Raw genomic sequence first — 72,089 nt, 5'->3', positions numbered from 1 at the left:
AACCTGTCAGAACCTGCTGGATTTCACCCCTGGATAAAAGGCTTCAAGACTATCACCTAGTTTCTTCAGTTCCCTGAGATATAATTTATTTGTTACTTTGAGGGTTATTCATTCAAAGGAAAGAGATTTTTGGCTATATTTCTCTTAATTTGAAGCTTCAATTCTATCCCTTCAATCTGATCTTTGCAATTTCCTAAATTTTTTGTTGGGGAAGTCAGATTACCTCTACCATTTCTTTGTTAGCTGTTAGCATTTGTCCTCACTGAAGACAAATTGGTATGCTGATTGTCTCTATTTCCTTTTATTTTGAATCTAACTGGAGAAGCTTTAAAAAAAATTCTTAGCATCCTTCATTAACCTCAAGTCATTAAGTGGTTTCACTTTCCAATGCCAGCTCTACAGCTCTGGGTGAATGGGTTTACTTTTTCTTTATAACCTGTGACCTCATCTTCTTTCCATTTCCTGTCTTTTATGGTTTTCAGGTTTTAAGAATGGCAACTTATCTTTAGCTCTTTTTCTCATTAGCTTCTCCTGACATAGAGTCCTTCTTATCACTGATCTTAGTCAAATCGACTTTTTGATGTCCACAATATACGTTTGACATCACTCAATTTCTTTTAAAATTAAGCATTACATGGTCACTTTCACCCATTGTGCATGCTTCTTCTACTACTTATTTCCAGTGTTGGGGCATTCACAATTTCTGGAGGCAAGTTGTTCCACTTATTAATTGTTCTAACTGTCAGGAAATTTCTCCTTAGTTCTAAATTGCTTCTCTCCTTGATTAGTTTCCACCCATTGCTTCTTGTTCTACCCTCAGGTCCTTTGAAGAATAGTTTGACTCCCTCTTCTTTGTGGCAGCCCCTGAGATATTGGAACACTGCTATCATGTCTCCCCTAGTCCTTCTCTTCATTAAACTAGACATACCCAGTTCCTGCAACCGTTATTCATATGTTTTAGCCTCCAGTCCCCTAATCATCTTTGTTGCTCTTCTCTGCACTCTTTCTAGTCTCAACATATTTTTTACATCGTGGCGACCAAAACTGAATGCAATATTCCAAGTGTGGCCTTACCAAGGCATTATAAAGTGGTATTAACACTTCACGTGATCTTGATTCTATCCCTCTGTTTATGCAGCCCGGAACTGTGTTGGCTTTTTTGGCAGCTGCTGCACATTGCTGGCTCATATCTAAATGATATGATACTTAGTTGATTTATAGATATTGTATCAGAAGGTGTCTGGGAGTGCTGCTTTTTAATAAAATGTGTTATTCTGAAAAGGTACAGTATTTCCAGACGCCTCCTGATTTTTGGATGCCATAAACTAACACAATCTTCCTCCTACAACTATCTCCTCCAGATAAGGTTACTTTGATTTGTAAGACAAAGCTCATGTAATGGTTGCAGCCTTGTAAATGAAATAACAATAAATTAGAAATGAATAAGCCAAAAGGGATGGAGTGAAACAAACAGCTATAGAAAGCATTTGAGAAAGAATCAGAACCCATAACGTAAGAATATCCTACCACTAGTATGACAAAAGTTCATTGAAAAGGCAAAAGGGGAGAGAGGGCTGGGGGAGAGGGAGAGAGAGAAATGAGAGGCAAGCAAAACTTGTTTGATAAAATTTGTTATGGCAATAAGAGAATTCTTTCAATAAAATTTACCATGCGTTTTCCCCTTTCTTGCCTTCTGTCCTAATAGAGGAGTCATTTTGAAATATTTGTGGTATGTGAAGCATTGGAAAAATAAGCCTGAACAGAAAAAGATACACAGATGTTTTCTATGTTTGGAGGTGAGGGTTCCTCCCCAACCTAAAAATTCCTTAGCTTTCATAGCTGCCACTTTCTGCAGCTCTACACAGTGGTGGGATTTCTGAACTGAACTTATCCAGTCATTTTAGGGTGTAGTATTTATGGCTTGGCTATTAATCAGTGTCTAAACCAGAGCCTTGCTGTTTAATCAGTGAGATATTATTAACCTTAAACAGATACTGCACTATTGCAGAGAATTTATGGCTGTGTAGCTTAACATAGAAGGCTTTAAAGTGTCAGCTTTGTATCTCAGACTTTTAGTCTTTACCGCAACAGCAATAAACCCAAGTACTTGTCACTGAATTTTGTCACCCTAATCTCTTGTTTCTTTGCCTGTAATTTCCTTTCTCTTAGCTTTTTTTTCCGCATTATCAAAGTTGAGATTGAAAGCTGATGTTCCTTCAGGATTCTGTTATTTTGGAAAAGTTACATAGTGCCATTAGTGCCACTGAGATTAACAAGATATAAACATTAGCATTATATACAGCACAGTAACAGATCGCTGCAAGGTGGTTGAGCTTTGCTTCATCCCACTGTAGGTCAGAATGAATGTGCCAATGCAGTGCTTGGGTGCACATATGCTTAGAGACAATAATACACCTCCCAAAGTATTGCAACCAAGCCACAGTGAGACACAGTACTGATATTAAGGTGCCCTGTGGAACTATTGCTCACTATACATATGAAAGCAAGCACCTCGAAATATACGGATGTGATCTGCACTTGATGGATGTACGTATTTTATTTTAGTAAATTTATAAATCGATTTGCAAATTTTGCAAATGTTTAAAAATATGACTCTGGGCAGCTTACAAACATAGTAACAATTAAAACCATATAAAAATTCAGGAAACACCAAGCACTATGATTCCAGGTGCAAATTAAAAGTTTTGGTTATTACCTTTAAACCTGTAAATGCCACAAGGACAGGTTAGTTGAGGGACTATCTCTTTTCAATAATTTCTGACTATTGCAACAGTTAACACTGCATTTTCCAGGCCCCCTCTATTTAACAATGGCATCTTACAGAACTCCAAACACAAACCTTTTGTGTCACAATGCCTCCCCCCATCAGATTTGGAGGGTCCTGATCACTCTGGCCTTCCAGAATGTTATTAAAACCTAGCTTTTTTCTGGAACTTCTGGGTTAGTAATGGTGAGTTAACATGTCAACAAAAAGTTTTGGTCGCCACGATGTAAAGTTTTGGTTGCCATGATGTAAAAAAGATGTTTTTACATCGTGCAACAAAGATATAAAAGAAGAGCAACAAAGAAGAGCAACAAAGATGACTAGGGAACTGGAGGCTAAAACATATGTAGGACTAGGGAAGACATGATAGCAGTGTTTCAATATCTCAGGGGTTGCCACAAAGAAGAGGGAGTCAAGGTATTCTCCAAAGCACCTGAGGGCAGGACAAGAAGCAATGGGTGGAAACTAATCAAGGAGAGAAGCAACCTAGAACTAAGAAATTTCCTGACAGTTAGAACAATTAATCAGTGGAACTTGCCTCCAGAAGTTGTGAATGCTCCAACGCTGGAAGTTTTTAAGAAGATGTTGGATAACCATTTGTCTGAAGTAGGGTTTCCTGTAGGGCTTCTTGCCTAAGCAGGGGGTTGGACTAGAAGACCTCCAAGGTCCCTTCCAACTCTGTTATTCGAAGTCTAAGTACAGATGATGTCACAGTCAAGACCAAAGGACCAAAGGAGATTGTTCACTTGTGCTCCAGATGGCTTCTCCTTATGAGGAGATTGCAGGACAGTGTTTCTTGTGGAATGCAGTTCTGGCAAATGAAGAAAACCCATCAAGCCCTCGACCATGGTAGATCCCTTTTAGGGACACTAGGTTCATTAACTTCAGTTTTCTAAACACTTTTGGAAATTAACTATTTAACTATCTTAAGGGTTAATAGAAACTTTCCAAACAACAAGTTTGCGAAGCCACCTGGTATCTTTACCATCATTCCAGAATAAAAAAAAAATTAACTTAAGAATTTAAAGAATTTGAAATAAACAGCAATAGACTAAATAAAACTTTAATTCAAGAAATTCAAGAAAATTGTGGATGAATTAATGGCCCAGACAAATTCTAATTTTTCGTATAAGATTTTAAAAATAATTATATAAAAATAGCACTTTCATGAAAATTAAATTGTTTAGCTATCTTAAGTCATAACAGAAATTCACGACTATATTTTCAGAAATTGGACACTAGAGGGAACTAAAAATACCAGGCAGAAACAGAAAATTAGAGAGGGGGTAAGTGAGACAAAAAGCCTTGCCTTTTGTTTTTGGTCAGCATTGGGACAAAATGACAGAAAATGGTATGACTTGAAATATTTCAGGAGATCTTTGAAGAACGGGGGCAGAAAATAGCAGCTACAATGTCAGCAATGAGGTCTGCTTCTAGATTATTTTCAAAAGATGTTAAACAAGAAATGACAGGTGTGGAAGAGAATACCTTGAGCGATCTAGAGGATAAATTGCAGAAACAAACCTCACCTGATGCAGGAATAGTAGAATATAAAGAAATTGTTGCAATGATGGAAAATAAAAACCAAATTTTGTTTTATAAGACAGAGATGATAGTTAAAGTAGAAAATTTGCATATGAAAAAGGGATGGGTTATGGAAAGAAGAGATACTTTTAAGATGGGCAAAGTACTACTAACTTTATACTTAAAAGAAGTGATTTCTGATCTTCAAGTCCATGCTGGTAGATGTCCATGAATTTGCTCCAATTTCACTGTCTTATTTGAAGTGTAGTGCCCAAACTGAACACTGTACTCCCTCCAGGAGGGGTCTCAACGAATCAGGACAGAGTTGAACAAATATTTCTTGAGATCTGGACTTTATGTTCTTGTCATTAATAGCATTTACTATTTTAGCAGCCACATTGCTCTGCTGGTACAACTTTTGAGCAATAGAAACACCCAGATCTCTTCTACATATGCTGCTCCACCTTCCTATTATGTATGCCTTGTATTTTTTCTACCCAGATGCACAGCTTACATTTCTCTCTGTTAAGTTTTATCCTGTTCACTTCAGACCACTGCTCAAGAGGGCAGAAAAAAGCAGAGAGCTGCTCTTCTCTCTCTTCTCAACCATCAGCCTTAGTTGTCCTTTCTAGCTCTGTGTCATCTGCAAAGTTTATGAATGTCTTCTCAACTCTTCCATCCAAGGTGTTGATAAGGGCAAGGGCCTGGTGGCTCAGCAGACTGATAGCATTGTGATTAACACCAGCAGTCTGCAATTACTGTAAGTTCGGATCTCACCAAGCTCAAGGTTGACTCAGCCTTCCATCCTTTCTAAGGTAGGTAAATTGAGGACCCAGTTTGTGGAGGCAATAAGCTGACTTTGTATAAATATACAAAAGTATGAAGGCTATTGCTTAACGCATTGTAAGCCACCCTGAGTCTCCGGAGAAGGGCGGCATATAAATCAAATTTTTTTAAAAAATTGCTGAACAGCAATGGAACTGGTGAAACATTTCACTTGGAAATGACTGAACATTTAGAACACTTTATTTTTTTCAATAAACCCAGTACTAGCTTCTAAAGAAGTCCAATATTTATTATCCTGACATATCAGAAGCAGAGAGACTTGTGGCCACCTAATCAGTTCAGGACTGATATTTAATTTGAACCATTGACGTTTCAACTTCTGCTCATATTTTAGCAACTACCCTATTGTACTTCTTCCCAGTGCATGTCAGTTTCACTTGTCTTGATTTATTCATTTTCTACCCTTCTACAATAGAAAAGTTACATATATTCATACTCCATACTTACCTTTCATCAATAACATTTATTTTATGCATTCTTTCTCCTCATCACAGTATTTAGTGTAGCTTCGCTAGATGATGTTTGGAAGTATAGTTCTGTGGTTTATATTACCATGCAATTTATGAAAAAATGGGTGGTCTAAAAGGAAACTCATCTTGTCCACCTATTAATATAAGAAGTATAAGCTAGGTTGTCCTGAATTTAAAAAATTAAAACTAAATAACTTTGCTCCTATCCCTACTCACTTTATGTAAACTTTTATTTCTAGTAGTTTAATATAAAATCTGAAACAAATTACTTGAAGTTGATAATTCAGCATTTATGGCACCCCAGATGGGAAAGGTGATATATTAGGTAGTCTGGTCCCATGTTGTTAGGGTTTTATGCATCAGTAATAAAACATATAGCAGAAATAGAACACACAGGGTTTTTTTTTTCCAGATGAAAATCAGCAGAGTCCCTGCTGACTCGATGCTAAAAGAATACAAGGGAGATCAGATGCTGGAGACAAAGATAAGGAATGATAAACATAAGCAAATGTAATTATGTACAAACTTTAAAAAGAATAGAGACTGCAATCACATTAAATTATAATATTTCAGAAGCTGTAAGCAGGAAGGCTTCTGATGGGGAATTATTATATTCCAATGACTCAGACAACGATCAAAAGTCAGAAGCAGAGGAGCTGAACTCTCCAAAAATTCAGAGTCATGTTCTTCAATTGGCTTCTGACTCTTACAACCTGTTTGCCACATTTCCTTTAAAGTAAATCCAATAGTATAAACAGAATGTACTCTATTCTCAGTGAGTTGGGGAGAAATGGCATCCTTCTCCTCCTCTTCTTCGTCTTCGTCTTCCTCCTTTCTCTCCTTTCTCACTCTCTCCTTTCTGCTTTCACAAGTAGTTATTTCATGACAATGGCTTTGTCTTATCTGATGGATAATAACAGGTGCTTCCAAATGCATTTATAGTTTTCCAAAAATTATTATGAGTGGATGGCCATTTGGGAACAATTCTTGTAACCAAAATGTTGTTGTTTGATGGTGTTAAAGGTATTGTCACATGTCTTATTTATTTATTTATTTATTTATTTATTTATTTATTTATTTATTTTGTCAAGAATGTATTAGATAATATATACAAGTATAATCATGAATTGAATACATAAAATAGATACAAATAGAGGAAAGATTAGGACAGGGATGGTAGGCACATTGGTGCTCTTATGCACGCCCCTTATTAGACCTCTTAAGAATGGGGTGAGGTCAACAGTAGCCAGTCTTAGGTTAAAATTTGGGGGGGTTGGGGATGAAACCACGGAGTCAGGTAGTGCATTCCAAGCATTGACCACTCTGTTGCTGAAGTCATATTTTCTGCAATCGAGTTTGGAATGGTTCACTTTAAGTTTGTATCTGTTGTGTGTTCGTGTATTGTTGTGGTTGAAACTGAAGTACTCATTGACAGGTAGGACATTGTAGTAGATAATTTTATGAACTACGCTTAGATCATACCAAAGTTCTAAGTTTTCTAAGCCCAGAATTTCAAGTCTGGTGGCATAAGGTATCTTGTTGCGAGCATATAACCAAAGCAGAGTTCTTTCTCTGTAGAATGGACCTCAGTGTTGCCATGTGGTCAATGCAACTTGGCTTGTAAGTATTGTCTGGTCAAATCTTAGGCTTGCAGTTCTGAACAAGATGCTTGGCTAATCAACTATTCTCTCTCTCCCAAATTAGAAACATTTGAATCAACAATCCTTTTATTTTAGCTAAGCACAAATTGGAAGAAAAATAGGGGAACTGACAAGAGGTTGCATAACCAAGTACAAACATAAAGACGGAGACTGTCATCACTGCGAACTGCAAAGGATTTGCCATACGGATCACTTTCAGCCTGTCAATTTACACTATCCACACACTATAAAATGCCTATATCCAATTATGTTCATCCAAAATTGGATCACCCTGTCTAGAGAAAACCACGGATGCCTGAAATGCACCAGGAATCTGATCATGAGCCAACTCTGAAATGTTGCCAAGTCTCTGCAGGTCAAGACAAGCATTCCAAGTTAGCCATTTATCTTTCCCCATGATCAGCCTTTTGCTTTACAGGGGCAAATTGCTAGCTTGTTTGGTGATTGCAAGACAGCCTTCTTTGTCTGTAATACCTCTGTATGAGATTTTTGATCAGTGTGATATTGCTTATTTATATTCCTAACATGATGCAAAACAATTCCACCCACCCACATACACACCTTTGCATCAGGCCATTTCATTATTTATACATGGCATGAGAAACTGCTTTGTCAATTTAAACCACAGTTTAGCTTGGCAAGTGTTCTGTTTCCAACACTGGACAGCCAGAGGCCACTGGGAACCTGGCAAACAAAGACTTTCCCTGTTGTTTATCCCAAATCCTTCTCATTTGTTTTAGCTTTCACTTGCAATCTGTAAAACATACTGTAATCACTGTGCTGTTTATTAACAACGGGAATCTGTAGTGAAACCTATTTTTCCCACTTGAGATCCAATATGATGAAAGCTAAGAGAGAGTAATTCAAAGTTTCTTGGTGCATATGGAGGAAAACCAAAATATGACATGATTCTAGGACTCTTGGTGAACTAGTGAATGGCTCATAACCTCTTGCTTACTGTAGCCTAATATCCAAGTTTATTCATTAGTACCAACATTTTTAATAACAAAAAATATTAACACAAAGGACATTGACAAGAAAATGAAATTTCCCATAAAAGAGCACACAAATGACCCTTTAACATAGTATTGCTTGATGCATTTAACATTAATTGATGCTCCTAACATTAGAACCATCATTAAAAAGGCACAACAAAGAATGTTCTTCTTGCATCAATTCAGAAAGTTCAGACTGCCCTAGGAACTGTTGATACAGTTCTACAGAGGAATTATTGAGTCTTTCATTTGTACTTCTATAATTGTCTGGTTTGGTACAACAACCAAACAGGACAGGTACAGACTTCAGCGGGTAGTTAGGACTGCAGAAAAAACCATTGCAACCAGACTGCCTTCCATTGAGGGCTGTATATTGCATGAGCCTGAAAGAGGGCTGAGAAAATATCTACAGACCCTTCACATCCTGGACATAAACTGTTTCAACTCCTCATCTCAGGACACCACTATAGGGCATTGCAAGCCAAAACAACTAGACACAAAGACAGTATGGCCTTATGTCTAAGGATGTTTACCCGTGCAGCATGACTGTATTATTATTATCCTTCTCATCTTTTCCACTACCTTGGAGAGGAAAGAGTGGGTCTGATTCAAAGTCCCTTAGAGAGTTTTTGGGACTGAACTTGGTTCTCCTCAGTCCTAGATCAATAACTTAAGTACTCCACAACACTGGTTTTCTTCTGGACAATTAAAAAAAACGCCACAATCACAACAACTCATTTTGTCAACCGATAGCTAGAAAAACAGAGGTGGACGTTTACGCTTCTGCGAAGGCGTCATTTGGGCGGAGGGTGTTGCAGTGGCTTCATCGGGAAGCCGAGGGTTCTGACCAATCGGTTTCCCACCCATTGTGAGGGAGGCTTTGGTACGTCCCATTCCTGACCACTCCTGGGAGCTTTCAGGAGAATGGGCGTTGGTCCTACCTGACACACCCTTTCTCTGAGTAGTCCCAGGAGTGGCCAGGCCCCGCCTACAAACCGCTTGATCGGTGGTTCAGGAACTAATGCTTGCATTTGAGCTTGTTTTCACAACTACGTCCTCACTGAAACTGGGACACGGAGGAGGAGGACGGAGGCGTGACTCAAAAGAGATTGACAGCTCGGTCTCAACAGGAAACAGATAAATCAACCCATTCCTGGCCACTCCTGGGACTACTCAGAGAAAGGGCGTGTCAGGTAGGACCAACGCCCAATCACAACAACTCATTTTGTCAACAGATAGCTAGAAAAACAGAGGAACCAAACTTTGCTGAATTGGTATATTATTAAATCACCTTACTATCCATTACAATCAGAGTGATGATCTCACTAGTTTACCCCATGCAAGATTTCCAAATTACTACTTGGAATTAATATCTAAGGTGATATTGTTTAAAGAAATGAAAAATTCTGGAAGGAGAAGTTACAGCAAACAATATTATTTTTATTATGTACAGTTGGAATAAATCTTGAATGATTATACGAACAATTTTTCATAAAATAAGGAATTTCAGAAGCATCCAACTGAACAATTTGAGTATTTTACTTTATACCACATTTATCATCTATTTGTTGAATGTAGTACAAGATCTGATGCCTAGTGAACTTCTCTCACATAAACAATCAATATACATGCATATATCTACAATGTTATATATTTGTTCAGTGGAGTTACTGAGTGGGAAAATGTTCATAGAATTTTTCTTTTTTGAAAGTTTGAAAATCAATTTCCCATCTTTAAATTGAATTAGATGTGGTATAAAAAAATACAGCGGATTTTTTTTCTGTACGATACTGGTTTATCGTCAGTTATTATCCAAGATATTATTTGCCCCTTTTTACTGTTCATTTTGTTTTATCAATAATCTTATTTACTGCATCTAGACTGTTACGTAGAAATGTTACTTAGTTTTAAGATTGTTTTTAGCTGCCAGTTTCAAACTACATAATACACAATTATTGGAAGGGCAAGAGATTCAATTTTTTATAAAGATACTTTGTGAAAAGTCTAGTTTTTCACAATAAGCTTGGCAATCAATAGTTCCTGAAATTAATCCTGGAAGGCCACAAACTTCTAAAGCATCTGTCTCCATTTGTTCAAATTTTTATCCTGTAGTTCAGAGGAGGACAATCAAGATGGGTAGTATGAAGCCTTATAAAGAAATGAAGCCACCATCAGCAAGCTGTTGGACAGCATTACTTGGTCTGTTGTGTGGATGTTTGGGTGGTTTAGGGATGGGGAATTGTGGTGGGTGGGAGTGTGTTTGGGGATTGTTATGTGTATTGGACCTGGTCTTTGGGTGTTAAGTGAATTTCGTTGTACGGTATACTGTGTAATACACGTTCAATGACAATAAAGTTATTATTATTATTAAATGAAGCCTTATGAAGTTAAAGGATCTGGGTATGCTTAGACTAGTGGTGGTGGTGGTGGTGGTGGAGATATGATACATTTGTCTTGAAATATATGAAAAGGGAATGGACTTCTGTATTGCACTAAAGAACAGGTCTAGAATCAATTGGTTAAAACTATGAGAAGTATATTCAGGCTGCATATCATAAAGGACTTTCAAATTGTACAAACTGCCAGCCAGTGAAACAGGATGCCACATGAAGTGGTAAGTTCTTTGTTGGAAATCACAACTTAAAGTTACTGATAATCATCTAGCAGATACTACACTAAGCATAGTACTGGATCATTATAAATGACCTTACTGCATTTATCACGAATTTCTTGAGCTGACTGCAAGATCTGGATGCTAATTTAACCCCATCCTGAAAAACAATAGTAAGGCCTTATTAGGTTTTAAAAAGAACCATGGATGAAAAATGAGTACCGTACAAATTTGGTTTCAATATGTCATAATTTATATAAATGGTTAATCACCACGGATACTTTATCTTAGCCCACCCAAATATCCATCTGGCTCATTCTTGTTTTTCAGTGGCATAATTGCAGTTAAGCAAGATTTTTGCCTAGTTGTAGATGAAAGGTCACAAATTAATTTGCCGTTACTGTATACTCTCAGGGATTTAATTGCCGGTTTTGCGATATAGGTAGTTTATGTTGATGTCTCTGCAAATTTGGCACAGAAGAAAAGAATGTTGCTTAAATTAACATTTTGGATGATTTAAAATACTTTGACAGCTATCAGTATTTTTATTAGGAAATGAATCAGAAAGAATCAAAGTGAAAAAATAACATCTGTCACCAATCAATTGCTTTTCTGGGAAATTAATATGGTATTTCATTTTCTCTTTAAATATACTGATATTTTTACCCCCAGTTCATGCCATTCATTGAGATCAGATGCATTTCAGGCTGGTTGTCTCAGATGTTGGACACATAAGTAATAAAGTCCTGAAGGTCCAATAACAAGGGAACAATGGAATGTGCAACAAAATTATCAGCAGAAAAATCTATATTTAAAGTGCAGCTATATTGTAATATGATGTATGATGGTTCCAATCTTCTTTGTGCCTTAGAATTAGATTATTACATGTCTAATAAAAGTATTTTATTTATTTTTTTCAAACAAAAAAGAAATCTGGTGCCATTTAATCTTAGCCAAGGTACTGTATAAAATTTTAGCCAAGGTACTGTACTATGTAAAATGGTTTTCTCTGTTAGTCTTTCTGAATAACAGAACAACAGAGTTGAGAGGGACCTTGGAGGTTTTCTAGTCCAACCCCCCGCTCAAGCATATATATGGTATACCATGCTTGGTATACCATTTCAGACAAATAGTTGTTCAATCTCTTCTTAAAACGAGCACCCACAATTTTTGGAGGCAAGTAATTCCACTGATCAATTGTTTCAACTGTCAAGAAATTTATTCTTATTAGTTCTGGGTTGATTCTCTCCTTGATTATTTTCCATCCATTGCTTCTTGTTCTGCCTTCAGGTGTTTTGGAGAAAGGTTGACCCCTTCTTCTTTGTAGCAGTCCCTTAGGTATTAGAATACTGCTGTTATTATTATCATACTGCCCCTAGTCCTTCTTTTCATTAAACTAGACATTCCCAATTCCAGCAACCATTCTTCGTATGTTTTGGCCTCCAGTCCCCTAATCATATTTGTTGCTCTTTTCTGCACTCTTTCAAGACATCTTTTTTATATTGTGACAACGAAAACTGGGTACAAAATTGTGGTCATACCAAAGCATTATAAAGTGGTATTAACACTTCACGTGATCTTGATTCTATCTCTCTGTTAATGCAGCCTAGGACTGTGTTGGCTTTTTTGGCAGCTGCAGCACACTGCTGGATCATATTTAAGCGATTGTCCACTAGGACTCCAAGATCCCTCTTGCATACTACTATTGAGCCAGGTGTCACCTATTCTATACCTTTTGGTTTTCTTGCCTAAATGGAGAACTTTACTTTTCTTACCATTGAATTTCATTTTGTTAGATAGGGCCCAGCGTTCAAGTCTGTCAAGATGCTTCTGTACCTTGAGCCTATTTTGTGGAGTGTTAGCCATTACTGCCAGCTTGGTGTTGTCTTTGTTGTCTGCAAATCTGATGAGTTCCCCTTCTATTCCCTCATTTAAATCGTTGATGAAGATATTGAAGAGAACTGGGCCTAAGACAGAGCCTTGGGGTATCCCACTGCATACTTCCGTCAAATAGATGCAGTTTCATTAAGGACTATACAGCAGAAGCCAAATTGTATTACATTCTTGATTAAATTATCTTTCCATTGATATATAATTTTATGGTACTACTCCAAAAAAAGTGGTGTTATTAGCCATCAAACCTCAAAAATACACTTTTCCCAAAAGGTTTCCACAATTTTGGCCACTACTGTACATTGAGTGCAGTTGATCAACCAGTTATGAATCCATCGGGTGATGATGCTGTCTAACCCATGTTTTTCTGTCTTATCAAGTAGTCGGTTGTGGTCTACTTTATCAAACACCTTTCTGAAGTCCAAGTAAATTATATCCACAGCATTTCACTGGTCCACTAATTTTGTCACTTTGTCAAAGAATGCAATAAGATCATGTCTGGCATGATCTGTTTTTGACAAGCCCATGTTGGCTTCTGGTTATGACTTTGTTTGTTTCTAAATGTTCACAGATTCATTGCTTGATTAACTTTTCCAGCATCTTTCCAGGTATTGATGTAAGGCTGATAGGTCTGTAATTTCCTGGATCCATTTTTCTCCCTTTTTTGAAGATGTGAATAAATCAGCCCTTTTCTAGTCATCTGGTAATTCCCCAGGGCTCCAAGAAATTTAAATATTTGAAAGATATGTATCAGTTTTGAGATTATGTCTGACAATTTCTTGAGAACTTTGGGGTATAATCCATCTGGTCCTGGTGATTTGAATTTGTCCAGAATGGATACATGTTCTCTTATCTGAAAAAGTTAGAGATGAATGAGGAAGTACAAACAGATAAAACAATTATTGCTAACCGCAGTGAGCATTATGTGAAGCCAATGGCTCTTTACAGACTAATAGCATCATTTTGGTGAATACAAACTATGTGTTCACAGCAAAAGTCATGGAATTCAAGTGCAATCATTTTATACCAGTGACTGTAGCCCTAATGAAGTTTTGCTATTTGCAAGAAAAAAGGAAGGGAAAGATTCTCTGAGTGTCTTCCGATTGGTTCCTATTCCTTGCCTCTATAGGAAATGCTGTATTATTGCATTGATTTTTGAATATTACTTTATACTTAAGATTGCTTTGCAAATGTAGGTCATTAGAGTTGGACATTTAGACACAAAGGAATGATTATTCCTTCAGCCAACAAACAGAAGAAATATCCAAAGACTGAAATGGGACACTTGATTTGCAAGTTCCATGAGTGGAAACTGGGAAAAACACACTAGAGGGAAATATGTGTCTTGTCACAGGAGAGCCACCCACCAGGAATAGGGAGGTAGGGCTCCAGGCAATGCAGACTAGCAAAAGTTCACGCTGGTAACATTGGCCTTCTTTCTCAACAGTTTGTTCAATGCTCATAAATAAAGTATATTTTTATTAATGGTTTAGAGATTGCACAATTTTGTTAAAAACCACACAATGTCCTCATTTGGAATAGATGTCCATGAAAAATCCATTTTTAAAACAAAAACAAGTGAAAGCTTTCTTCTATGTTTATGCATACCTGTCATAAGAAAATGCTAAAAGTTTATTCCTTAATAGGAAAAGGCCTATCTTCACAACAGGCCATGAGAAGAGCATGTTTGTCTTAATGGCACTGATTAAATGTGTTAGATATTATCACCTCCTTAAATTCCCAGCAGGCAAAAGTTCCACCAATCATTGCTTGTAGCTAGAGATCAGAACATAGGGGAAACTATCAGACTGAACAAAACCAGTGTGAAATGAATGTGTATTATAATGCCTTTGGGAATACAGTAGTGCAAAATAGTCTATAAGTCATAATGGGAAACTAATGGGTAATGTATCTCTGTTGCAATGGTTCCTTGTCTTTAGCCACAAGAATGGTAGCTTGCTCTGGCTGTAACAGTATTGCCAAAAAGGCATTAACAATGCTGACTGACGACACCCAGGGGGAGAGCCTTCTCTGTGGGGGCACCAGCCCTCTGGAATGAGCTGCCCCTAGAGGTTCGTATGATCCCCGACCTGTGTACCTTTCGCTGCGCCCTGAAGACCCTTTTGTTCCAACAAGCCGGGCTGGCCTAATATGAATTTTATAATGGATGTATGTTAGATTTTAATTTGTGGGCCAAATTTTTTATATATTCGATTTTAAATTGTTTTTAAATTTTGTAAATCTACATGTGTTTTAATATGGCTGTACACCACCCTGAGTCCTTCAGGAGAAGGGCGGTATAGAAATCTAATAAACAACAACATAAACAACAACATTAAGAATTCTTAACCTAATTTTGTGAAGCTTCTTCTCTGGTAACACTGTACTGCAAACTAGGGCATATAAAACCTTTGCCAGACCAATCCTTGAATACAGTTTGTCCTCCTGGAATCCACACTGTATATCGGACATTAATACAATTGAGCGGGTCCAGAGGTATTTCACGAGAAGAGTCCTCCACTCCTCTGCTCATAATAGAATACTTTATGCCACCAGGCTTAAAATTTTGGGCTTGGACAACCTTGAACTATGCTGCCTATGATATGACCTAAGGATAGTACACAAAATTATCTGCTACAACATTCTACCTGTCAATGACTACTTCAGCTTCAACTGCAATAATACATGAGCACACAATAGATACAAACTTAAGGTAAACCGCTCCAAAGTTGATTGAAGAAAATACGACTTCAGCAATAGAGTGGTCAATGCCTGGAATGTTCTACCTGACTCCGTTGTTACATCCTCAAACCCTCACAGCTTCAACCTCAAACTGTCCACCGTGGACCTCACACCATTCCTAAGAGGTCTGTAATGGGGCGTGCATAAGCGCATCAGCGTGCCTACTGTCCCTGTCCTACTGTCCCCACTTATTTGTACTTATTTCCTGTGTTCATGTCCATGTTTATACTTATACCTGTTATCTTGTACATGTTTGACAATCTAAATAAAATAAAATAAAATAATGGCAGTCTTTGGATTGAGCAGCTATGGGTCACATTTTCCTAAGGATATTCTTCAGTTGCTTCACTGTAAATTTTAATTTACAGAAGCAAGAAGGAAAAAAAACCCAGAAAGGCAAAGTATACTAAATATGTAACCAAATTAGATTTATTATACTTAGATATATATATATATTTTAAAAGCAGTTTCTGTCCTATCCCTATTCATTTCTTTTTTGAATGCAAAAAAGCCATCCATTGAGAATTCTTTTTCTTTTGAAAGACATTTTAAAAGAAAAAAAATTCTCTAATTGAATATGAACTGAAAGGGAAAAAATACAAGATAAATTTTTGATAAGACTAATATTAACACCGTACACTAGTATTAAAATAGTTCATAAAAGCTAAGCCATTTTTCAGAAGGGGGACAGGGAGAATCAGCAAAACTACCTTTTCTTCCTCTTCCAGTGGAAATTCTCCCAGGATCACAAGTGTTTGGTGTAAAGAATGAGTCTTTCTATCCACAGGTGTAAAAGCAAGATCCAGCACAGCTGCTTTTACTCTTTGTTAACATTTGACAAACATTACTTTACTCCTCATATCCATGAAATTAATTTCTATTAGTAAAGGAGACAGGCGGTCAGAAAATAAGTGAAAATATTTTTAAAATTGTCACATAGGTGTGAGAAGTTTTATATCCAAATATATTTTATTCTTTATTCTGTTTCCATCTTCCCTTAAAATATTAACAGAATCCACAATGATTTGAGAATCAGTGTCTTCACTAGATAATTGACAGTCAAGCTGAAACTAAGTTAATCAACTAAAATTAGCAAACTTCCCCAAACCCCTGAATACGTCACCCAGTCCACAAATCAAAGGATAAGGTCTGCAAACTCAGAGTTAATTAAATTAGGTCTCCCAGAAGAACTGCATGTTCATAAGAATAAACTACACAAACATAGACAAATACATACACACACACCTCAGGTGTCACCCTAGAATCAGTAGATACTTCCACACCTCAGACAAGGTCCCCCTATCTGCTGCTGTACCCCATTTCTCTGCAGCCTTACCCTAAAGGCAAACTGTTTTGCTTTTAGAAAAAAATATTTCTTCTTTCCTCACAGCTGTCTGGATCTCATTTTTATTTATTCTTGTGCAGCCATGGCTCAAGTTAGAATCCCAAATTATTCTTCTGACACAGGGAAGGAAGGGAGTGAGAAACCTTTGGTATAGGTGACACCAGTGGTGGGTTGCTACCGGTTCACACCGGATCGGGCGAATCGGTAGCAGCAGCAGCAAGAGGCTCTGCCCACACGCCCAGACGCTTCTGTGCATGCGAGCACACACACGCACACAAGTGAACCAGTAATGACGGGATTTGGAACCAGTCCCTGGGTGACACAGGTATATAAAAAAAAGCATTGTAGTACAATAGTTAGAATTTCAGACAACTTGAGAATTCCTCATTTAGCTATTTATTTATTTATTTATTTATTTATTTATTTATTTATTTATTTATTTATTTAATTGAATTTCTATACTGCCCTTCTCCCGAAGGACTCAGGGCGGTGTACAGCCAAAAATAAAACCATGACAATATAAAAATTAAAAGCAATTTAAAACAATTAAATAAATTGGCCAAAAAACTCTAATAAAACAACCCATTAAAATAGTAAAATGTTATTATTATTTAGGCCAGCCCTGCTTGTTGGAATAATAATGTTTTTAGGGCACGACAAAAGGTACGAAGGTCGTGAATCTTACGGATCTCTGGGGGCAGCTCATTCCAGAGGGTAGGGGCCCCCACAGAGAATGCTCTCCCCCTGGGGGTCGTCAGTCGACATTGCCTAGCCGATGGCACCTGGAGGAGCCCCTCCCTGTGGGAGCGTACCGGTCGATGGGAGGCTATCGGTGGCAGAAGGTGGTCTCTTATGAAGCAAATTGGTTGAGCCTTAGACAGATTACTTCACAGAATTGTTCTGATTTATAGGTGGTAGTAGTAGTGGTAATAGTGGTCATGGTGAAATGTTGTAATGAAATCACAGAGGAAAGTTTTGCTCAGTTTTAATTGTGGAATTTAGGTCATGGCTACATTACTGGCCATTAGTACTCCAGATGCAGCTCAGTTTGTGTGTGTGCGTGTGTGTGTGTCTGATAATGAAATGTATATTTTATTTTAAATTAAAATTACAGGAATACTTGTATATTTCAAAAAATGCTGTCAGAGCCCCACTGTTTATGATTATCTGGGTTAATTTAATTACTTGCCTTAGTAGACTTCTCCGTTTAATGCCAGGTATTCATAACAGGCAGAAAATGCCCCACCTGTTTATTCCATTTCCAATTTTTTTATCATGTGCTAAATTTTCAGATCAACTGAGCAAAAAAAAAAAAAAAAAGCATCAGATAATAAATCAGTTTTGTATTTTTTGGAATTTTCCATTTTATTTTGAAAAAGGAAAAGAAAAGTCATGGTGTTTTGAACTCTTCCATCTTTTCCTAAGCAGGGAATATTTGGCAAATACAGAGAAGTTATTTGGCTTTATTTAACTTCATCAGGCACTTCCACATCCAATACTAAAGGCCTGGGCTACAACAACAATACTTTCACTGCTTTTGTTATGAACTCCTACACTGGATCAAAGAAGGTAAACAGGAGAAAAATGCTTTTAACCAGAGCTGAAGAGATTTAACATTTATTTTGTCTTTTCAGGAGACTGAAAAAGTTCCAGAAACCTTATCCATTATCTGAAGTGTTTCTTCTTCTTCTTCTTCTTCTTCTTCTTCTTCTTCTTCTTCTTCTTCTTCTTCTTCTTCTTCTTCTTCTTCTTCTTCTTCTTCTTCTTCTTCTTCTTCTTCTTCTTCTTCTTCTTCTTCTTCTTCTTCTTCTTCTTCTTCTTCTTCTTCTTCTTCTTCTTCTTCTTCTTCTTCTTCTTCTTCTTCTTCTTCTTCTTCTTCTTCTTCTTCTTCTTCTTCTTCTTCTTCTTCTTCTTCTTCTTCTTCTTCTTCTTTACTATTTCCCAGAATGAAGACTAAGACTCAACTCTTGCTTTGTTATACTCATTCAAAATAACCAACCATCACATAGACCTACCAGTCACAATAATAGATCTTTTGTTGAACATCTGACAGAGAAGAGTATTTTTTTTTTTTGTTGAAATCTTCTAAAAGAGGCTATACACTTTTTATAACTTTCTTCTGTTATTTAAACTTCTCCTTAAGCCTAACTATACTTCCAGTCAGTAAAATAATGGAAGAAATAACTTGGTTTCTCTTCTTAAAACTTTAGCCTAAATTTCTTTATCCTTACCATATTTTAAACAATTTCTAGTCCATTATGAATTACAGCACTTTTTTGACACAAATATATAGGTTTTATAGGTTTTAGAATAAGATTTACAAAGGTGAGAACATTCAAATTGGGTTGTGGCTCCAATAGTTTGAACGTTCATGTCTTTGCCATCCCACAACTCTTGGAGATTTGTTGCGGGCTTAGATTAGTCAATGAACCAATAACCAAAGTTGCATTTTGCTCTCCCTATTGGGCCAATTTTATACAAGTGGTGAAGAAGTCATTAAAACCTGAACTATCACAAGAAATAATCACCTCAATATTCTAGGACCATGATGGTGAACCTATGGCACACGTGCCACAGGTGGCATGCGGAGCCATATCTGTGGGCACGAGTGTTGCTCTAGCTCAGCTCCAGCGTGCATGCGCACGCTGGCCAACTGATTTTCGGGCCTTCCGGGCCCACTGGAAGTTGGGAAATGGGCTGTTTGCAGCCTCCGGAGGCCCTCCGGGGGTGGGGAGGCCATTTTTGTCCTCCCCAGGCTCCTAGAAAACCTCTGGAACCTGAGGAGGGCGAAGAATGGGCCTACCAGGCTCACCGGGTCATTGTGTGCCAAAAGCAGGGGCAATGTGGGTGGGTCACACGTGCATGTGCGCGGTGCGGGGTGCTTTGAATTATGGGTGTTCTGCCTTAAGTATGAAAGCCGGTTAGGTGACTTTGGGCCAGTCACTTTCTCTCAGACCAACCCACTTCACAAGGTAGTTGTTGTGAGGAAAATAGGAGGAGGAAGGAGTATAAGGTATGTTCACCACCTTGAGTTATTTATAAAAATAATAAAGATGGAATAAAAATAAAGAAAGAAAATAATAAAACTGGTGTTCAACATCCACTGAAACTATTAGGAATATGGACAACAATCCAGGCTCAATGAAACTCAACATACACATTCTTAAATTCTTGATTTGGGCTTCCAACACGCACGCATGACTCACCATATTCCCCCCACTTTTGGCACGTGACAGCAAAAAGATTAGCCATCACTGTTCTAGGATTTCACAATTCAAGGACGCTTCTTTCCAACACTTTATGGAATCAGCAGAGAAGACTTCCCTGGAGCTACTAAGTCAGGGGTCTCAAACTCATGTCGTCACGGCAGCATCACATGATGTATTAGGACTTTTTTCCCCTTCGCTAAACCGGGCATGGGCGTCGCCAGCGCATGACGCATATGGCCCACGGCCTGTAAGTTTGACAGCCCTGTACTAAGACAAAGAACATGAGCCTAGGCTATTTACAATTTGGTAGGTTTAATGTGATCTTTCTTTATGGTGAATGAAATGCCTGCTCTGAAGGTATTATTTTTTAGCATTGAGCCATTAACATATACCCTCTAAAAGGTATAGACTGGCAGATTCCCTTTAGTAACAAAAATTTCTTCTGTCTCTTTCTCTCTACATTCTGCTTGTATTGAGTTATTTAGTAAATGAGTAATGCATGGCTTTCCAGACTTTGCTGAATTCACAATCTTATCAGCCCTAGATAGTCATGGCTAGTGATAAAAGAAGATGAGAGTTGTAGTCCAGCAACATATGGAAGGCTGAATATTGTCCACTCCTGGAGAGTTACAGCTTTATAAATTTATCTGGCTATTAGAATTTTCATAAACACTAATTGTTCAATTTATCTGAAATGCTATTCTATCGCACATATATATCTGATTTTACCCCGTTTTCTATTTCAAATTTCATAGTAAAAGTGAATTGAAGCCAAATTACAGGGACATGGTAGTTCCTAAATTGAAGGAAACAGTTTGGTGTAATGGCTAAGGCACCAGGCTAGAATTTTGTTGTTGTTGTTGTTAGTTGCAAAGTTGTGTCCGACCCATTGCGACCCCATGGACAACGTTCCTCCAGACCTTCCTGTCCTCTACCATCCTCTGGAGTCCATTTAAGCTCACACCGACTGTTTCAATGACTCCATCCAGCCACCTCGTTCTCTGTTGTCCCCTTCTTCTTTTGCCCTCAATCTTTCCCAGCATTAGGCTCTTCTCCAGTGAGTCTTTCCTTTTCATTAGGTGGCCAAAGTATTTGAGTTTCCTCTTCAGGATCTGGCCTTCTAAAGAGCAGTCAGGGTTGATCTCCTCTAGGACTGAAATTAGGAGACACTAAGTTCTAGTTCTGCCTTAAGTATGAAAGCCGGTTAGGTGACTTTGGGCCAGTCACTTTCTCTCAGACCAACCCACTTCACAAGGTAGTTGTTGTGAGGAAAATAGGAGGAGGAAGGAGTATAAGGTATGTTCACCACCTTGAGTTATTTATAAAAATAATAAAGATGGGATAAAAATAAAGAAAGAAAATAATAAAACTGGTGTTCAACATCCACTGAAACTATTAGGAATATGGACAACAATCCAGGCTCAATGAAACTCAACATACACATTCTTAAATTCTTGATTTGGGCTTCCAACAAAGTTATGGAGTGAAATTTTATCCCATGGAGGAGATTCAGATGTAATTTACTGTTATCAAATTCTTGAAACCCAAATATAATAAGGTCTCAATTTTTGCTCATCAACATAGCAGAACAGAAAGTAAGAAGGAGGAACTAGCTTCCATTGCTTACATTTGTGAGACTTTGTGAAATAATACATTCCTAGGAAGGCTATACTTTTAAGTAAATTCATCCCCAGTCAGATATGGAAAAGAATCAAGATTCAAGCTGCTACCAAACCAGTAACCTATTGATCTAATATCTCAAGTTTGTCTACAATAACTTTCAGAATAATGCTCTTTGGTGGGCAAATCCCAGCACTTCAATGTGCTGCTATAGTAAGAAGTGCTGTGCAGTAGTAAGAGCAAGTTTCAGATCAAATGGCATGGGGCCTAGCTATCTTCGAGACCGCCTGCTGCTACCGACGACCTCCCATCGACCCGTGCGCTCCCACAGAGAGGGCCTCCTCGGGGTGCCATCAGCCAAACAGTGCAGGCTGGTGACCCCCAGGGGGAGGGCCTTCTCTGTGGGGGCACCTACCCTCTGGAATCTGCTGCCCCCAGAGATAAGGAGAATCCAAGACCTCAGCGCCTTCCGTCGTGCCCTTAAAACCCATTTTTTTAAGCAAGCCGGGCTGACTTAAGAAGAAATTTTAAATGTTTTAATTGGTAGTGAGTTTTAATTGGGCCAAATTTATATATTTGTTTTTAACTGTTTCTAATATTTGTACTGCATGTTTTTTAATTTTGGCTGTACACCGCCCTGAGTCCTCAGGGAGAAGGGCGGTATAGAAATTTAAAATAAAATAAAATAAAATAAAATTCCCTGGACTTTGAAAAGTAATTGGAAGATTTCCAGTGCTTATATAACATGAATAAAATGACCCAATAATGTTATTGTTGGAATGATATTCATTTATCTGCAGATTATTACAATATATATATATATATATATATAAAATCACTGAGCCAACTTTCAATGGTATGATAGAAAGGATGATAATCATAAATGAAAATGAAAAGATGGATGACAAACTTAAATATGCAGTTTTCCTGGATTTAGGGAACCTTTATATTTCACCATTATGAACTTTAAAATGGGATGCCCTATACCTGGAATGGACATTTTAGCCTAATCTTGGACCAGTCGAGATTCAGAGATGTTTAAACACATGTTCACTCCTTTCTGCCTCTCCATCAATTTAAATAAGCACCCACATAACAAGTATTCTTATTAATATATTTTTCACGGCATAGATATTGAAGATATTGTATTCTAATACATGTGATTTTTTTAAAAAGCGTTTTGACATTTGGAAAGAGAACTTTTGGAAAATAAAAATTGGACCTGACCTGACTGGTATATCATTCTGGAAAATGAGAACCGAGTTAATTTGCTTAAAAATGCAGAACAGAGAATCCTGAAGGATCCTTCACCAATAAATTCCAAGGAAAACAAATTCCCCAGAACAGAATGTGCAGCCATTGAGTGAAAGCAGAATTTAATAGCAAGTGCTCTGTCTAGCATTGGTGCCAGATTTAATCTGGCACTTCCAGACGAACATTTTTATTGCTTTTAATATATTTTTGCGTGTTCTAAATTGTTTTATTGCAATTTAAAATCAGGAAAACTGCTCCAGTATCTCAGGTTTCATAGCTGGGAAAGACCTCTGCTGAAGTCTGAGTTGTTGCCTTCAAATAATGATGATGCTACAGGTAGTCCTCAGCTTACAACCACAGTTAAACCCAAAATTTATGTTGCTAAGTGAGACATTTGTTAGATGATTTCTCTTGCCACAGTTGTTAAGGGAATGAGTCAGTGGTGGGTTCCTCCCAGTTTGGCCCGGTTCGGCCGAGCCTGTAACAGTGACGATATGACGTCACCAAACCAGTTCTCTTTGTTCGGGAGCTGGGCCCTCCCGCCCCCCCCTTGTGTTATCCTTATCTTTTATTTGGCCCCACCCCCAATTTTTCGCTGCCTCCTGAGTCCCAGCTGATCGGCTGGAAGGAAAAAAACTGTTTAAAACTCTTGCCACGGAGCTTCAAAGGGCCGCCCCACAGCTGATCAGTGTTAAAAAGGCAGTGTGGTGGTAGACCAGTGCGCTCAAAAAGCAAATGGGTAGACCAGGAAGCTCCAAGAACAAATGGGTAGAACGGTAGAGCTCTACAAGCAGTAAAAGCCTGGTAGACCAGTACCTCTGCTAAATCCTAAAGAATTGTCACATGACCATCAAACCACGCCCACAAAATAAGCCATGCCCACAGACCCGGTAGTAAAAAATTTTAGAACCCATCCCTGGAATGAGTGCAGTTGTTAAGTTAGTAACACGGTTGTTACATGAATCTGCCTTCCCCATTGACTTTGCTTGTCAGAAGATCACAAAAGCTGATCACATGACCCCCACAAACACTGTAAATGTCATAAATATGAACCAGCTAATAAGCTTCTGAATTTTGATCATGTGATCATGAGGATACTGCAATGGTCATAAGTGTGAAAAATGGTTATGTCATTTTTCAGTGCCGTTGTAACTTTGAACAGTCACTAAATGAACTGTTGTAAGTTGAGGACTACTTGTACTCAAATTTGCTGGTTGTTTTCAAATCATCCCCATACTTAATAGGTTTTCTCCTCCATCTAATTTTTTTTAAATCATCATCATCACTATCATCTTTATCATCCTTAGCCATTAGCATGCTCTTAATGATAAACTTAGTAATATGTTTTTTTTCATAGGGATATAATTTCCCTATGAAATTTTTATTTTTATTTCCTAAAGCCAAGCTGCCATTAATATTAGCAAGTGAAATTAACAGTACAGAATGAAAGTACTGAAAAAGGAAAAGTTTTCTGGATAAGAAAGTCTTTCCATATCATGTAGGTTGAGAAAGTGAAAGAAATAAAGCTAGTGAAAGTGACTATGAGAGTGAAATGTTTGGTTTATTTTGCACTTGTCTATTTCCACCTGTTTTCACTTCAAGTGTTCACCCGCTAATTCAACTCCATGAGTGCTTTTTTAAAAAATCAAAGTTCTAACAAGTTTGGTTCATGGCTTGGCACAAAGGACGGCTGCAGAAGAAACAGACGGAAAGTTTCGTTTACTCACCCAGCTGGACTGTGTCCATTGGCATGCTCTCTTCCACAACACATAATTCAGAAGGTTCTCACAGAAAGTGATAAAAATCATCTTACAGAAAATGGGATGAAGTAACATTGATAAGACAAGTCAACTTTTTATGAACACTTGAATATGTGGAAAAAAGATCACTACTTTGGCAAGTCTGATGGAGTTACTGAGCTAAACTTCGGAAGATGATGCAAAAAACCAAGAGGAAAAAAGAAAGGGAGGGAGGGAGAGACTGAGAGAGAGAGAGAAGAAAAAAAAATCCAAAAAAGGAAATTTAGTACATAAGGGGTGGCTAAATATCTGGATGAAAATGTCTGTGCAGATTCTCAGTCATCCAGGTCGCGGTTGCCCCAAAGGTGTTTTTTTCAAACGGCTACTGGACTTTTCTTTGTTTTTGTTTTTCTTGAAGACGTTTTGCTTCTATTCCAATAAGCTTGTTCTGTTCTGACTGAATTGTGGGGAATGGAAGGATAATGACCAGATGACTGCAAGGAATATAAATCCTTCCATTCAGTGGTGAAATCCATTTTTTTTTACACCGGTTCTGTGGGCATGGCTTGGTGGGCATGGCAAGGGAAGGATACTGCAAAATCTCCATTCCCACCCCACTCCAGAGGAAGGATACTGCAAAATCTCCATTCCCACCTCACTCCAGGGGAAGGATACTGCAAAATCCCCATTCCCTCCCCACTCCTGGGGAAAGGATATTGCAAAATCTCCATTCCCACCCCACTCTGGGGCCAGCCAAAAGTGGTATTTGCCGTTCTCCAAACTACTCAAAATTTCCGCTACCGGTTCTTCGAACTTCTGACAATTTCCGCTACCGGTTCTCCAGAACCTGTCAGAACCTGCTGGATTTCACCCCTGCTTCCATTCCCCAGAACTGAAGAAGCTTCTTGGATGAGAAGCAAAACATCTTCAAGCAAAAAAAAGAAAGAAAGTTCATTTGTCTTTTGAAAAAGCACGTTTGAGACATCTGGGTGAAAAAGAAAGCTGTAAGGAATATACCAGGGATGTAATAGTTTTAGCCTTTTCAACCTGGGACCATCCAGATATGTTGGCTTAAAGCTCCCATAATCTTTCAGTCCATGTGAACCTAAGGCAGCATTTGATAGAAAGGTAGAACTTCAATCAAGTTGGTGGATTAGGAAAAGCTAGGAGGATTCAAACTGGATCAGTCACCTAGACCAGAGGCAGTGGTGAAATCCAAATTTTTTTACTACTGGTTCTGTGGAAGTGGCTTGGTGGACGTGGTGTGGCTTGGTGGGCGTGGCTTGGTTGGCATGGCAGGGGAAGGATACTGCAAAATCCCCATTCCCTACCCACTCCTGGGGGGAGGATATTGCAAAATCTCCATTCCCACCCCACTCTGGAGCCAGCCAGAGGTGGTATTTGCCAGTTCTCCGAACTACTCAAAATTTCTGCTACTGGTTCTCTGAACTACTCAAAATTTTTGCTACCGGTTATCCGAACTGCTCAAAATTTCTGCTACCAGTTCTTCAGAACCTGTCAGAACCTGCTGGATTTCACCCTGACCAGAGGTTTAGTCTTCCGAACTTTCGGACTCATACTAGAGCCCATCCTCAGTGCACTTTTCTCTAGCAGAGTGTGAAAGAAATGCTAGTTTATCCATAGAGAGAAAAATAGCAGATACAACTTAGGATAGAAAGGGAAGTGATTATAAATTTTCAAGTAGAGAAGTATAAAATTGAAATATGTATCGATATTTGTATTAGCATGTTTCTTTCCTTGGTTTTGATTAATGTATTGCTTTTTTATTTTCTCCCACAAAATAGCTTGGAAAAACAGACATATGTTTATTATCCACCAACTATCTACCAACAATAGGCTACACTGAGTGACACTGAGTGAGTAGCCGAAGGCAACCTTTAAGATTCAATGGGGGATTTTTTTCCCCATGTCTTAACCCTTCATTTAAACCATTATTACACAGCGACTTTGTAAGCTTTACTTTCATTATTTTATAGATGTGGAAAAGAAGTTGAGACGAGGGGATAATTGTATTAGACAACAAAGAGTCTTAAAACAAATTTAACATCTCCTAAGGTTTTCTGGATCAGCATTTACATCATCAGATATATAGAGTATTGTTTCCAGATGGTACCATAGCAATCTGATGAAATTAATTATTATTATCCACAGAATATATGTGAAATAAACTTGTTGTCCAGAATCACTTCATATGTTTATGGCTAATGTTGGCATCTCAGTACAAGTTTAGCCCAGAGGAATTAGGCTTGTAAATTGAATCCTTGAGGATTAACTTTGTTTAAATAGTTATTGTATTAATAAAATAAAGTTACATGCCTGTCAAATTGCTTATTGCAATTAGAATTCAACTAATCATAAGTATCTGGTCACATTTTTTTCTAATTATAGTATTTTTTAAAAAAATATGGCTTTAAATTATTGCTAAGATCTTTTTTTCCCCTCCCCCCCTCCCTTATTTATATGGGATACTTCAGTACTGCAGCTCTGGGATGGAGATACTAAAATAGGCATACAGTAAAATAATAACAATGCAATTAAAATAGTAGTATAAAACCACAAGGCAGTAAAAGGAGCAGCAGAAGAAAATAAAATAAAATAAAGAATCCAAATCTAAAAGGGCGAGAATAGGGGAGGGAGTAGTTGTCAAAAAGAATTTTGTTGCCATTGTCCTTTAAAGCCCTTGAGAGCTTAGAGCAGGGGTGTCAAACTTGATTTCATTGAGGGCCGTATCAGGGTTGTGTTTGACCTGGGGGGGGCAGAGGGCATGGCCAGGGGGCGTGGCCAGCTCAAGTCACTCGCTCTGTTTTCAGCTGTGATGGCCTCCTGCAGCCCTCTGCCAGTAAAAATGGAGCGTGCGGCCCTCCCAAGCTCCGTTTTCACAGGCAGAGGCACCGCAGGACGGTCCTTCGTTGATTCTAGGGTGGCCCCACGGGTGAGATCTAAGCACCCCATGGGCCGGATCCAGCCAGCAGGCCTTGAGTTTGACAGCCCTGGCTTAGAACCTAACACTCTTCCATTACAATAATTTTAGCATTGTAGTTAGTTGTACTTAATACTGGGTACTAAGAACTGCAGAAGTTCTTTTCAGAGAACTTTGCCTGTCCATCAAGGGTTCATCCATCTAGCTCGTTTGAGAGGACTTTCCCCCATGATGCACCTAAGCAGTGAAATTTAGGAACTGTGTTTAGATGCCATGAACTCAGTATAACTACAATTTGTAAAAACATATATATTTAACAGAATGTTAATTATTAGATGATTTGGGTATCTGGTACTTATTTTTAATAGTGTTCTCTCCCATTTCCTTCTTAAATTTTACATTCACTCAGTAAAAAAAATGACTCCTGCACTTGAGGGGCAAATATGCTATTGTCACTGACTAATAAAAGAATTGGCTGATGGGTAGATATCACCTTCACTTTCGTTCGTTGCTGATGTGGAATACTGTAGTTCCAGAAGGAGCTTTGCTGGATTAAGACATTGAGAATCACTTCTGCAAGGAAAATTTCCTTGGCAAGGTGGTTCACATATGATCTTCATACCCTTACATCAAATCAAATTAAATCTATTATTATGGCCATAGGCCAGATGGTTTCAGTACCAACCAACTACTCTCATTCATGCTGGGTATCTTGGAAACACAATGAAAGTCTTAAAATAGTTACTGGAACAGTTATAAACCTGCAGCTATGATGTTACAAAATTCAATATAAATGGCAACTTTCCTACAAAGTCCATCACTTTTATATTTGAACGCAAAAGAGGACATTCCTAAGTTGTGTTAACTGGGACAGAAAATGAAGAGGCTTAGTCACATTTACACTGCAAATCAGGAAAGACACCACCAAATCCAAAAAACATCACTATGTGAAGGACACCTCAGTAGCAAGGTTCCTATCAGAAAATGGATTTGCTATATTTCCCAAGTGAGAACAACAAAGCAGAACAAAAAATGCAAGCAAACAATAAAAGAAGAAAGAATGACTAACAAAGATGTTTACACACCTTGAGAAGCATAACACTGAACATATGAACCAACGAAAGTAATGATCATCATCATCAACATAAATTATTGATTCTGAAATCAATAATTTGATTTCAAATTAAGTGGAATGTCTCACTGAATCACTTAATAATAAAAGATATACTTGAGGAGCCTGGACTGGCAATGCATGGAGCTATCTTCTTTAACTTCCTTTTCAAAGTAGGCCTCATCAAGAAATATGAAAATGGTACATGCTTCAAGTGGGCAGTGTAGTGGCTCAGTGGTTAAGACACTGGGCCTGTCAGCTAGAAAGCCAGCAGTCCAGTTTGAGACCTGAGTGTCATGTGATGGGTGAACTCCCATCCTCACCCCAGCTTCTGCCAAGCTAACAGTTCAAAAGCATGCAAATAAATAAATAGGTACCACTTTGATGGGAAGATAGCAGCGCTCCATGTCATCATGCTGACCTAGAGTCAGCTGTGGTTGGCGGAGTAAAATCCATATAGACTCTTTTACCTTTTTCTACATACTTCAATATAAAGTGAGGGCTAAGACACTGAGAAACCTGATTCTACTTTAGAAGAAATTGTTTAAACTTAGCCCAACAGAGTGTGGAGGAGAATGGGAATGAGAAAAAAAAATCACTAAGCACTTTTCTCTCTTTTCCAACTTCTAGAATTTGATTCGTACTGCTCCTATTTTTTTTTTAAAAAAAAACAAATCAATGCAAGTCAAATCAGCAGATTTTGTTCTTACAAATGCATTGATAAATGCAAATATACATTCAGAGAGTAATTCATTGCTGCAGTTTGTACAGAGGCAGCCTTCTTCCAATTCAGATTTATTGGCTGGAAGTGGTGGGAATGGAGGGGGTCATAAAGACTTCTGCAAAGACATTTACTGCAAACTCTGTTCCTGCTGCTAGCAAGTACGAAAGGTCAACTTTACATTTGCAGGATCCAAAACTTCTTTTTTGAGAGGAGATCCCCTCCTATCCAGAACTGGCTAATGCAAACCACCTCACTATTTACCATGTTTCCCCAAAAATGAGACCCTGTCTTATATTTTTTTGAACCCCAAAATAAGCACTTGGCCTTATTTTCAGAGACATCTTATTATTTTGGGACACATGGAGGAAACCAGAGAAAATGGCCGGGACCGGCTGCGCATACATTTACATATTTTTGGGGAGGGCTTATTTTCAGGAGGGGCTTATTTTAGCGCATGCGCTCAAAAGCCCAATTGGGCTTATTATCAGGGGATGTCTTATTTTCGGGGACACAGGGTAGAATTGCAGTTATCAAGTGTTTGCTTGGTAGGTTTAATAAATAGTTCATTTAAGGATTTATTTTAGCTACATCTGTTTAAAATAGCATTCCTTTAGTGCAGGGGTGTCACACTCAAGGCCCGCAGGCCAGATCCAGCCTGTGGAGTGCTTAGGTCTGCTCGTGAGGCAGCCCTGGAAACAGGAAAGGACTGGCCCATAGTCCCTCTGCCAGTGAAAACGGAACCTGGGAGGGCCCTTCACAGCCCCCCCAGCCCCATTTTTGGCCGTGATGGCCTTCTGCAGCCCTCTGCTGCACACACACACTCTCTGCTGGCAGAGAACTAACAAAACAAACTACAAGCAAAACAAAACAAAAGGAGAAATGTTTCCCCTTTTGCATTTAAGCATCCAAGAAGGGACAGGAAAGGAGAAAGGGAAAGAGGAAAGACAAAGAAGAAGGAAAGATGGGAAGAGAGCAAGGGAGGAAAAAGAAGGAAAGAGGGGAAGGAAAAAGAAGGAAAGAGGGGAAGGAAGAAGGAAGGAAGGAAGGAAGGAAGGAAGGAAGGAAGGAAGGAAGGAAGGAAGGAAGGAAGGAAGGAAGGAAGGAAGGAAATTATAATGAGAAAGAGGGAGGGTCTGAGGGCAGTCCTGCTTTAGCACTTCGCCACAACAGGTGCCCCTGACACAAGTGACATTGAGCTGGCCATGCCCACCCCGGCCACACATACCCCGGCCCCAAGGTCAAACACAATCCTGATGTGGCCCTCAATGAAATCGAGTTTGATACCCTTGCTTTAGTGGCTCTTCCAATATATCTTGCTTCAGGATACAGACAATAAAATTGTTTGGGAGAGCTATCTCATGCCTAACCACAACCTCCCTAGGTAGACTGAAAATCTACTACTCACAGGAGACTAGCAAGGTATTTCCAGGACATGATGACAGATACCCCACTTTTCTTTGCTATTATTACTTACAACTGAAGTTCCACTTACCTCGGTACTGTAAAAACATGGGAGACAACTTCCTGTTTTTATCCATGGTCAACAACATTTACCAAAACATTATAATTTGTCAACTTTCCCCATGAAGAATCCTCATAGGGAGAATGATACCTAAGCATTGTACATAAATCTATTTCATCAGAAAATTTCTGTACCTCCAGTGCCATGTTACTCACACGAAGTTCCTTCTGAAGCAGTAGGAAGACTTCCAAGAACATTGAGCAATGCAATCAAGGGCAGGGGAAAATTCCTCGGATTCTTCGAATAGGTTTCAGATTTGTAGATCAAGGCTTTTACTAAAAGAGCATTTTTTTTAAAAAAAAGTTTCAGAGCTATAGTCTGTACAGTTGGATGCTATTAACACATTTATAACACTGCAGTGTTTGAACTACAGTAGCGGCCAAAATTGTGGAAACCTTTTGGGAAAAGTGTATTTTCTAAAACTAGCTAATAACACCACTTTTTTTTGGAGTAGTACCATAAAATTATATATCAATGGAAAGATAATTTAATCAAGAATGTAATGCAATAATATTTATGAAGGATTTGCTATTAGAATAGCAGTTACAGTATAAAGAAGAAAAGTCAAACACGTAGAAAAAACGAGATATACAAAAATTATCACCATAGAAAAAATGAGATATACAAAAATTATCACCATGTCAGTTGATAGTTGGGTAGCCTTTAGCATGAATTACGGCCTTACAACGTCTTCCCATGGAGTGAACCAAGTCTTTTAGTTCTGCAGCTGTTATAATGTGAAACCAAGATTGATTGAATGATTGCTTCTATTAACTGGGTTTTATTGGTGGGTCACTTCTGACTAACATGTTTCTTTAGTTGGATCCATAGATTTTCAATTGGGTTAAGATCTGGGCTATTCCCATGCCATTCCAGCAGTGGAATATGATTATCTTGAAACTCCAAAATGATGTTATTAGCCATCAAACCTCAAAAATACACTTTTCCCAAAAGGTTTCCACAATTTTGGCCACTATGGTATTGTGGTCAACAGGTGTCATTATAAATGGGAGCCACAGTTGTTGGCAGCAAAATATTCAAAAAGAAAGAGAAGAGATGACATTAGAAGGGGAATGAATGATGATATATAATAGCTATAAACCAAGAAAGTGCACATCTCATCTATCAAGTGCTGCATTTTCTGCTGAGCTATCTGACCAATCCAGAGAAAGAAAAAGGGTTAAAACAAGTGGTGAATAAAAGTGAGTGGAAATAACCATTTTCTCTATATGACATCCTTTTCTCTGTCTCTCTCATTTACTTCTAGTCACCTTTCATCTCCAGATTATCAAGGGAATGGCCAATATCCATTATCAGAATTCTTAAAACATCATTCACAGGAATTACTGAAGTGACATCAAGGACCATAAAATTCAACTATACTATCTAAACTTCTTACACACACACACACACACACACACACACACACACACACACACACACATCAATACATCTGGATTGTGTAGGGGTCAAAATGCATCAAAATACACAATCCAGATGTATTGGTTTGTGTGTGTATAAGAAATTTAGATACCGCAAGGCAAGCTGGTGACATCACCATTGCCCATGCCACGCCCAATTGAGAGGTCCTTTCATGTCCCTGTTAATGTGACCAACAAAGTGATCCTGTTTATCTACTTCTTTTTGCACACTTTTGAACAACAGGTGAGATGGAGCTGGAGTAGATGATGGGTGCTCAACCCATCATATAGCAGAACTTGGGTGTCAAATGTGGGCTTGCTGAGAGTCTACTCAGTGTTCTAATCATGTAAATATGTATTAATTTTAATTTAGGTTTATTTTGTTAATTTAAAAAAGTTACTCACCTAGAATCAGAGGTGAGCTTCAAAAATTTTAGCAAGCGGTTCTCTGCCCGGTTGCTGGGTGGGCATGGCCATGGTGGGTGTGGCCTAGTCAGCCTCCTGCACCACAGCAGGGGCGGGGTGTGTTTTCCCTCCATGGGCTCCACGGGCTTCCTTTGAGCCTCTGGGAGGGCGGAAACGGCCTCCCCAGGTTCCGGAGGCCCGAACTTCTGAACTTCTGGTAGGCCCGTTTTTCACCCTCCCTGAGCCTCCACTTGTCCTGCACTTACCTGCATCCAAAACGGGCCATGTGGGGACTCCTGGGAGGGGAGGGGTGGATGGAGCCAGCCAGGAGTGGAATTTGTGGGTTCTCCGAACTACACTGAATCTTAGCTAGAGGTTGTCCTGAACCTCTGCGAACCCACAGCAGCCCATCCCTGCCTAGAATACTTGCTTGAATAGAAAGATAAGGGCAACATCAAACTGCTACATGTTTAATCTATCTTTTTTTTGTCAAAGCCCTTCTGTTTCTGTTTTTCTAGGATTTGAGCAGTTCAGCTAATAGAAGTCAGAAAAACTTTGCCCTTGTCCTTCTAATGACAGTCACTACCTGAAGATTTACCACATAGAGATGAGTTCAACCTCTTTCACTTTTCATGTCATTATATTTTTTTTAACCTGTAAGTTGCCCTCCCCCCTTTTTTTTTTCAAAACAAACTTTACACAAGCAGCTTCCCAACCCTCAACATGTCCCTTCATCTCCTGCCTGAAGTCTTATGACAAGCCTTATAGAGATATTCTTCTCTGGAATGCTGCAGGTGCATTTGTTAGCTTAAAGAACAAAACATTAATAGTATCCTCTTTTGTGACAGACCGGAGCAACATTTTAAATGGTACTCCTTAATTTCTGAAACTTCCTACTCAATAAGGCACTATTGTCCTGCTGCTAACCTGATCTTGGAAACACCGCCAACCTGTCAATTCATCAGCCTCACAGAAAGGATGGTTAATCTTTTCAGCTGACTTGAATCACTTCCTGAAGCTCAGGTAAACCCCAAATATTTAGCTGCTACAAGGCCCAGGCTTCCCTTTTGATTTTCACTGATTAATTAGCAGAGGCCTGTCCCTCTTTTTAAAGCTTCAACTAGCAAGCTCTTTTGCTGTATATCTTTTCTTCCTTTGTTAAAACATTATCCAGTCATTTAAACTGAATGGCGCATTATTTCTGGTATTATAAAGTGGGGGGGGAGGGTGTCGTTTAGGTGAGTCTGTTCAGACTTGCAATTTGGTGCAGCAGGCATTCACTTATTATAGCCTGTGTTGTGTCTTAGCAATCAACTGCCTCTTCCACCTCCATTTATTCCCTTATTTATTTATTTGGTTCCTCTCATCAAGTTACTCCAATTTGCTTACCTCAGGTAGATTGGACCGGCAGCTGAAACACAAAACATTAATAGCTGAAAGGTAACACCTCATTGCAGGTGTTATTAAAAAAAAACAATTAGATTTTTAATCAGATACATGCACATGGGAATTATAAATGTGGCCCTCATTTCTGAGCAGTAAATATTTGGGGCTAATTCCTTCCCAATTAACAGTTTGTGTGGAAGAAGAAGAAATTAATGACATTTTATCATAAAAAGTATGTATCCAAGTTTGAAGGTAGATATAAAGCAACAAATTTACTTGGAAATGCCCCCAATTGAATAGCTATATAGACACAAACTTTGTGAGAAAGGGTGGACCAGGGGTGAAATCCAGCAGGTTCTAACAGGTTCTGGAGAACCGGTAGTGGAAATTTTCGGAGAACGGGCAAATATCACCTCTGGCTGACCCAGGAGTGGGGAGGGAATGGAGATTTTGCAGTATCCTTCCCCTGGAGTGGGGTGGGAATGGAGATTTTGCAATATCCTTCCCCTGCCACGCCCACAGAACCGGTAGGGAAAAATTTTGGATTTCACCTCTGGGGTGGACCTTTATGACCACAAACCAGCTTTATTACCAGGCCCACCCAAAATTGGTGGCCTCTCTGACGGCCTATAAGACAATTACACTAATTCATTTGCTAATAATTCAGAAATAATTTAAATTTGAGGGAAAAAAATCCAAGATCCAATGTGGTAAAAGGGTTAAGGTGCTGAATTTAGGACCAGGACATAGATGTATGTCCATCCTCAGCTGTAGAAATTCACTAGATGATTTGAACCTAGTCACTACCTTCCAGCCCAACTTATTTTGCAAGACCTGGGGGGGGGGGAATAGAGGCAAGGTTGCTGTGTATGCCGTTTTGTAGTCCTGAATGGAAGGTAGATCATGAATGTCAAAAATGCACTGGTTGTTGCTAAAACAACAAGAAAATTAATTCCCAAATAATGAAAATTTATTATGATTAGGGCTGTTTAACCGGAAAAGACAGAAATGAATGAATTATTTATGAAACATTTCCCTCTTATGTAATATTAGAAATGAGGTCATCCAGTGTAACTGAGTGATAGAGTTAGAAAAAGTGGCAGCAATGTAGTAAGAACTACTCATTCTGCATTAACATTGATATTATTTTCAATAGTAGAATCTGAAGAGGCTGTTTAGGCCACCAAGGTCCAATCCGCTCCTCAGTGCAAATATTCCATAAGCAATGATGATATACCAATGGTGAAACCCAAATTTATTTACTACTGGTTCTGTGGGCGTGACTTGGTGGGCATTGTGTGGCTTGGTGGGCGTGGCTTGGTGGGCGTGGCAGGGGAAGGGTACTGCAAAATCTCCATTCCCACCCCACTCCTGGGATAAGGATATTGCAAAATCTCCATTCGCACTCCACTCCTAGGGGAAGGATATTGCAAAATCCCCATTCTCACCCCACTCCTGGGGGAAGGATATTGCAAAATCTCCATTCCCACTCCACTCCTGGGATAAGGATATTGCAAAATCTCCATTCCCACTCCACTCCTGGGGGAAGGATATTGCAAAATCTCCATTCCCACTCCACTCCTGGGAGAAGGATATTGTAAAATCTCCATTCCCACTCCACTTCTGGGAGAAGGATACTGCAAAATCCCCATTCCACCCCACTCCTGGGGAAAGGATATTGTAAAATCTCCATTCCCACTCCACTCTGGCGCCAGCCAGAGGTGGTATTTGCCGGTTCTCTGAACTACTCAAAATTTCCGCTACCGGTTCTCCAGAACCTGTTAGAACCTGCTGGATTTCACCCCTGTGATATACCAATAATGTTAAAGAGAAATGAAGCAAGTGCATCCCATATCAAAGGAGTTGGAATACAAATTACTAGGAAAAATAAGATTATGCTTCTCTTTTACTTTACTTTGGGATTTAGTTCACCAGGATATGAGTCTAAACCTTGTTTCTAACTTGATCCAGAAGGATTATCTTGGTTTTTTTTTTTATTACAATGTTGGTTCATATTTAACTGGGATTCTCGGTATAGTCACATCAAATGCAACAAGGCTCACTCCCAGAAACAAAATGAAAAAGTATAGTTGTCTGTTATATTTTTATTTCAGTTGAAGGTGAAGGTTGAATTGAACAGCAAAATGACAGTTCCTAATCTATATACAAAAGCCCAGAGTAGTAAAGTAAACCTAGAGTCCCTCCTGAGTAATTCTATGGAGAATAGTGTTTTTTAAGCAACAATATGGAAGTAATTGACCTTTTAGGATTTTTTTCCTAACTTCTTACTGTAGCCTCCAGCATTAGAATTCTGTGAAGGTCTCCCATCAAGAAGTAATGACTGAGCCTGACTTTATTTACCTTTCAAGGCCAGTTAGTTAAGTGCTGTCACATGCCAAAATAACCACATCAGTTACTGTCCCTCACTTCACCACTAATGGAACTCTTCTTCACTCTCACTATCTGCTACCTGATGAAACCACCTCAACTTTCCTAATGGTAAGATTGATCAAATTGTCCCCCCATTCACACACATCAAAAATTATTTATTGTTTCTATATCATTGTTCTGATGTTTGTGATCATTACCAAAATTTAGAAGAAGCAGAATGGAGTGAAGCCTGGAACTGTATAAATGAAATGAAATGATGAAAAAAAAAAGGATGTGGAACAGTGGTGGGTTTCAAAATTTTTCACTACCGGTTCTGTGGGTGTGGCTTGGTGGGCGTGGCATGGCTTGGTGGGCGTGGCTTGGTGGGCATGGCAGGGGAAGGATACTGCAAAATCCCCATTCCCTCTCGATCAGCTGGGACTTGGAAGGCAGAGAATAGATGGGGGTGGGGCCAGTCAGAATTTTTACTACCGGTTCTCCAAACTACTCAAAATTTCCGCTACCAGTTCTCCAAAACTGGTCAGAACCTGTTGAAACCCACTTCTGATGTGGAAGACAATTATCTGGAGGTAAGAGCAGTAAAATATTTAGTCTTCTCATTTCACATTTCTATAATATTTCAGCCCCCGTTATCTCTTCAAAAGAAAAAAAAAAAAGAACAGAAGTTGCTGGATTTGTATCTTAAGTAACATGTTCCTTATGGATTTTTTTTTCTTGTAGAACTCATTCTGACATTTCTGAATGTTATGCTTTTATCAACAGAACTATTTTAGCCTAGGGACACAGCTGCAGTACAGCATAAATTTATAGTATTCCAAGTGATCTTCTAATCCAGCTGTTAGACAATGCTCTAGAGCCTCAAAAGCTTAAATCCAAACAGTAATTATTACCCAGTACTGAATGCCGGGAGAACACCTGTAAGAAGACTTCACTTTGAACAAAATACATTTTATTACAGCAAATACCATGGACTCTTAGAATTACTCTGTTCATTTGGAATTCCAAATTGTGGTGAACCCAATAATCCCTGCTTATATAGGAGTTCTAAAGCTTCCTTTATTACAAACAGCTGACCTAACCTTGGCTTCTCTTTAAAAACAGAAACACATGGTTTTTTCGTTTGCATTTAGCCTCTCTCTGCCTCAGACTTCAGATACCAGACATATGATGTTATGGAGATTTTTTCCCTTCATAATTGGCCCCTTTGGCTCTAAAGAAATCAGATAAGCAGAACTTTAACAGGTGTAACTTTTTCCTGGCTCTTGGTGAAATCTTCTCCAGCTACATTTCTTGGAACCCAAAGTACAAAAATATTTATTTAAAGTAATTTAATCCCACTTTTTAAGTTTACAGGTAGTCAAAACTGCTAACAAGGTAATTAAAACAACTATATATAAAATCATTAAAATGCAGTCTATATATTTAGACTAGAAGAGTAAGAACTATAAAACCAAATAAATAAAAACAAGGAATGAGAGGAAGAAGTCTTTACCTTTAGTATGAAAAGTCAGGTGTAGATACAAGTAGTCCTTGATTTAAAACTAGTCACTTAGGGACTAAGTTACAACAGACCCAATAAAAGGTACTTATGACCTGGTATTGAAGTTCTGACAGTCGGCCCCTCCCAGTCAGATGGTTGCGGTCACATGATTGCAAGGTGTGTTTTTTTATTTTTGTTTTTATTTTTGCTGAAAACCAGCATTTGCTTCCAGTTTCTGTCAGAAAATGAATTTAGCTAAAATGAATTTGAGTAACAATTGTGTTTGTTCAACAACCCATGTTGTTTTATGACCACTAAATTTGCCTAATGATCACAAAAAATTTTTTTTAAAAAATCAGGCTAGGTCATGTGATGACCCACTTAGTGACTGGCACAACTTACATCCATAGTTCCAGGCTCAATTATGGTTGTAAGTTGAGAACAACATGTATTGTCTTCAGACAGGAAATCTACAAAATGATAAAAGCCACTACAAAAGGCAATATTTCTGTGACCATTTTCACAACGGAAGAAAATTAAAAGAGGAGCTTTTCCACTCCAGGGACCTGTTAGCACAATGCAGGCAGCTCCGTATCCAGTCTCCATATTGGAAGTTCTAGTAGCTCATGGTAGAGTGAAGAACTGCCATCTTCCAAGTGCAAACACAGGTAGTATCTAGTATTCATTTACCCTATGAGACTGCTGATAAGACTTCATGATATCAACATATTTTCTCAATCACCAGACACATATCATTGATTGAGAAAGAGAAAAGGCTTAGGACCTGGTTACTTACGGGACCGCCTACTACCACAAACAGCCTCCCACCGGCCGGTACGCTCTCATAGAGAGGGGCTCCTCCGGGTGCCGTCAGCCAAGCAGTGTCGACTGGCGGCCCCCAGGGGGAGGGCCTTCTCTGTGGGGGCACCCATTATCTGGAACGAGCTCCCCCTGGAGATACGGAGGATCCCGGATCTGCACACCTTCCACCGTGCTCTTAAGACCCTCTTATTCCAGCAAGCCGGCCTGGCCTAATTTTCTCCCCTTTCTTTTAAATTTTTAAACTGAAATTTTAATTCGTTTTAAATTATTGGGATTTTAATGGTCGTGGGCTAAATTATTTAATTTGGTTTTAAATTGTTTCTAACTTTTGTATTTCTGTATTTTATCCTGTGCCTGTTCACCGCCCTGAGTCCTTCGGGAGTAGGGCGGTATACAAATTTAATAAAACAAACATCAAACATCAAAAGGAGGTGAGAGGGGAAAGAAGGAATATCAGCAGTGCTCCAGGCCAGGGGTGAAATGCTCCTGGTTCGGACTGGATCACCCGATCCGGAAGCGATGGCAGCAGGTGGTTCGGAGAACCGGTAGCAAAAATCCCTGGGCCCCCCATGCCCAGCTGAGCTGCGCGATCATCAGAGGCTTTTTTTTTTTACTTTTAAAAGCATTTTTTCTACAACCTCTTCTTTTAAAATGCTTTTAAAAGTAAAAAAAAAAGCCTCTGATGATCGTGTGGGTCAGCTGGGATCGTCAGAGGCTTTTAAAAGCATTTTTTTCTACAACCTCAAGGTTGTAGAAAAAATGCTTTTAAAAGTAAAAAAAAAAAAAGTTGGCCACGCCCACCCAGTCACATTACCCCCCCACGCCCACAGAACCAGTAGTAACAAATTTTACATTTCACCACTGCTCCAGGCCCTATGTTATACAAAAAATGTGTCCTTGGTTTTCTGGCTTCCTTGTTAATTTTCAACAAATTCCTGCCACACAATACACCTGCTTTATTTATCCCTACCTAGAATCCCCCAACACAACCACCAAGGGCATTTCACAGTTGTCTGGAAAAGCCTTCCAGAAGTTCATCCTCTGAAACATCCTTTCAGATATTTAAATACTTCTATCATTTTCCTTCAGCCAATTTTCTCAAGACTAAGCATTCCTTGCTTCTTCAATATGTCTTCTTAGGGCTTTTTTCTAGTCCGTTGAATTTCTTTGTTCTTCTCTGAATCTCTTCTAGTTTTGCTGAATCCTTCTTAAAGTATGGTGCTCAAGGAGAATACAGTACTTGGAGAGGGATGGGGCCAGGGGTGAGTTCTACTTACCTTTACTACCAGTTCGCAATGGGGCAGCACGCAAGCGCAGAAGCTTCTGCACATGCGCAGAAGCATTTTGATGATGTTGGGGTCAGTGGGCGGAGCCTCCCGCCGATTTTACTACCGGTTCTATAGAACCGGTGCGAACCAGGGCAACCCACTACTGGATGGGACCAAATCAGACAAAAGTGGAATTGTTTTTTTCCAGTGCTTTGGAAAATGTACTCCTGTTGATGCTGCCTAAAATCACATTTGACTTCTTTACAGCCACAACACACTGCTGACTCATAATCTATTTTCAGCCAACTACTCTTCTTCTTTGTAAGTATTATTAACAAGCGAGGTATCCCCAATCTTATGTGTAATTGATTTTGCTTCTGGATAGTAGAAAGCAGCATTCCAATACTCTAGACTTTTAGCATTTTACCAGTTCTCAAGAATTTCTTACATTTAATAGATAAGGATTTGCCCCAGACCACTACCAAGTTCCCTAAGTATCCTATGATATAATTCATCTTATTCTGGAGATTTAAACTCACTGAAATTCTTGATGCTCCTGGGCTTGCTTGTTTTCTTATAGACCTTTCATTACCCAAACTAGGTAACATCATCACTGATAATGTTACCTAGTTTGGGTAATGAAACCTCTGCAAGAAAACAACCATGCTCAGAGAGCATCAAGGATCCCACATTTCAACCCTGAGCTACAAATATTCCCCTTTACTGGTACCTTTGAGATTCCCTGACCATGTTTCTTTCAATCTTGGGTTTCAGTCTTGCCCTTTCAACCCTTCACAATTTCCTAATAGAATAAGGTGACCAGATTTTAACATTGGTAAAGAGGGACATTGTGGGCGTGGCTTATTTTGTGGGCATGGCTAGCTGGTCATGTGACCGGGTGGGCGTGGTTAGCTGGTCATGTGACTGGGTGGGCGTGGCTAGCTGGTCATGTGACCGGGTGGCCATGGCTATGCGTATAGGGTAAGGTGAACAGATTTTAACATTGGTAAGAAGGACACCATTGTGGGCGTGACTTGTTGTGTGGGCGTGGCTTGGAGGCCATGTGACTGGGTGGGCGTGGCTAGCTGGTCATGTGACCGGGTGGCCATGGCTATGTGTATAGGGACTACTCAGAGGGCTGAAAAGTCATTTCTGACAGGTCCTCACACTTTTGACTGGTCCTCACACTTATGACCATCCTCACATTTATGCCCGTGCAGTATTCTTAACAACCATGTCACTCATTTCACAACTGCTTCTCTTCACCATGGTGACAAGATAGGGCAAAAACGTAAAATGTGAGGACAGTCGTAAGTTCGAGGACTGGTCAAAAGTGTGAGGACCAGTCAAAAATAACTTTTTCAGCCCTCTGAGTAGTCCATATGCACAAAAGGACTAACCAGAGGGCTGAAAAAAGTCATTTCTGACAGGTCCCCGCACTTTTGACTGGTCCTCACACTTATGACCATCCTCATATTTATGCCCATGCAGCATTCTTAACAACCATGTCACTCATTTCACAACTGCTTCTCTTCACCATGATGATAAAATAGGGCAAAAATGTAAAATGTGAGGACAGTCGTAAGTTCGAGGACTGGTCAAAAGTGTGAGGGCCAGTCAAAAATAACTTTTTCAGCCCTCTGAGTAGTCCATATGCACAAAAGGACTAACCAGAGGGCTGAAAAAAGTCATTTCTGACAGGTCCTCGCACTTTTGACTGGTCCTCACACTTATGACCATCCTCATATTTATGCCCATGCAGCATTCTTAACAACCATGTCACTCATTTCACAACTGCTTCTCTTCACCATGATGATAAGATAGGGCAAAAATGTAAAATGTGAGGACAGTCGTAAGTTCGAGGACTGGTCAAAAGTGTGAGGACCAGTCAAAAATAACTTTTTCAGCCCTCTGAGTAGTCCATATGCACAAAAGGACTAACCAGAGGGCTGAAAAAAGTCATTTCTGACAGGTCCTCGCACTTTTGACTGGTCCTCACACTTATGACCATCCTCACATTTATGCCCGTGCAGCATTCTTAACAACCATGTCACTCATATCACAACTGCTTCTCTTCACCATGATGACAAGATAGGGCAAAAATGTAAAATGTGAGGACAGTCATAAGTTCGAGGACTGGTCAAAAGTGTGAGGACCAGTCAAAAATAACTTTTTCAGCCCTCTGAGTAGTCCATATGCATTAAAGGATACAGCAATAGAGAGGGATGAAGGAATGGAAATTAGAGTAGGAGTGAGGGTAAGAGAGGGAGGAAGAGAGGAGGAGAAGGAGAAAGGAAGAGGAAGTAGGGAGGAGAAAAAGAGGGTGGGGGGAAGAGAAAGTAAGAAGGAAAGAAAAGAGAGTGGTGGTAGGTTTGAGGAGAAAGATTGCTGTACAATAAAAAAGATGAAAGGGAAGAAAGCCAACCCCAAGCAAATATAAAGATATTAAGATTAAGAATGAATTGTTAAACTTTAAAGAATAAAAGAGAACAAATATGAATAAATAGCAATAATTAGAATTTAGAAACACACATACAAACATGCAATGTATTTTCTTTGAACAGAATATTTGGCTGGTTCACAAATTTAAACAGCGTTTAGTCATTTCAATTAAATTTACAATTTCTATATTTCCTTTTTGCCATATTTATTCCTCATCTATTTTTTTAAAAAAACAATATTACCCTTCATCCTCATCTCTAATCTTAATCAAATTCAATTTTTCCCTTCTATTCTATATTATACCCCTTCCCATTGTCATCTATTTTTATATCCATCCTCACATTGGTTAATTATGTAATTATGTAATACAGTTGTTTAATACAAATTCAACATTTTAATATAAATCAATTAGTTATATAACTATATTTTTTTGTATATTAATCAATATGAACATGAATATTCCAATTATTTCCATGCAATCCAATTTCTTACAAATCAATTAATTATATTTACCAATAATAATAAACCAAATAATTTCCCCCATATATTCCTCCAAACCACAACTTAACCATTTCTGCTTTCAACACAATATACAATTATTAATAGTATCTCAATTATTACAATTCCCTAGTTAAATAGAGCTTTTTTTCTTTTGTGTTTTAAAATCCAAAATTTCCCATTGTTTGCAGTTTTGTACCTACCTTTTTTGGTGAGGAAAAAGAAAAAGAAAGAAATCTGTCTCTGCCTCATTTTGTCACGTTGCAGGTTTAGTTTCGTTTTCAGTATAACTGGGGGGGGGGGGGGATCTGCTCCAGGAACTTTTTGCAGCTTTTCGCAGCTAATTAACCTAGCGGAAGCTGTTAACAGGGGCTGTTTTTCTATTTTTGCAGGCATGGGTCTATTCATTTTTTTTTTAACACTGATCAGCTGTAGGTCGGCCCTTTGAAGCCCCGCGGCAAGAGTTTAAAGAGTTTTTTTCCCCTCTAGCCATCAGCGGGGATTCAGGAGGCAGAATGAAAAATCGGGACTTTTTTAAAACGCCGCGGGACGCGGGACAAATTGCTCAAAAGCGGGACTGTCCCGCCAAAAGCGGGACGTCTGGTCACCTTATAATAGAACATGCATTTTGTGGTTGTAGACCTAAGAAAAATAAGAGTTGACTAGCTCTGTCTTTTTTGTTGCTTGTTAGCTTTTTGCATTCTTTACTGAGCAATTGGTATGTTAATTCTTTTCTTTTACATTTAATTAGAGGAGTTAAAAAACCCTTTTGTAATTCTTATCATCCTTCACCAACTTTCAGTCATTCTAAGGTTTTACTGTCTGGAAATCAGATATACAGTTCTGTATTCTTTTCCTGTCACCTACATATACAGTTTCTTCTTTCGGACTTCATTTGCTTTTCTGAATTCCTGTTTGGACAACTGTTTCCTAGCAATTGAGAAATCTGCTGCCTTTCAGTCTTTATAGAAAGCTTAGTTTAACATAGGACAGTAGGGGTGTCAAATGGGCAGCTCATGGGCGGATATACCACACGCAGGCCACATCTACCCCAGCACCGTGAATGGGAAAAATGCCACAAAATGTCACCTGATGGCAATGTGACACAGCGAGTTTGACACCTATGTAGTAGAGGATACCTGTGTATGGACCCTTGAAGAAGTTGGATTGGTTTTACATCCAATCTAATGTTGTCTGTACTCAGTTTGGTTCCTTCTTTCAATTTCATCACCAAGACTGCTGATCTCTAAGTGGTTACAGGCATGATCACAGGACTTGTAATTTACTCCCAAAATCTGTTTTAACAAGCTTTCAAGAGGTTTTAGTTTTCCCCTGCAAAAGAAATTGGATTTTCCTACATTGTTTTCAAGAATTTGAAGATTTTGAATTTTTCTTGGTGGCATTTTTGAATTTATAATATTTTGGAGGTACTGTGGTGAAGAAATTATTGGTAATGCTGCTATTCTTAATACAAGTCTTTCTGTTACTCTTGACTTCCTGAATGTCCACACACTGAAATCTGAAAAATCCTAATAGGCTTAGGCTCCTTAGGATGTTTTTCTTTGGGATTTAAAAAAACAGATGGAAATGAGAAAGATGAAAAGAGAGATGTTTGTTCAAAGATAATTCACACATATTGTAGCCATAAAGAAATCAGTGCAAGAACATGCCCTACGTCTTTCCTTTGGATTGAATGAAAACTGGTAGAAAATTCAGAATGAGGATGGTTAACTTCCTTAGATATTGAATGATAACATCTTATCCTATTGTGACTCTATGGCATCATATTATGGTGATTTTATAATGGTTTTATCTTAATACTTTATTTCATATATTATGCTGTCCACATGCCTTATACATTTGCTTTATTTAAACTTATACTTGTATATCAGTGATTGCATGACCTCCATAGATGCCATGTGTTAAATAAATAAGGAATAAAACCTCAAGTGGTTTTGGGATATATTAACTTATTCATTCTTTCAAAAAAAATATATGAAGGAGTAGATAAAATATGAAATATTTCTTCCCCCCCGAAAATACCTCTTTGCTTTCCCTGCAAACCTAGTATGGAACTATCGTGCGGTGTCCAAACTAATTCAGAACAAAATTATGCTATTTCTCTTACTTGAAATCTTATAACCTTTATTAGACAGTAATGATAAGGTGGAGATAAGGTGGGTGGGTAATGGTTAAAGAAGTCAGTAATGGGTGCATTAGTGATGAAATCAGAATAAATACCACAGGGTACATTCAGTTAATGCAAATTCATGGTGGTCCAAGAAAGTGTTTGGGGTCTTGCCTAAAAAATGACACCCAGCACATAACAAATACCTCAGCAGTGCACTGCCTATTGTTCTTTATTGATCAAAGAATAAGCAAAAGCCATTGAACAAATAGTTCCTGGAAGTGTGGAATCCATGGTAAGGTTACTCAAGGTTTACTGAATCTAATAGACCAGAACACTGAACTAAGGGCAGGATGTTGTAAACACAGTGTGGGTGTAAATGTAGTAAAGGTGGGTGGTTGTTAACAGAATAAGAAAAGGATTGATAGGTTCCACCAGCTTTGTGGTGAGTCTCCCTGTCTGATACTATCTGACAGCAACTTAAAATGCCTTTACTTTGATCTTGTTGCAGGGGCTAATCCAGCTAATGTTCCCATTTGAAAGCTTGTGAGCTCCTTTTATTTCATTACCTGTCACAGAGCTGTAGAAACAATGTGTTTTGTTTCTAAATTAATGTCTTTTCTTTATTTAAATGACTCTGAATATTTCCCCTCCCTACTCTCCTGTGAGGTCAATTCTCTGTTGTTTAAATGAGTTGGGAGGGGGATTTATAACTACTTCTGAGGCTTGTAGTGAACTAAATGTCCTTCCTTGAGTACCCCATAAATAAACTTGCTAGTAGCTTATCTGAAAGTAATTAGTGATATCTCAGTCAGTCTACATAAAAGGGACACCCTGAGAAACAAGGAGTCATCCATAGCTATGAAGGTTGACCTCAGCAAATGATCAAAAGGCAAAACTTAACATAGAAGCTGATGTAATTTCATACGGCTGTCCTGAAAGTTGTCCAATTTTCAGTAGCATCCAATTCAGAACCTGGAGAAAAAAGAGATGATTAAAAGAGATGATTAAATGCCCAAAGCTGTGGTTGGAAGACCATTCACCGAAAGTTGGAGTACAATACTGTGCCCATCTACATTTTTTTGGATTTCATCTATCAGTCTCATCTCATCTAAGAATGTACAAAGGCCTACAAGAGTTGTAGTCCAACATAACCCAGAATGCCTCAGTTCCAATATCTATCAGAGATGCTTATCACAAAGTTGAAGGTCACATTTGAAGAGACTGTGCATAGAGCAAGAGCACATGCTTTTCTGACAAAGATTAAGGCAGATGATGTCATATTTTGAATGGGAAACTTTCAAAATAGTCTGGGGGAATGCTGTAGAGCAGACGTGTCAAAGATGTGGCCCACGGGGCCATCCCGGAAACAGCAAGGGACTGACCCCTGCCACCCCAGCCTTGGCCATGTCCACCCAGTCAGCCGTGATGACCAAGCCATGCCATCCCATACCCCCAAGGGCAAACAAACTCCTGATGCATCCCGCGATGGGATCGAGTTTGACACCTATGCCAAAGAGCAGGGGTCAGCAACCTGTGGCTCCGGAGCAGCATGTGGCTCTTTAGGCCCCCTGCTGTGGCTCCCTGTCAGGTGATCCCACCACTGGCTGGCCCTGTTCCTCACCCTCCCCTCCCAGTCCCTCCTCGCCTGGCCTGAGAAGGTAAAGGCGACTGCGGGGAATGGAGAAGCAGCCAGGGCTGAGACAGAGAGATACAGAGAGGGGAGAGAGAGAGAGACATAGAGAGATAAGAGAGAGATATGGAGGGGAGGGAGGGAGGGAGGGAGGGAGGGAGGGGGAGAGAGAGATATGTCAAAAGGATTTTGTGGTTCCTGGTGTTTTTTAACAATTGGTTCTTTGCCCTAATGACTGACTGGGTAGGCGTGGCTGGGGGGGTCATGTGACCGGTGGAAATGAGTGACGTGGAGTTAGCCACACCCACCCAGGTTTTGTGGCTCCCAGTGTTTTCTCTTCTGTGGGAAATGGGTCCAAATGGCTCTTTGAGTGTTTAAGGTTGCAGACCCCTGCTGTAGAGTGTTGGAGATTGAAGCATTGTGTGTATGCATGTGACTGCTCCTGAAAGCAGGAATATGACCAGAACAATGATTAGTGGATCAGGTTTTATAATTATAATTTTATAGTGATATATTCGTAAGTAGTATGTTCTAGAATAAGCAAAGCCTGAGACCCAACTAAATATATTCTACTGTATTAGGAGGAGAGTCCAAATATATATATTATCTGTGTATCTGGCAAGAAAGGCAGAATGAAGTGACTTCAGATTAGCTATTTTTTAGAGAACAGTAGGAAGAGTGATAGATATACAATGAATATATAGTACATCCTTAATCTTTATCCTTCTCTACCTTCCCTTTAGGCTATGAGTTGAATTTGGACTATCAGTAAAAGCATAGCATACTTGGGTTCAGCAAAGCATTTGACTCAGGGGTTCTACTTACCTTAACTACCGGTTCTCAACGGGGACGCATACACTCTTCTGCATGACACATGCGTTCTGATGACGGAGCCTCCTGCTGGTTTTACTACCGGTTCTATAGAACCGGTGCGAACCGGGGGTAACCCACCACTGATTTGACTAATGTAACCCTACCATGCTGATTAGCAAAGTAGTTAAATGTGAGCTTGATGACTTGGCAATTAAGTGAATTCATAGTTGGCTTGAAAATTATACTCAAAATGTGCTCGTTGATTCTCTTGATTTTATTTATTAAATTTATATGCTTAACCAGAGTTAATACAGGATGAGGAGACTTTTGCCTAAAGTAACTAAGGTATGCTGGAAATAAGTATATTGACTATCCCTTCATTAAATGTCTTTAAACGAGATAGGCAGTCTAGAAACATGAAATATAAATAAATAAAATGAATACATTGGAATGAGCACAAAAAATCATTTAAATCTTAGAAGCAGTATTCAGATCAAAATGGTTGCATTGAAAACATTAAATGTGTTATGATCTTCAAACAAAATTTTCCTTAACTATCCCTATTTCCAACAAATATCTAATTCTGTCTTAAAACAATAAAGTTCACTTACCTACTTCCTCAATTTCAGTTACCCTGTTTGCAAATCAGTGAATTTGGGTTTATGACCATTAAGAAGGTGATTGGGAGGTTTATTTTACCCATGCCCAGCAATATTACTTTTTTTTTTTTTTTGATTTATATGCCGCCCTTCTCCAGAGACTCAGGGCGGCTTACAATGCGCTAAGCAATAGCCTTCATTCTTTTGTATATTTATACAAAGTCAGCTTATTGCCCCCCACAACTGGGTCCTCAATTTACCTACCTTAGAAAGGATGGAAGGCTGAGTCAATCTTGAGCCTTTGCGAGATTCGAACCTGCAGTAATTGCAGGCATATGGTCTTAATAACCAGCTTAATAACAGGGTGCCTTAGACCACTGTACTACCAAGGCTCTTGGTTACTCATCCATATTACTCACTGAACAATCTAGAAAAAGAAATAATCCTTCTAAATGTTTCCTTTGAAGAAAAAAAATCCTTGGTCTTTTTGTTGGAAGTCCATGGAACTTATGTCCTCAGAATGGCAACTGCATCTATGAAAACCATCTAGTTTTATCCCAAAACAAATATTTTTCCATGATTTTGTTCCAAAATCTCCTATTTTTCTTCTGGAGGTCTAAGAGACATCATCCCCTAAGCATCTTGAAACCTCTCTATCTGTAGTTCATAATTTTCACAGGAAGCTGCCTTGTGTGAAGACTTCACAAAATGGCTTCCCATAGCCTGCACTCCCCACTACATAGCTAGGTAGATCATAGGAAGACTTGGGAAGCTGCATTGAGTTCCTTATTATACTTTGCATTCCCAGGTGTGTGTAGTTTGATACCTCCCAGCTGATTTCTGCTAGCTTCACAATCCTGTGCTCTGCACTTCTAAAGAGATATGGCTTTGATGTATTGTTTCTTCCAGACTGCTATTTAAAAGGAATTTAAATAAATGGCTTGGTCTAGTGGTTCAGGTAACATGATTTACAAATCATATCTGGTGAGAGAGGAATATAATTTTAAAGTTTGATAGGTACAGCACCTGGGTTGACAAATTTGTGGTGGAGATTGGGGGGGGGTATTTATTATATAAGATAGAAGATACCTCAGTCTTAAAAGACCTTACACTTTTTTAAAAAGTTCCTGTTTTGTTTTTTAAATTTTTCATTTTTGGTGATAATCAGCTGAGGGATTCCCATCAATGATCTTGTACCAGGCTGTTCAATTAAGCCTTGGCACAGAATCAAATGCTTGGTATCTGCTAGGGTGATAAGTGATATCAGAAACATGTTATTATCTCACAAATGAGAATTATGTAATTGACAAAATTGGTATGATAAAGATGACACATATATATCATTGTGGCTTCTAATTGGCCCTGTTGCATGGGTGTCCATGGAGCAGGCCTGTCAAACTGGTGGCCCACGGGCCAGATGCGTCACACACAGGCCATGCCCACCCCAGCTCCGCAAAGGTAAAAAAAAAACATTGTGATACATCACGATACCTCATGTGAGTTTGACACCCGTGCCATGGAGTGTCAATAGATAAAGTGATATCATGCGTACCTTGATGTCATCATAGAAATGACTCAAAAAATACAATTGCATCATTATGCTTTCTAATGGATGCTTATAGCTAAACTTAACACATTTTTAAATAGCTGGGTTAATCTAGGGATTCTTAGCAGAATATTTCACCTGTGTATAGAGGTGTGAAGAATCAGGATCACACATAAGTTCCAGATCAGAAAATTTATTGTTCAAGCCTAAACACAAAAATCCAGTCAACTAAAGTTCAATACTAAATTGGCACCAGAGAAGGGTCAACAAAATTCAAAAGATGTTTAAATTGGAAAGTTTGTGGACACATAATGATTCTAGGCTGAGTCCTTTTTTTGCCTCTGCCCTCAGGCTCTGCTTGTTCTTTTCCTACATCATATTCCCATATATTTTCAGTCATAAACAGTTTTGTTCACTACAGTGAATTGATATTTGACCAAACTGGTGGAAGGAGAATCTACAATCTTTCCTACAGTTAAAAGTAAATGAATTACCATAACATCATATAAATGAATCAAACAAATGGGAATCAATTACATTTTATAAAGGATATTGCAAAAACCCCAATGTCAGCACTAGAGTAAATGTGATTGTAATGTCTTTTTATTTGATACAAACAATGTTCTCCTAGAGCAGGGATGTTAAACTCAAGGACTGCGGGCCGGATCCGGCCTGCAGGGTGCATAAATCCGGCCCATGAGGCCAGCCTGGAAATATCAAAGGACTGGCCTGTGGTGCCTCTGGGGCAGTAGTGGGTTCCTCTTACCTTCGCTACTGGTTCAGAACCAGAAGCGCGCGCTCTCTCGCTTTGCTCACATGTGGCCCTTCTGTGCATACGCACAGCATCCATGATGAGATCCAGGCAGGTGGGCGGAGCCTCCCACTACCACCACTACTAGTTAGCCCGAACCGGGGTGAACCGCTAGAAGCCCACCACTGCTCCGGGGCCAAAACGGGCTGCTTGCAGCCCCCTGTGCCTCATTTTCACCCTCCATGGCCTCCCCAGCATTCTGGGGCCGAAAACGGCCCAAAAACTAGCCCAAGACAGGACCCAAAAACGGGCCAAAAAATGGGCCGAAAACAGCCAGCAAAGTGCTATAGGAGGCCATGAAGGGTGAAAATGAGGGGGGGGCCTTATGCAAACACACACACACACGATGTTTTGGCCGGCAGGGTGCTGCAGGAGGTATCCATCCCACCTTCCCACTGGCCTCCCTGCCAGCCCATGGAGGAGAACTACATGATCTCCACGGGCTGATCCGGCCCTCGAAGAAATCCAGTTCGACACCCCTGTCCTAGCACATATCCTAGCAATTTTAAGACTTGGCAAGTTTAAGACTTGTGGACTTCAACTGAGGAATTAAAGTCCACAAGTCTTAAAGTTGCCAAGTTTGGAGACCCCTGTCCAGAACATATCTCCCAGGTTTGACTGGTAGAATCATATTTTGGTTTTGAATATGCAAAGCAGAACCAGGTATTTTTCAAGTAAAATGAAGGTACGACTTTTTGCCATTTTGAAAAAGTGACATAAACATTTTGGTATAAACCTAAACCAGGCTTAATATGGTTTAGAAAACAACAACAACAAAACAACAACAACCCCAAATTTATCTACTGTAAAAATGAATCTCCAATAGGAAAAATCCAGAAAATTTTGATCCAATCAACATGTGAGACTTAATGGCCTTTATTTGGTTTGATCCTGAGACATCTCTGTTTTGTTCATTTATACATTAACTGTAAATAGACTTCATATATTCATATTGTTAACATAATTTATGAGTAATGCTAAATGGCTTTGCTACCCAAATTGATGAAAGATGCAAACATTATATTGGAAAATAACTTCTTAACACTATCCATGGTTTAATATTCTAGCAGTTTAGTTTAGTTTGGTTTACATTTGTTTCCGTATCAACCTCTAAAGTATCCATCACTGCTCAGGAGTTCTTTTTTTTTACTTTATTTTTAATGTGGCACACAAAAAAAATGTTCCATGAAGCCTGTGTGCTTCTTTCTCTAGGCTTATGCGGATGTCAAAATATTCCTAAGGGAAGACCAGACCGATGGAATGAATTTGATAGTCTTTCAGATTAAGTCATTTGTATGTCCATTTAATGATAAAAATGTGGTCGTAAAAATAATTTAATAAGAGTGAAACTGAGACAGGACAATTTTGGCATAACCTCATGGAACTCTCCTGGAGGATTTAGTTTGCTTTTGGAAAGACGGCTATATTTCTTCTAGAGACCCAATTTCTAAGTGTACACTCACACTGATTTCAAAGGGAAGCAAAGTATGGCTTCTTAAATTCCAAGATCCTGGACCTTGAAATGGTTAAAAAAAAAAAAATCAAAGCCATCTCATATACATGAAATCTTGACTCTTTTTAACACAATAGCACTGATTTCTTCAGGATTTGTTAAGAACTGAAACAGCCATTTCAAAAAATGAAATTGCCTGATTTATGAAGACATGGATATTTTACCACTTGGTAATATTTCTCCCCTTCATTCAATAAAAATGGATCATTTTAAATTGAGAAGAGTGTTCACAGGCAAGGCAAGTCATCTCCAAATGTTAGATGTTTCCTAAACACAGTAAAATGTTTTCACCGGTTACCACGCTTTGCATTAACCCCATGTCACTACCTACAGCATTGCTTTCTTCTTTTTTTTAGACCTGAAACCCACCACTGCCCAAAAAGGGAAGGGAAGGTACATTAAAGCTGCTATTCATCCTTTCTTGCTTTTCCTCCTGATCAAAATGGCAGAAGAATGGATAATAGCAGGTGGAGCTTAGATTGCCAATGGTCGACAATTGACCTTTTATAAGGAAGGGTACATTCATAGTGCTTGAAGTGACCAACCTTTCATATTGACCTCGGAAACTTAGAAACCATTAGCAATATGCTGATGCAGGTATCCATCTATCACTGGTTCCTTGTCATTCCTATCTTTGGTCAGAGCTGTCAGGTTCCATAAGCAGCATCCATTTAGTTCCACAGAGTACTTAGCATTTGACTTCTATGTTACGTCTACATGCAGAAAAACAACATTGTCCTTCTGAATCCTGGCATTAGACTTCTTCTGAGTAGTCAGTAGTTTTCAGTGGCTCTTAAGAGCATACTAATATTTATTTTGTTTGAGGTATGTAGAGATTTATGCAATTCTTTTGAAATTTAAAAGATACTTTTACTGTTGAGAAGACATAAAGGAACAGAAAAATGCTGGAAGCAAGAATCCTTTGATGTCCCTCCAATAAATGCAGTACAGACAGGCTTAGGAGAAGCAGCTCACATACTTGCATGCCTCTTTATTGAGTTGAAGGAGACCAGACCACCCTCTAGTGGGACAGAATTGCATTTCATATTTCCATATTAAAGTGTGCTTTAATGGTATGCGTTAGCTCCTTTTTGCTTGGAGAAAGTTTGCAATTGAAATAGAAGGCAGGGGTTGCATCTGTGCAAGAACTGAAAGTTATTCAAGTCACAAAATGTAGCCGGGGTCTTTTGTTTGCTAATAATATTTTCAATATTATTGAACCTCCAGGTATGTTGAAATTGAACCTTCACAGTTCTCAGCCAACATGGCTAATGAGACTTCAGCATATCTAAAAGATAGTAGAATAGGGAATGCTGCCCCAGAGTTGTGGAAAACATCAGCTGATCCCATAACTGGAATGATTTAAATTCAAAAACAAATATTCAAAATGGTGTTCTGTTTTGGAATCCCAAAGGTGCTTTTTTCAAGAGGCAACTGGACATTCTGGTTTTTCTTTGAAGACGTTTCGCTTCTCATCCAAGAAGCTTCTTCAGCTCTGACTGGATGGTGGGATGATCCAATCCTTCCATTCCCCACCATCCAGTCAGAGCTGAAGAAGCTTCTTGGATGAGAAGCGAAACGTCTTCAAAGAAAAGCCAGAATGTCCAGTTGCCTCTTGAAAAAAGCACCTTTGGGACAAGCATGACCTGGATGACTGAGAATCTCCATAGATATCTCTTTTGGAATGTATTCTATTTTGATTTTTAAATTTGGGGAGGGTTGTATTTTCTACATCTATGAGACACATGCTCATAGGTGACAAACGTAATCAGCTTTTCAGTCCATTGCATAAAAGGAGCCTTTAGCTTTCCAATGCAGCAACATTAGTCTTTAGAACCATTTACATTGTTCAGTTGTCAAATTCCATGAAATAGGTATGTAATTCAAGAGAATATTCTCCTCTGAAAATTTTAGCTTTGGTTGTATGTCATATTTATCTGGTACGCTACTTTCTCTCAAAACTTGGTAAGTATAGAATAATGTAAAAATGTGTTTTAAAGAAGCATTGCCCTTATTACATCTCCATCAGAATGCATATACAAACAAAGTGGAGTCCAATAAATTTAAAATATTATATTTTTGTTCTTTAAGTCATAGTTTGAGGTCCATTGACACTCTTGCTATAGACGTCTATGGAGATTCTCAGCAGTGGTGGGATACAGCCAGTTGGCACCACTTCGGGAGAACCGGTTGTTAACTTTCTGAACAGTTTGGCAAATTGGTTGTTGGAAGAAACCATTAGGGCAGAGAACCAATTGTTAAATTACTTGAATCCCACCACTGATTCTCAGTCATCCATAGGTCATGGTTGTCTCAAAGTTGCTTTTTCAAGAGGCAACTGGACTGTTTTCCTTGAAGACATTTTGCTTCTCATCCAAGAAGCTTCTTCAATTTTGAAGACATTGTATACATCTCTGAATCTTTATTCCACTCATTTCTCAGCATCTGTATATCCAATTGATTTATTGATAGCCAACATCTATAGAAACTAATAGCAGGGGCTTTTTTCCATTTTAAAGGATTTAAGTTGTTCTAGTAACTAAGGTATCTCAAAAGTTGAAAAGCCATTGGGTTGTTGTTAGTTGCTAAATTGTGCCAGACTCTCTCTGACCCCAGGAACCATAGCACACCTGTCCTCCGCTATCTTCCAGAGTCCACCCAAACCTATGCCCACTGCACCAATGACACTATCTAAGTGTCTCATCTTCTGCTGTCCCCTTCTCCTTTTGTCTTCAGGGTCTTTTCCAATGAGTCCTCTCTTTCCTTTTGGTGGCCAAAGTATTTGAGCTTCAACTTCAGAATCTGTCCTTTGAAAAAACAGTCAGGGTTGATTTCCTTTAAGAGTCGTGGATTTTATCTCCTTGCAATTCAAGGGACTCTCAAGAGAGCCATTGGGTTACAGTTTCATAATTTGGAATACTATCTGATTTGACTCTGATTGAATCAGAAGATACCCAATTCAACTCAGGAAAACACATACATTCCACCCTGAACTCTGCATGCTTCCCATAATTTAGCACGGTAAATGTGTTATGCTTAAGCTAACATAATACCGTAACATTTTCAGAGCAATAAATCTGAAGTACAAAGCTTTCCCAATTTCATGAAATATGTACAGAAATTATCTTTTAAATTTTGATTAAAAAGAAACTGGTTATAATGCTTTTGGGTAACCGTAGAATTACATGATATTTGAAGCACAGATGTCAAATCTGCATATCTCAAATACAGCTCTTATATATATGGTGTGTAAAAAAAGTGCACTATATCTATGAACACATCTTGACACTGTAGAGATTCTATAATTTTAAAAAACCTGCCAATTAACAGGACAAAAGTAAATGATTGTTTTGCTAGTTACATCCAAAGGTAATGTTAGCAGAGAAGAGGGGAGAAGGACAATGTGGTAATATTGCCTTGTTAGAATTATATATTAACAAAAAATAACAGTGTCATTTCTAGCAGAAAGATTGGACCTTTGATGGATGGACTAAAATGGAAAGTTTTGGATAAAACTAAACAGGAGGACAACTAATTATGAAAGTATAGTATCTATATTTTAACTTCCAAGGAAGGTCCTTCAAACACACCATCTCATAATCTTATCAAATAGCACAGATTGAAGTATTTAATTTGTCTTGGGGTTCAAGATTCAGTTGAATCCAATACATATCTCATGAATGGCAATCAAGATAGCTAATTCAAACTGAGTTTTGAAAGAATATAATAAAACAAAAGAAGATACTCAAACAAAAGGAAACTTTGGGATTGTCAAATAAATTGTTTTGAAACTCTTCATTGTTTTTTTTTTTAAAACCCTTTGGAGGGCTCTAGGGAAACATCAGTGAGGCAGTATTATTCCTGGACTAGAAAGACAAAAATGTTTGATGTGGGATATAGGAATCCTGGTTTTGGAGGGATTTGCATAAACTCAATTCAGTAAGCATAGAAAAATTTTAAGTAATCTATTTTGCTTTTTATTTTTACCTTCCCACTCAAAAAAAAAGTTGAAACATTACTCTACTAAATTTTTGCTGCTGGTTTTTGGTGGAGCAATCTGGTGGGGCTCCAGGATTTTCAGGAAAATTAGTTTTCAAGAAAATATACTCCAGATGTAGATGAAGAAACAGTTAACTTTTATCCAATGAGCATAGAATTGAGGGTGAAAGTGGATACCAATCTCGGTATTTACTGCTTTGTATCCAAGATTTTCAGAGTATTTCCCCAAAGTTTCTTCTCTTGTAAGACAACAACTGGTTGATCGTTCAGTGTTGCTGGCACAAGTTTCAGGTATGTGGCATTTTCAATACATCAAAATCCACAATACATTGCTTTGCAAGAAAAAAATAGGCCAGTATATTCTACAGAAATGACTTACATTATTTCCCAAGGCCATAAAGCTTTTTTTTTACATCTTGGTCTCATCTTTTATGAAATATAACTGCTGACAGGGACTGATTTGAAGGCATGAAAACAAATCAAAACTCCTTGTAGAATGTTTTGCAGATTTATAAATAATCTAGAAAAGGCTGCAGAAACAAAATGTTTTCTTTAACCCCACAGCTGAATTTTTAAAACATATCACTTCTTTTTTTCCAACCCACATTTTAGTCTTTTTCCTTTTCCAAGTTATTTGGCAAAACCCACATGACATGTTTCTTCTGGATCTGAGATTGCTTCGACAGGGAGTTCGTTTCTGCTTGACATGTGGTGTTCGAAAACTCTAATTTGCTTGGTTTGATTAAGATCCTACCAAAAATCTAAAATGGTAATACAAAACAAACAGACCAGAGCCAAAGAGCTTGGAACATGTGTGGAAAACATTGTTTTTGGGCTTTCCCAGTCCCAAATCTGTACTTTAAAGCAAAGCATCAACTGGTTTCACATGACCTCAGTTAGGTGCAATTGTAAAGAAAACATGGAAAGTCGCACCCTGGCGTTGATATAATATTTTAGCAACTGAAATCTTTTGGCTGGAAAAATTATTATTCCACGAAAACAGAAAGGTAGCATAAAAATTAAATAAATACAAATCATACCAAGTTATTATAGAAAACCCTCAATAGATAATTGAGTTGTCCTCACTCATCAGTTTTAGCTCTTCATACTGCTTGGGTAGCTTTATTTGGATTCTACTAATCAAAGATGTTTAGGGTTGCCAAGTCTGCTTCTAAAAAATAGCGGACAAGCGGGGGGGGGGGGGTGTTAAGTAGTAAAAAAATTAAAAAAAATTTACAATTAAATTATATATTTTCTTACAAACATTTTAACACGTATTAAAATAATCACTTCAAAACTTTTCTTAAAATTCAAAACATCAAATATATTATAATAATATGTAAAATATAAAATTACATTTTAATTTCATCATAAAGCTTTTGAATAAAAAAAATGTCCACTATTTTGTGAAAAAAAATACTGAACATAATGTGAAAAAAGCGGACTGTCCGCTCAAATAGTGGACACCTGGCAACATTAAAGATGTTGCTAAATTTTCATTACAGTAGTAGTACGTCCACTTCCTATTTTTATTTATTTATTTTGTCAAGCATATATAAGATAACAGGTAAAAGTATAAACATAATTTGAATACATGAAAAGAGTAAGAGTAAGAAGGAATATTAGGATGGGGACAGTAGGCACGCTGGTGCACTTATGCACGCTCCTTACAGACCTCTTAGGAATGGGGTGAGGTCAACAGTAGACTGTTTAAGGTTGAAGTTTTGGGGGTTTGGGGAAGAAATTACAGAGTCAGGTAGTGCATTCCAGGCATTGACCACTCTATTACTGAAGTCATATTTTCTGCAATTGAGTTTGGAGCGGTTTATCTTGAGTTTGTAATAATTTTATTGTAATAATAAAAATAATTTTTTAAACAAGTCTATTAAAAATTAAAAGAATATATTAAAAATAAGTCAATATGATTAGAGAACTAGTGTAAGAGGGTGCCAAGATGTTTTCAAACAATATTTGAAAATCTTTGCTACTGACTGAGCAGTCCAAGACAGTGTACTTACATTCTCTAAAGATTCTCACCTTTTGCACCTTTCAAGTCTGTGTCCTGTAAAGTCTGGCAGTCATCTCCTGATAAAACTTGTTCCTGAATATTTTGCCTTCATTTGCATACATTGGGACTTGCTGAGGAGAAATTCTCTCTGTTTCTGTGTGTGGAGAGGCTAATTTATTAGGACATCTATGCCGTGTGATCTATAAAGGCAACAGCAGAGCTAAGAATAAAGTGGCAGGATCCCAAAATGACAAAATTAGATCAATCACTTTATCCACAGGAAGAAACATTATGTTACTCTCCTTTAAAAACAAGCATGCAAACGCACTGTATTAGCATCATTACTCTCAATATAAAAATGAGCATTCAGACTATTATTATTATTATTATTATTATTATTATTATTTACTTTATTCATTAATTTAATTTAATTAATTTAATTTATATGCCGCCCCTCTCCGAAGACTTCATTAAACATGAAACTCAGTCAACTGAACATTCAAAAATGCATCACAAATATCACTGACTGGTGCTAATGGTTGATAGGGGTTGCTGCCAGTGTCCTAGTATCAACCAAGTACCTTCTTAAGATGTACGATGTTCCAAGTAGTGCAGTTTTTTGCAGTTCCGCTGGTGTTATTGCAAGAAGCTGCAATTTGTTGATGTATCTTATAAAATTCTTGGACATGGTACCAAGTGCCCCGATGACAATGGGTATCACTGTTACATGTTTCATCCATAGCCATGTAGTTTCAATGGCCAGGTCGCGATATTTCATGATTTTTTCCAGTTCTTTTTCTTCAACTCTAGCATCTCCTTGTACTGCGATGTCAATAAATTGTACGTTTCGGTTTTCAGCAACTGTGATATCTGGCATGTTGTGTTCCAAGTGATGATCTGTCTGTATTCAAAAGTCCCACAAGATCTTCACCTTCTCATTTTCTATAACTGTTTCCACTTTATGTTCCCATGACATTTTGGATACAGGTAAGTCGCATTTTTTACATAATGACCAGTGGATTAATTTAGCAACTCGGTTATGTCTAGCTTTGTAATCAGTTTGTGCGATTTTGCTGTAGTCACATATTAAATGTGAAACAGTTTCGACTTTGTTGTTGCAAAGTCGGCAGTTTGGATTGTCGGTGGATTTTTGTATCTTTGCTTTCATGGCATTAGTTTGTAGTACTTGTTCTTGAGCAGCGAGTATTAACCCTTCCATTTCTTTCTTGATGGTTCCCATCTTAAACCATGCCCATGTAAAGTTGTCATCACATTTTCCTTCAATGTTTTTCAAGTGCTGTCCATGCAAAGCTTTGGTTTTCCATCTGTTTACTCTGTCATCCAGCTGCTTTTCCTTATATTCTGCTTTTGTTTCTGTTGTTTTTATAATGTTCTCTGTTTTCACAACTTGCAGCAATTTTTCTGTACATTGGTTCACATAATCATTCAAACTTCGTTTTTCTTCTTCTATAGTTTGATGGATTTGTAATAGTCCTCTGCCCCCTATTTTTCTTGGCAGGTACAATCTGTCAATGTCACTGTCGTGGATGATGATGATGATGATGATGATGATGATGATGATGATTACATTCTATTCACAGTGTGGGACTGGTAAAACTTACAGTTCAAGTCCCAACCAAGGACCTAAGAGCTGTTAAGGTAGTGTCTGAATATATAGGAAGTTCTGAGTAGGGTGGGGTATTTTTGTAAAGTCAGGATGTTTGGTCTAATAAGTTCAAAACTTCCATGTATCTAGGCATCCCTTTGGGTATCACTCCAAGGACTCCTATTACTATTGGAACATCCATTGATTCCTTCCTCCATAATCACTCAACTTCAATTTGCAAATCAAAATATTTTGTTATTTTTTTCCAGCTGTTTTTCCTCAATTCATGCATCATCTGGCCTGCCAGATATTCAGATTGGGTTTGGCATTTTTGTTTGCCTATCAATTCCTTTCCAAGGACCTGGGATAGGCAGATCTGGATGCTTGATGGTCTTACAGATATCGTCGGAGGATGGAGACTGTTCTGAATAAAGCCGCCTTTTGCAATTGACAGATGGTGAATTTGTCAATGCTAATTGTGTTCAAGTGGTGCTCCAGTTGTTTTGGGATTGCACTCAAGGCACCCAAAACTATTGATACTCTCTTTGCTGGCTTTTGCCCCAGTTGTTCTATTTCTATTTGTAGGTCTTTGTGTTTTGTTATCTTCTTCAGTTCTTTCTCCTTTATTCTGCTGTCACAGGGATTGCCACATACACTATGCAGACTTTTTTGTCTTTCTTATGGACAATTGTTAAGTCTGGGATGTTATGTAACAAGTGCCTGCCTATTTGAATTCCCAGAGAATTCCCAGAGAATTTAGCTACTTCATTTTCTATTGCTTTCTCTGTTTTATGGTTCCACCAGTTCTTGTTTGCAGGCAAATAATACTTCTTGCAGATCTTCCAATGCAGGATTGTTGCTACTTTGTCATGCCATTGCTTGTCATCAATCTGTGTGATCTTCTTGCAGCAGTTAACCAGGTGGTCCACTGTTTCTTCAGCTTCTTTCTATAGGCAGTATTTGCTGTCTGTTGCTGTCTTCTCAATTCTGACTTTGTATGCATTTGTTCTTAAGGCTTGGTCTTGTGCAATCAGAAATAGCCCCTCTGTCTTGATCTTCAACTTTCCTGCTCTTAGCCTTTGCCAGGTCTTATTATTATCTGTTTTCCCTACTTTTTTTGTATTGGCCATCTATTGTTAATGTATTGGCTGTGTCTTCCCATGCCTACATTCTGTTCTTCATTTGGTCTTTCTTGTAGGCCAGTTTGATCTGTCCAATAGTCAGTAAGTCTTCCTGGTATATTAGCTTCAGTGCATCTTCTTCACTGTCCTTCAGATATTCTTCCAATAATCTTTTCTTCTTCTTCAACCATCTGATGTACTTGCAACATTCCACACCCACCTATTTTCCTTGGTAGGTAGAGTCTGTCTATATCGCTGTGAGGATGAAGGGCATGATTCATTATCATTATTTTTCTGGTCTTCCTATTAATGATTTTTAGTTCTGCTTGAGTCCAGTCCACTATTCCAGCTGTGTACCTAATGACTGGAAATGCCTAGTATTAGAGTTTGCAGCAATCCAACCAGCACACAAGTAAACAATTCAGCAATTCATTTATATAAGAAACTTCTTTATATACAGCAGAAGCCAGAACCAGAACTCAGAATTCAGAAGTAGAGAATCAATAATCACAGAAGCTATAGAATCACAGAAGCACTCATAGATATATAGATCAGTGAACCTAAGCCACTCCCAGGCTCCGAGCTGTCTGGGTCACCAAACAGTCCCCATTGGCTGACCTGTTACCATGTCTATTCCAATTCATGAATCCTTATATGCTGACACCCAGGTGTTGATTGCCTTGATGATATTTCCTCCACATGTTGTTGTTGTTGTTGTTGTTGTTGTTGTTGTTGTTGTGGCTATGGCTCATCACACAGTCGGCTGTTCAGACAGGATTTGACATTTTTGTCTACCTATTGAGTCCTTTCCAAGGACCTGGGATAGACAGATGTGGAAGTTTGATGGTGGTGGTGTTATTTAGAAGTGGAATTTCTCAGTTGTAACCTAAAATAATCTAGGCCACTTTACTATCTCAGAGCTGAAACGCTCTCATTCTTCTGTATGTCACACTCAATGATACCTTTTCTCAGAGTATAATTTTTTTGGTAGTACAGGGGTTTAAGGCACCCTGTTATTAAGCTTATTAAGACCAGCTGCCTGCAATTACTGCAGGGTTCGAATCTCGCCAAGGCTCAAGGTTGACTCAGCCTTCCATCCTTTCTAAGGTAGGTGAAATGAGGACCCAGTTTGTGGGGGCAATAAGCTGACTTTGTATAAATATACAAAAGGATGAAGGCTATTGCTGAGCACATTGTAAGCCGCCCTGAGTCTTCGGAGAAGGGCGGCATATAAATCAAATAAAAAAAAAAAAAATTTGAGCACATTGTAAGGAGAACATGGAAGATAACAATCAAGTTTCCATTTTGACTTTGGAAGCTTTAAAAAGACTTTGGCATTGTAAAGAGGACGATGCACTGATTTATTATTATTCTTTTTTTTTTCAGTATTAGATTTAGACATATTTGTATGGAGAGAACAGATGTATACGGCTAAAATATTTGTAATAGGTGCAAATTTCTTTTCATTAGCCTCCAGCAGAACTGAAGTCATACAATGTTATAGCATATGGATATATTTCATAGTATGTTACATTTGCAAAAGTATATACACATAACTACATTGATATTAAAGTGGAAACAATGTTCATATGTGCTATCTGAATCTTAAGTTTTCTTCAAAGTAAATTTCATTGACATGAATGGTGCCCGGAGCAATCTATTTCAAAGAATCAGGAAGTAAGGCAGCATCATCATGACTCAGCAGATTTCACTAGCTTCATTGAATATTATGGGAACATAGCTGACATAGTTCTAAAATGGCACTGTCCCCAGATGTGTGCCAGACACATGTGGAGTTCCAGAGATCTCAATCATGCCTCCCCAACATACCTCAAATATTCCCCTGTATATGAAAAGCTTGCTAAACCAATCAAGATTCAATTAATATGGAATTCATTAAATACATTAATGTATTTAATAGTAATTCATTAAATAACTTCTACCTTGTGGCCCTTTCATCCATAAACACTCAGAGTATGACTGGCCCAAATGGATGATAAAACATGCCAGTGGGATGATTAAAGTAGATTTAATTATATTATATCCCACCTTTATTCATTTTATAAATAACTCAAGAAGGTGAACATAGCCAATATTCATTCATTCTTTCTTTCTTTCTTTCTCTTTCTTTTTCTTTCTTTCTTTCTTTTCTTTCTTTTCTTTTCTTTCTTTCTTTCTCCTATTTTCCTCACAACAATATCCTTATTAGATAGGTTGAACTAAGCTATCTAGAAGATAGGCTCAAGATCCAGATGGATCTTGACAGACTTTATTTATTTATTTATTTATTTATTTATTTATTTATTTATTTTTCATATTTCTATGCCGCCCATTCTCCAAGGACTCTGGGTGGCTTACACCAAAGACAGTATACTAAATAGCATATTGCCCCCAACAATCTGGGTCCTCAATTTACCCACCTCGGAAGGATGGAAGCCTGAGTCAACCTTGAGCCGGTGAGATTTCATCTGCTGATCTGGCCTTGAGTACTTGAATACCGGGCCCTATCTAACAAAGTGAAATTCAATGTAGAGAAAAGTAAAGTCTTACACTTAGGTAAGAAAACCAAAAGCACACATATAAACTGGGGGAAACCAGGTTTAATAGCAGTGACTGGGAGAGGGATCTTGGAGTCTTAGTGGACAATCAACTAAATATGAGCCAGCAGTGTGCAGTGGCAGCTAAAAAAAGCCAATGCAATCCTAAATTGCATTAACAGAGGGATACAATCAAGATCAAGTGAGGTACTAATACAACTCTATAAAGCTCTAGTAAGACCACCCCTAGAGTACTGCATCCAGTTTTGGTCACCATACTATAAAAAAGATGTTGAGACTCTAGAAAAAGTGCAGAGAAGAGCAACCAAGATGATTAGGGGACTGGAGACTAAAACATATGAAGAACAGTTGCAGGAATTGGGTATGTCTAGTTTAATGAAAAGAAGGACTAGGGGAGACATGGTAGCTGTGTTCCAATATCTCAGAGGCTGCCACAAAGAAGAGGGAGTCAAGTTATTCTCCAAAGCACCTGAAGGCCAGACAAGGAATAATGGATGGAAACTGATCAAGGAGAGGTTCAACTTAGAAATGAGGACGAACTTTCTGACAGTGAGAACAATCAACCAATGGAACAACTTGCCTTCGGAAGTTGTGGGAGCTTCATCACTTGAAACTTTCGAGAAAAGATTGGACTGCTATTTGTCAGAAATGGTATAGGGTCTCCTGCTTGAACGGGGGGTTGGACTAGATGACCTGTAAGGTCCCTTCCAACTCTGTTAATCTGTTAAACTAAGTGACTGGACCAAAGTCCCCCAGCTGGCTTTTATGGCTAAGGTCAGACTAGAATTCACCATGTCCTATCTTCTACAATTGAAAAGTTAATGAAATACTTTTTTTTTTGGTCAAGTTTCCATGAGAATATCCAGCAAAGGTATAATGATGCCGTTCACACAATAAGTCTTCCTTAAAAGAACAGAATAATAAATTCCATGCAAATGTTCACATTTCTGTGCTGATATACAGTAACCCTATAACTTGGGTATACTTTTTCCTCTTAAGAACTTAACTTTTGAATATTAAAACCATTTTGCATCAAGTAAAGTACAGTGCTTATTCCTTGTGTCTGTGATGTTTGTATCTTGTTTCTCAAAAATGTTTTCCAGATTACTTCTCATTTGGAAACACTCAAATTCTTTGTATAACTGCAAATCTGATTGCAGCTACAAATTTCTTCCTCAGTTTTTAAAATCCGTTTGACGTGTGGCAAGGAGTTGGAATATATAAATATAAAGTTTTATGTTCCCCACATCTGCAGTTCCATTATAATCCTCCATCTGTAACGTAAACAAAGAAAAATTAATCAGAAACATTAATTCCAAGGGGCATTCTTTCTGACATGAAGTTAGACTGTCTGGCTGAAAGGGCTAAGAATATAGTCCTGTGTATATATTTGTTCTACCAAAGCAGTTTCAGCTTAAGCATACTATCCACGTATGAGGAGCAGCTTTAGTTTTGCTTTTCAACAATTTATGAATATTGTACACAGGTGCAGGTGGGATCAGGATGAGACATACAAAGAACAAAGTTTATCCTAGGCTGCAATATAGCAGAGGCCTTGTTGGATCAGATTGGGTAGAGCAGTGATGAAATACTATCTGTGGACCAGTGGCGGGTTTCAAAATTTTTTACTACCGGTTCTGTGGGTGTGGCTTGGTGAGCATGGCATAAGGTGACCAGACGTCCCGCTTTTGGCAGGACAGTCCCGCTTTTTAGCAATTTGTCCCGCGTCCCGCGGCGTTTCAAAAAAGTCCCGATTTTTCATTCTGCCTCCTCAGTCCCGCTGCCTCTTGAGCCCCAGCTGATGGCTAGAAAAAAAAAAAACTGTTTAAACTCTTGCCCGGGGCTTCAAAGGGCCGCCCTACAGGCAATCAGTGTAAAGAGTTCCTGAAGCAGTTTTTTTCCCCCTAGCTAAGCTGCAGAAACGAAACTGAAACCAGGATCTTTGGTGCAACGTGACAAAATGAGGCAGAGAGAGATTTATTTTTATTTTTATTTTTCCTCCCCAAAAAAGGTAGGTGAAAAACTGCAAACAATGGGAAATTTAGGAGGAGAGTTCAAGATTTTAAAACACAAAAGAAAAAAAAGCTGTATTTAACTAGGGAATTGTAATAATTGAATTGAGATACTATTAATTGTATATTGTGTTGAAAGCAGAAATGTTTAAGTTGTGGTTCAGAGGAATATATGGGGGAAATTATTTGGTTTATTATTATTGGTAAATATAATTAATTGATTTGTAAGAAATTGGATTGCATGGAAATAATTGGAATATTCATGTTCATATTGATTAATATACAAAAAAGATAGTTTTATAACTAATTGATTTATATTAAAATGTTGAATTTGTATTAAACAACTGTATTACATAATTACATAATTAAACAATGTGAGGATGGATATAAAAATAGATGACAATGGAAAGGGGTATAATATAGAATAGAAGGGAAAAATTGAATTTGATTAAGATTAGAGATGAGGATGAAGGGTAATATTGGTTTTTTTTAAAAAATAGATGAGGAATAAATATGGCAAAAAGGAAATATAGAAATTGTAAATTTAATTGAAGTGACTAAACACTGTTTAAATTTGTGAACCGGCCAAATACTCTGTTCAAAGAAAATAAATTGTATGTTTGTATGTGTGTTTCTAATTACTGCTATTTATTCATATTTGTTCTCTTTTATTCTTTAAAGTTTAACCATTCATTCTTTATCTTAATATCTTTATATTTGTTTGGGGTTGGCTTTCTTCCCTTTCATCTTTTTTATTGTACAGCAATCTTTCTCCTCAAACCTACCACCTCTCTCTTTTCTTTCCTTCTTACTTTCTCTTCCCCCCCTCTTCTTCTCCTCCCTACTTCCTCTTCCTTTCTCCTTCTCCTCTCTTCCTCCGCCTCTTACCCTCACTCCTACTCTAATTTCCCTTCCCTTCCTTCATCCCTCTCTATTGCTGTATCCTTTTATGCATATGGACTACTCAGAGGGCTGAAAAAGTTATTTTTGACTGGTCCTCGCACTTTTGACCAGTCATCGAACTTACGACTGTCTTCACATTTTATGTTTTTTGCCCTATCTTATCACCATGGTGAAGAGAAGCAGTTGTGAAATGAGTGACATGGTTGTTAAGGATGCTGCATGGGCATAAATGTGAGGATGGTCATAAGTGTGAGGACCAGTCAAAAGTGCGAGGACCTGTCAGAAATGATTTTTTCAGCCCTCTGGTTAGTCCTTTTGTGCATATGGACTACTCAGAGGGCTGAAAAAGTTATTTTTGATTGATCCTCGCACTTTTGTCCAGTCCTCAAACTTACGACTGTCCTCACATTTTACATTTTTGCCCTATCTTGTCATCATGGTGAAGAGAAGCAGTTGTGAAATGAGTGACATGGTTGTTAAGAATGCTGCACGGGCATAAATGTGAGGATGGTCATAAGTGTGAGGACCAGTCAAAAGTGCGAGGACCTGTCAGAAATGACTTTTTTCAGCCCTCTGGTTAGTCCTTTTGTGCATATGGACTACTCAGAGGGCTGAAAAAGTTATTTTTGATTGATCCTCGCACTTTTGTCCAGTCCTCAAACTTACGACTGTCCTCACATTTTACATTTTTGCCCTATCTTGTCATCATGGTGAAGAGAAGCAGTTGTGAAATGAGTGACATGGTTGTTAAGAATGCTGCACGGGCATAAATGTGAGGATGGTCATAAGTGTGAGGACCAGTCAAAAGTGCGAGGACCTGTCAGAAATGATTTTTTCAGCCCTCTGGTTAGTCCTTTTGTGCATATGGACTACTCAGAGGGCTGAAAAAGTTATTTTTGACTGGTCCTCACGCTTTTGACCAGTCCTTGAACTTACGACTGTCCGCACATTTTACGTTTTTGCCCTATCTTGTCACCATGGTGAAGAGAAGCAGTTGTGAAATGAGTGACATGGTTGTTAAGAATGCTGCACGGGCATAAATGTGAGGATGGTCATAAGTGTGAGGACCAGTCAAAAGTGCGAGGACCTGTCAGAAATGATTTTTTCAGCCCTCTGGTTAGTCCTTTTGTGCATATGGACTACTCAGAGGGCCGAAAAAGTTATTTTTGACTGGTCCTCACACTTTTGACCAGTCCTCGAACTTACGACTGTCCTCACATTTTACGTTTTTGCCCTATCTTGTCACCATGGTGAAGAGAAGCAGTTGTGAAATGAGTGACATGGTTGTTAAGAATGCTGCACGGGCATAAATGTGAGGATGGTCATAAGTGTGAGGACCAGTCAAAAGTGCGAGGACCTGTCAGAAATGATTTTTTCAGCCCTCTGGTTAGTCCTTTTGTGCATATGGACTACTCAGAGGGTTGAAAAAGTTATTTTTGATTGATCCTCGCACTTTTGTCCAGTCCTCAAACTTACGACTGTCCTCACATTTTACATTTTTGCCCTATCTTGTCATCATGGTGAAGAGAAGCAGTTGTGAAATGAGTGACATGGTTGTTAAGAATGCTGCACGGGCATAAATGTGAGAATGGTCATAAGTGTGAGGACCAGTCAAAAGTGCGAGGACCTGTCAGAAATGATTTTTTCAGCCCTCTGGTTAGTCCTTTTGTGCATATGGACTACTCAGAGGGCTGAAAAAGTTATTTTTGACTGGTCCTCACACTTTTGACCAGTCCTCGAACTTACGACTGTCCTCACATTTTACGTTTTTGCCCTATCTTGTCACCATGGTGAAGAGAAGCAGTTGTGAAATGAGTGACATGGTTGTTAAGAATGCTGCACGGGCATAAATGTGAGGATGGTCATAAGTGTGAGGACCAGTCAAAAGTGCGAGGACCTGTCAGAAATGATTTTTTCAGCCCTCTGGTTAGTCCTTTTGTGCATATGGACTACTCAGAGGGCTGAAAAAGTTATTTTTGATTGATCCTCGCACTTTTGTCCAGTCCTCAAACTTACGACTGTCCTCACATTTTACATTTTTGCCCTATCTTGTCATCATGGTGAAGAGAAGCAGTTGTGAAATGAGTGACATGGTTGTTAAGAATGCTGCACGGGCATAAATGTGAGGATGGTCATAAGTGTGAGGACCAGTCAAAAGTGCGAGGACCTGTCAGAAATGATTTTTTCAGCCCTCTGGTTAGTCCTTTTGTGCATATGGACTACTCAGAGGGCCGAAAAAGTTATTTTTGACTGGTCCTCACACTTTTGACCAGTCCTCGAACTTACGACTGTCCTCACATTTTACGTTTTTGCCCTATCTTGTCACCATGGTGAAGAGAAGCAGTTGTGAAATGAGTGACATGGTTGTTAAGAATGCTGCACGGGCATAAATGTGAGGATGGTCATAAGTGTGAGGACCAGTCAAAAGTGCGAGGACCTGTCAGAAATGATTTTTTCAGCCCTCTGGTTAGTCCTTTTGTGCATATGGACTACTCAGAGGGCTGAAAAAGTTATTTTTGACTGGTCCTCACGCTTTTGACCAGTCCTCGAACTTACGACTGTCCTCACATTTTACGTTTTTGCCCTATCTTGTCACCATGGTGAAGAGAAGCAGTTGTGAAATGAGTGACATGGTTGTTAAGAATGCTGCACGGGCATAAATGTGAGGATGGTCATAAGTGTGAGGACCAGTCAAAAGTGCGAGGACCTGTCAGAAATGATTTTTTCAGCCCTCTGGTTAGTCCTTTTGTGCATATGGACTACTCAGAGGGCCGAAAAAGTTATTTTTGATTGATCCTCGCACTTTTGTCCAGTCCTCAAACTTACGACTGTCCTCATATTTTACATTTTTGCCCTATCTTGTCATCATGGTGAAGAGAAGCAGTTGTGAAATGAGTGACATGGTTGTTAAGAATGCTGCACGGGCATAAATGTGAGGATGGTCATAAGTGTGAGGACCAGTCAAAAGTGCGAGGACCTGTCAGAAATGATTTTTTCAGCCCTCTGGTTAGTCCTTTTGTGCATATGGACTACTCAGAGGGCTGAAAAAGTTATTTTTGATTGATCCTCGCACTTTTGTCCAGTCCTCAAACTTACGACTGTCCTCACATTTTACATTTTTGCCCTATCTTGTCATCATGGTGAAGAGAAGCAGTTGTGAAATGAGTGACATGGTTGTTAAGAATGCTGCACGGGCATAAATGTGAGGATGGTCATAAGTGTGAGGACCAGTCAAAAGTGCGAGGACCTGTCAGAAATGATTTTTTCAGCCCTCTGGTTAGTCCTTTTGTGCATATGGACTACTCAGAGGGCCGAAAAAGTTATTTTTGACTGGTCCTCACACTTTTGACCAGTCCTCGAACTTACGACTGTCCTCACATTTTACGTTTTTGCCCTATCTTGTCACCATGGTGAAGAGAAGCAGTTGTGAAATGAGTGACATGGTTGTTAAGAATGCTGCACGGGCATAAATGTGAGGATGGTCATAAGTGTGAGGACCAGTCAAAAGTGCGAGGACCTGTCAGAAATGATTTTTTCAGCCCTCTGGTTAGTCCTTTTGTGCATATGGACTACTCAGAGGGCTGAAAAAGTTATTTTTGATTGATCCTCGCACTTTTGTCCAGTCCTCAAACTTACGACTGTCCTCACATTTTACATTTTTGCCCTATCTTGTCATCATGGTGAAGAGAAGCAGTTGTGAAATGAGTGACATGGTTGTTAAGAATGCTGCACGGGCATAAATGTGAGGATGGTCATAAGTGTGAGGACCAGTCAAAAGTGCGAGGACCTGTCAGAAATGATTTTTTCAGCCCTCTGGTTAGTCCTTTTGTGCATATGGACTACTCAGAGGGCTGAAAAAGTTATTTTTGACTGGTCCTCACACTTTTGACCAGTCCTCGAACTTACGACTGTCCTCACATTTTACGTTTTTGCCCTATCTTGTCACCATGGTGAAGAGAAGCAGTTGTAAAATGAGTGACATGGTTGTTAAGAATGCTGCACGGGCATAAATGTGAGGATGGTCATAAGTGTGAGGACCAGTCAAAAGTGTGAGGACCTGTCAGAAATGACTTTTCAGCCCTCTGAGTAGTCCCTATACACATAGCCATGGCCACCCGGTCACATGATCAGCTAGCCACGCCCACCCAGTCACATGGCCTCCAAGCCACGCCCACACAATAAGTCACGCCCACAATGGTGTCCTTCTTACCAATGTTAAAATCTGTTCACCTTACCCTATACACATAGCCATGGCCACCCGGTCACATGACCAGCTAGCCACGCCCACCCAGTCACATGACCAGCTAGCCACGCCCACAAAATAAGCCACGCCCACAATGTCCCTCTTTACCAATGTTAAAATCTGGTCACCTTAGCATGGCATGGCTTGGTGAGCGTGGCTTGGTGGGCGTGGCAGGGGAAGGATACTGTAAAATCTCCATTCCCTCCCCAATCCAGGGGAAGGTTACTACAAAATCCCCATTTCTTTCTGATCAGATGGGACTTGGGGGGCAGAGACTAGATGGGGGCGGGGCCAGTCAGAATTTTTACTACTGATTCTCCAAACTACTCAAAATTTCCGCTATCGGTTCTCCAGAACTGGTCAGAACCTGCTGAAACCCACCTCTGCTGTGGACATATCTCCTGCATCTCCAAATTTGCTAATCCCTCGTGGGCTTTGACATAGAAAGTATGTTTCTGCATCCTATATGGTACAATGTTTAATTGTTGGGGCCAGAGCATGCCAGCCTTGTCAGATCATTTAAGATGAGAAGGCCTAATTGGAGAGATAAAGTCCCTGTACCATGAAGGATTTTAGGGGTGACCTTGAATTACAGTTGGAAGCCCATAGTTAGCCAGGACAGCCCACAAAATAGCAACAGGTATACAAAGTGCACCCACTATTAGCGTTCCCACCTTCTGGATCAGTTTCTGAGAAATTGTCCAAGGTCATCCTATGCATCAGTTGCATAACTACCCTAGAAAACCATTTATCTTGCTCTGGAGTATTTTTAAAAATACTCCTCCTTGATTATGTTTCTGACAATCTGAAGCATTCCTCTTACTCCTTTCTTCACAATTGCTTGATGGAATTTATATCATCTTGTTGGAGAAACCTGAGGTAAAACGGGATTTGAATAGTTCCACTTCTTTCTATGTTACCTGCAAGAATGTTGCTGTTTTTATTGTGCAACTGTTATACTAATTCTCTTTTCTTCTCTTTTATTCCAGGCATATCTGAAAATGTCCTTTTTGTTTTTGGCAGCATCCTTTGCCAATTTTGGATCATTCTAAAGCTTTGCTTTCCTGACACTATCTCTACAGTTACATCTGTACCAGAGGTGGGATTCAGCAGGTTCTGTCCATTTCTGGAGAACCGGTAGCGGAAACTTTGAGTAGTTCAGAGAACTGGTAGTAAAAATTCTGCCTGGCCCCACCCTCATCTATTCTCTGCCTCCCAAGTCCCAGCTGATTGGAAGGAAATGGGGATTTTGCAGTAACTTTCCCCCAGGAGTGGGGAGGGAATGGAGATTTTACAGTATCCTTCCCCTGCCATGCCCACCAAGCCACGCCCACAAAACTGGTAGTAAAAATTTTTGAAACCCACCACTGATCTGTACTGTTCTGTACAGATATTCTTCGACTTACAGAAGTACATTTAGTGACTGTTCAAAATTACAACATCTGTGAAAAAAGTGACTTATGACTGTTTTTCACACTTATAACCATTGTA

The sequence above is a fragment of the Pituophis catenifer genome, unplaced genomic scaffold (assembly GCF_029215685.1).
Source record: "Pituophis catenifer annectens isolate HBS135680 unplaced genomic scaffold, rPitCat1.0.hap2 SCAF_4, whole genome shotgun sequence".
Lineage (NCBI taxonomy): Eukaryota > Metazoa > Chordata > Lepidosauria > Squamata > Colubridae > Pituophis > Pituophis catenifer.
The sequence above is the reverse complement of the archived record's forward strand: the minus strand, read 5'-3'. Positions refer to the sequence as shown.